The 72,089-nt window shown below is 36.2% G+C and overlaps 2 protein-coding genes across 3 annotated transcripts in view; both read left to right on the forward strand.

Moving 5' to 3' along the window:
- Nucleotides 1-923: 923 nt before the first annotated feature.
- Nucleotides 924-43,661, forward strand: LOC121372139 (tryptophan 5-hydroxylase 1-like). The gene is made up of 13 exons (XM_041498405.1): nt 924-1,120; nt 9,543-9,662; nt 10,333-10,538; nt 20,794-20,893; nt 22,416-22,483; nt 28,859-28,909; nt 30,285-30,383; nt 34,133-34,179; nt 35,350-35,485; nt 36,188-36,314; nt 36,674-36,769; nt 41,016-41,149; nt 42,754-43,661. The coding sequence occupies exons 1-13, from the start codon at nt 980-982 to the stop codon at nt 42,968-42,970; spliced, it is 1,542 nt and encodes a 513-aa protein (XP_041354339.1). The 5' UTR covers nt 924-979; the 3' UTR covers nt 42,971-43,661.
- A 6,835-nt stretch (nt 43,662-50,496) lies between these two features.
- The window catches only part of LOC121370824 (vacuolar protein sorting-associated protein 13D-like), a 118,815-nt gene continuing 97,222 nt past the window's right edge, over nt 50,497-72,089 (forward strand). For both annotated transcript variants that reach the window (XM_041496311.1, XM_041496312.1), the window contains exons 1-9: nt 50,497-50,606; nt 58,927-59,092; nt 61,992-62,069; nt 63,115-63,227; nt 63,436-63,513; nt 68,464-68,556; nt 69,304-69,420; nt 70,391-70,516; nt 71,545-71,837. In XM_041496311.1, the coding sequence (XP_041352245.1) occupies nt 58,996-59,092; nt 61,992-62,069; nt 63,115-63,227; nt 63,436-63,513; nt 68,464-68,556; nt 69,304-69,420; nt 70,391-70,516; nt 71,545-71,837 (995 nt within the window). In that variant the 5' untranslated portion in view covers nt 50,497-50,606; nt 58,927-58,995. The remainder of the gene's footprint in view (nt 50,607-58,926; nt 59,093-61,991; nt 62,070-63,114; nt 63,228-63,435; nt 63,514-68,463; nt 68,557-69,303; nt 69,421-70,390; nt 70,517-71,544; nt 71,838-72,089) is intronic.

Genomic DNA, 72,089 nt, shown 5'->3' on the forward strand with positions numbered 1-72,089 from the left:
TTTTAACTTACATTCTTTAACTTATATAGATTGTTATCTTTAGATTTAGATGAAAAAACAAAACAAAAAACGAAATGTATTGCTTGATGGGATATTGTTTTTCTTGTTGTGTTGTACCGGACTGCGAACCCTGTACCTACCAGCCTTATGCCCAATGGCTTAACCACGACGCCACCGAGGCCGTTTACATGGTGGGTTTTTTCTTTCTATATATTCAAAAAATAGAGTACATTGTTCTAGTACCCAATTTCTCTTCTAAATGTACGGATATGAATTATTCATTAATCCGTGGTTTAAATAAACCAGGAGAGATTCATTTCGTTTTCTCTTTTTCTGAGCCAACATGAATGAACATTAGCCCTGTAATCACTTCTCCCATCTGAGTGGGAATACATTTGTGTCGGTACGTGCTTCAAAAGACGTCAGGATTGCAACATCGCCGTCTGCCATCTCTCCACCGGTTCCTGGGAGTCGATCACGTGATCCATTCCGGTTGACTGAATCGGTCAGCTATATTGGTCCTCGTGCAAGAAATCCTCCTGCTTAGAGATCATTTGTAATCAGAACAAAATAATGAGTTTGCGTTAAAATGCAATTCGGAGTAACGGCTCATTCTGTTGGCTACTGGATGACACGGGGGTTATCTGTGAATAATACATAGGACACGCAACTCCCTCGCAAACATTTCTCTCCAGTGATAATTACCTATTTGTAGGCGTTCGTCTATATATATTCACCCTTCATTCAAGAGTGGGTTCATTCAGCTTTACACCTGTGGTGTGTTGCGGGAAACTGGTGACACACCTGTTGGCTGTTCTGTGGGTTTTTCTTAGTACTATAGGTTCCGTAATATATATTATATATATTTATATTTTTTTATTTGTACAAGTTCCACTAAACCGCAATCACGGGGAACTGCGTGGAAGTGTTCAAGTACACCGTCAAAGGTACGACGTCCGTGTTGACGTCGTCTGTACCCATGGAGAAGCACAAACCCCCGCCGCTTAACTGCTTCGAGGAGAAAAGGGATTTGAGTAAAGTGGAACGTGGACTTTTTCACAAGAAACGATTCTGCGAAAATATATCCCCTCCAACGCCGAGCCAGATTCGAGCCCTCGAGGTAAGAATGTTCTTAAATACATTTAATATTTAATGATAGAATTCTTCACTTATCGAAATGTGTGTGTGCGTGTGTGTGTATCATTAATTCATTTATACGATTTTACATATTCCTTATGCTTTAAGTCTCCTATACACTTCAAAATATCTAACACTGACGCGTTTAAATGAACTGATACAATATATTTTTTGTTGAAAATAAACATAATTTATATAAGAAATTAAGTAATTATTTAAGTTGTATTAAGTATTATAAATGTTATGTTGTATAGTTTACCCAAAACTACTTTTAATGAATAACATTTGTCTTATTCTAATATTCAAATATAAAATGAATTACAAACACATAATAAAATAAAATAAAATAAGTATGCACTATTATCAACTGATTATTTTATATATATATATATATATATATATATATATATATATATATATATATATATATATATATATCATACGTAAACATGTTACCTTGACAGATGACTAAAGCTTATCAGTTTAACATTGAAGAGTTGAAATAAAATCAAAAACAGATATTTTGTTCGAGAATAATATGTTTTTTATTTGAGACAAAAAAGAGGTTACTAGTATTAAATTAATTTCTAGTCTTTAATATTCTGGTAGCATAGACTGAAGTATTTCTATTTCGCAGTAATTAGTTTGTAATAGAAAAAAAGTATATTCATAAGAAGTTTATTCTAAAGACAACACTAAATGAGTTGATTTCTACAATTTATGGATTAATTTGATGTTATTTTATTCGAAATCAAAATGTTCATACTGAAACGTCTTGATGGTATGAGTAAAATTATTAAATGATTAACGCATTCTTTTGATCGGGTAAATATGTTAGCCTATTAAAACGGAAATTAATTTCTTGACAAAATACATTTTTGATTCCAAAACTTCTACTTTAACACATTATAAATTAATTTCTTAATACTGAGAATTATTGCTGTCAAGTAACCATCAGTATTTTGTTTATTAAATTATTTAGTTTACTATTAACTGATACATAAACATTTGTTAAGGTACTTTAAGAATTGAACTTTTGTTAATGACATTCGACTTTAAAAATAAATTTAAATGATGATTTCTCGCTCCTTCTGGTAGTGACCCGTTTGATAATCGCAAATTTTACATCAATCTAATTAGAATTAAATTAAATTAGCGTTACTGTAGTATAGTTTTAAACACAACATATTAATGTATACGCCAGAATTCGAAACAATTCATACGGAATAAAACGAAAGTTGTCGGTTAAATTACCCTATGGGATATATTTTAAATGATGATAAGCACATCGAATTAATAAGCTTACTATTATTTATGTTCATTATACTTGCGATTGCAACTGTAACTAATAATATGGTTAACTACCGGTATACTTGCGATTGCAACTGTAACTAATAATATGATTAAAGAAAGAAGTGTTTTATTTAACGACGCACTCAACACATTTTATTTACGGTTATATGGCGTCAGACATATGGTTAAGGATCACACAAATGTTTTTAGAGGAAACCCGCTGTCGCCACATAGGCTACTCTTTTACGACAGGCAGCAAGGGATCTTTTATTTGCGCTCCCACAGGCAGGATAGCACAAACCATGGCCTTTGTTGAACCAGTTATGGATCACTGGTCGGTGCAAGTGGTTTACACCTACCCATTGAGCCTTGCGGAGCACTCACTCAGAGTTTGGAGTCGGTATCTGGATTAAAAATCCCATGCCTCGACTGGGATCCGAACCCAGTACCTACCAGCCTGTAAACCGATGGCCTGCCACGACGCCACCGAAGCCGGTAAATAATAATAATATGATTAGATCTTACTATTGTTGATTATAATATAGAGAATAACTAGTCAATGACTAGCATATCGGCGTTTTTCTTGTGACGATAAGAATGGGAGATTCGGCGAGGCTTGCCCACTCTAGTTCACAATTATCTCGAATGTTTCAATAGCCGATGATTAATAAATTAATGCACAAATTGCCTGTACAGTAATTCATTTAAAATTTATTTTCATGCTGTTAGTTATGTAACAGTGCTTAAAGCTGGTGAGTGAGACATTGGTGTGATGGTCTTGAATCTTGGACTGTCCGGAGTCGTCACTAGGTTATAAATCCAAACCTGATGGGTTATTCACAACGTCGCTGCGACTGGTTTTATAACACAGACCTCGCCTTAGTCGAGCTATTAATTGCTCCCATAACATAGATTCTGGGGATCCAATTAAGATAAATGTATTTTTATACTGAGCATTGATATAATTTTAATCATTTTGTAGTAGGTTTGTTTTTAATGCACATGATAAAATTATTCTCCTTGAACTAGTCTCAGAGGAAGGAAGAAGGAAGGAAATGTTTTATTTAACGACGCACTCAACACATTTTGTTTATTTTACGGTTATATGGCGTCAGACATATGGTTAAGGACAACACAGATATTGAGAGAGGAAACCCGCTATCGCCACTTCATGGGCTACACTTTTCGATTAGCAGCAAGGGATCTTTTATATGCACCATCCCACAGACAGGATAATACATACCACGGCCTTTAATATACCAGTCGTAGTGCACTGGCTGGAACGAAAAATAGCCCAATGGGCCCACCGACGGGGATCGATCCCAGACCGACCGCGCATCGAGCGGGCGCTTTACCACTGGGCTACGTCCCGCCCATAGTCTCAGAAGAATGCTCCCTAACATAGATTCTGGGGATCCATTTAAAGGGACATTCCTGAGTTTGCTCCATTGTAAGATGTTTCCGACTAATAAAATATTTCTACGATTAAACTTACATATTACATATATTTTCTTGTTTAGAATATCAGTGTCTGTATATTCAATGTGTTTCTGGTCGTCTTAATATTTGTAAGAAGCCCAAACTGGATTTTTATCTTCAAATAATTTCGTACGTAGAAAAAAAAACAATATTTTAGGAAATAAAATGAAATATAACCTAGTACAGCTATTAGAACGATCAGAAACACGTTTAATATACAACCACTAATGTTTTATGCAAATTTTTTTTTTTTATATGTAATTACAATCGTTAAAAAGTCTCTGTCAGTCGATAACATCTTAAAAATTGCAGCAAACTCAGGAATGTCCCTTTAAGATAGATATATTTTTATACTGAGCATCGATATTTAATCCTTTTGTAGTAGATTCGTTTTTAATTCACAAGCAAAGGCAAGCTAAAATCATTCTCCTTGAACTAATCTCAGATGAATGTTGTGGTGCCAGGATTGATAGCTCCCGTTTAAGGACAACGTTTTGCCTTCAGTTTAACCAGCCGTTTTTCGCTAAACGTTTGCAAACTATTTTGACTGGTTCCCTCAGTAGTCATTTGGTTTATCGTGTAGCGTAAATACCAGGGCCCCGTTCCACGAAGCGATCTTAGTCCTAAGATTAATTTAGTGCATACGGTAGCTATGCGTCTAAGGTAATCTTAGGGGTAAGATCGCTTCGTGCAACGGGGCCCAGGTCTAGCAAGCGTTACCGACAAACGGTTGGCTGAAGTTACCTCTTGGTATCTGCTAAGAAGAGACACTAGCCGGGGGGGGGGGGGGGGGGGGGGGGACTTTCTCCGGCAATTATGATTTGTACGGAATCTCTATTACCGTTAGGTAAACACCACCGAAAATCACCAGTGTCTCGTTGTGTAAAGAGATTTCTCTACAAACGGCGAAAACTTGGATGCGCCACCGGGACCCCCGTGTACATGAAGACGCAATTAATTTCCACTCTCAGAATTAGTCAAATAAGGTAATCAATGAACATATTACCATATATGTGTAATCACTTCCGTGCTACGAGAGTTTACCAGTGACACTGGTCTTGTCGATTTTAAGAAGACCTCCGAATGCAGTGCTCATAATCATATACTTCCGTATTCTCAATTTAGTTCATTACAAATGCATGCATTTGCAATCAGTAGAGAATCTTAAAGGGACATTCCCGAGTTTGCAGCATTGTAAGATGTTTCCGACTAATAAAATATTTCTACGATTAAACTTACATATTAAATATATTTTTTTGTTTAGAATATCAGTGTCTGTATATTCACTGTGTTTCTGGTCGTTTCAATATTTGTAAGAAGCCCAAACTGGATTTTGTCTTCAAATAATTTCGTACGTAAGAAAAAATCTTTTTTGAGGAAATAAAATGAAATTTAACGTAGCACAAATATTAGAACGATCAGAAACACGTTTAATATACCGCCACTAATATTTTATGCAGAAAAATATAATTGATATGTAATTACAGTCGTCAAAAAGTCTCTGTTAGTCGATAACATCTTAAACATTGCAGCAAACTCAGGAATGTCCCTTTAATCATGCAGGCTCACCACTGATTTTGGCCTGGTGTCTTTTATCGAAAGGACTTAAATTTGTGTAACCTTTTTCATAGGCATACAGTACAGGCCGGGTGTTGTTGGTATATCAGAATAACGACTTTTTAAAAATCTTTTCTGGAGTGGCTGTCCTCCTATTGACGAGGTACTAGACAGAGATTCATGAAATCAACCACTATTTTGCCAAATATCCACTGGACTCTGATTTGTGCAGAGATATAGTCTCGATCTTTGATAACGGTTTTGTTGTTCAGAGGTGGTCGTAAATCTTGATCAGCTACAACCACCATCAGCAAACTTTCGATAATAATAATAATAATAGATTTTTATTTCAGATCAGTGATCCATAGAACATATTTAAATATCACATAAAAACTGATTGCATAATATACAGTAGCTTGTGCCAGCGATTTACACATATAGATTTGACGTACACAATTGCACACCGCGGGTGGGCAAGTAGGTCGTTTGAGGATGTTTCGATTCTGCTCTTCAGCAAATATGCAACATGTTTTTTGCACATGGACATTTGGACAAATACCTGAACCACTTTCATCCTAAAACCATATCCTACGAAGTGTTCGAGAAAATAGTGTAGTGTACCACCGCATTATGAGGCCAGGTTTCCATACAGTCTGTAATACGTCGACGATCGACTTGTTCAAAGTTAAAAAAAGTTTTATTTATTAATCATCGGCTATTGGATGTCAAACCATTTGGTAATTTTGACTCATAGTCTTCGGAGAAATGCAAGACGTTCCCCATTAGCAGCAAGGGATGTTTTATATGCACTTTTCCACAGACATGCCAGTGCATACTATAGCCTTTGATATACCAATCGTGGTGCACTAGTTGGGACAGGGAAATATTTTTCAATGCAGACTGTGACGGAACATGCTCTTAATTTGTTTTCGCCTGTGGCGATATTAATTGTTTTAGAGGGCCGTGTGCAGTCCAATATGCACTTAGCCCAGGTGGGCACCTTGTTACGTAATACCTTCGCGCGACCGTGCATTCCAATATGCACTTACGCCCAGGTGGCCAGTATTTACGTAATACCTCCGCGAGTGCAGCTTTTACAACCGTAATTTTGGTGACTAGGCGTCATTGAGTCTGACCATCTGAGAAAACAAATACCGCTTGGTCGCTGTAGAAATTCACATGATAAGATTCAGTACCGCCTTGTACCCCCAGGCGATATTCGGGTTTTTTAATAAATAGCTAGGGTTTTAGAGATATCGGGAAGAAACATAAGGAAGGCTCCAGGGGATCGCTGTCCGTCCGGACTGGTAAATAATTTTATTTCTGCTCTGTTGTATAACCTTGATGTGATTGATGTGACTTTAAATATTTTAATACTGTATTATACCAATATTATTTAGACGGTGCTGCCGGTCATCTGACGCAGTATACTGTAGGCTCACCGTTCTGATATATATATATATATATATATATATATATATATATATATATATATATATATATATATATATATATATTATATATATATATATATAATATATATATATATATATAGCTTATCCAGTCATCCTAGAGGACCTAGGTAAACTGTAGGTTATTGTCTTTATTGTGATAGGTACCAGTATTAAGTCTGTATTACAAGGTTATTGAATGAGTAGTAAGGGTTAATTAAAAATTAACCAGTTAGGAATAGAGTTGTAATTCCTTTGTTAATTAAGTTCTCCTGGAAGCGTTTCTCAATTATCACACGTGTGGGTGTTGTGTCGGTGAAGTGATTAGCATATTGTGTAAACTAGACACCTAGAGATTAACTAGTTAAGTGATCAGTTCTGGGTTGTTATTATTTGTTGTTGTTAATTAACTACTGCGGCAGTACATTTGTCAGCGTAGGTTAATACAGATTCCAAAGTGTATTGTGTTTTTGTTGTGTTTTCTAGTGAACTAAACGTGCTATAATAATATATACTTTATATAAGATCTTATCTCTGATCATACCTAGACGAGCCAGCGGGTATAACTGCCTGTTACAGAGAGATCTAATAGATATACAGTTAGGAGAGATATTTGGACAATCGTGTTTCATTCAGTTACGGGTATTATAGGATCCCCGTGACACAGACCGTCTCCTACTGTGTTGCTATGTAAAAAAAAAAATCTATAGTCTGCGTCGATCTGCGTCAGCCATCCAATTATTACAGACTGTATCGAAAATCAAGCTTAGAACAACTCTTTCTGAGATAGCCTGTCAGTGTAATTGCTTCTCGGCAAGTGTGATGTGCAAATTGACTAATAAATTAACTCATAGGGAATACTAACTAAGGTTGCGAGGATAGAATTCTTATTGCTTTGCATAAAGTATGCATTTGCAATTGCCAATTTCTAATTTCTGAACAGTAACTACGAAAAGAAATGAACTAGAAATATTTTCTTTGTATTCAGCGAAATGAGAACACACCCACAAGATGAGAGTTTGCAAAGTAATTTAATGCATTATGTATAGTTTAGGGATGAATCAAATCCGAACGACATAACTGTAATACAAGGTTAGTAGTTAGCATTTGGCGATAAGTTGGTGTAGTGGACTGACACCTTTTAAGCTGTAAAAGATCCCTTGCTGCTAATCGGAAAGAGTAGCCCATGAAGTGGCGATAGCAGGGTTCCTCTCTCAATATCTACCGGCCTCGGTGGCGTCGTGGTTAGGTCATCAGTCTACAGGCTGGTAGGTACTGGGTTCGGATCCCAGTCGAGGCATGGGATTTTTAATCCAGATACCGACTCCAAACCCTGAGTGAGTGCTCCGCAAGGCTCAATTGGGTAGGTGTAAACCACTTGCACCGACCAGTGATCCATAACTGGTTCAACAAAGGCCATGGTTTGTGCTATTCTGCCTGTGGGAAGCGCAAATAAAAGATCCCTTGCTGCTAATCGGAAAGAGTAGCCCATGTAGTGGCGACATCGGGTTTCCTCTCAAAATCTGTGTGGTCCTTAACCATGATATGTCTGACGCCATATAACCGTAAATAAAATGTGTTGAGTGCATCGTTAAATAAAACATTTCTTTCCTTCCTTCCTTTTGAGCTGTGGTCTTAAAGGGACATTCCTGAGTTTGCTGCATTTTTAAAAGATGTTATAGACTAACAGAGACTTTTTAAGGATTGTAATTACATATCAAATATATTTTTCTGCCTAAAATATTAGTGGCTGTACATTAAACGTGTTTCTAATCGTTCTAATATTTGTTCTAGATTAAATTTCATTTATTGTTTTTATGTACGTACGAAATTATTTGGAGACAAAATCCAGTTTGGGCTTCTTAGAAATATTAAGACGACCAGAAACACATTGAATATACAGACACTGATATTCTAAACAAGAAAATATATTTAATATGTAAGTTTAAGCGTAGAAATATTTTATTAGTCGGAAACATCTTACAATGCAGCAAACTCAGGAATGTCCATTTAAAGGAACAGACCCTAGTTTTTAAATACTAAGGCATATTGTTCACTATTAGAGCTGTTTATTATCACTGAAATAAAACATTACTTATATTTTATTGTTTAGATTATCCATTTCCATACAATCGAAGTGTTTCTGGTCATCCTGATGTTTCTAATACCACAAAATGCATTTTTTCATATTTTAAAAAACGCACGTGCGTCTGAGAAGTAACGGTTATTTATTCTCATTTTAGTCTATTTTTAAGGGTATTTCAACGTCACAGATTCTAGGTTCACTCTGTTGTATCCAAATTTGTTACAGGTTTGTAAATTAACCAAATTTAGTGTCCATTTTTACGGGTTGAAACTAGGGGTCTAGGTGAAAAATATGCCTTAGAGTTTAAAAACTAGGGTCTGTCCCTTTAACGTGACGCCACACGATACGAATGCCTCGTACAAGAATAGTCGATTGACAAGACAAACATTACGATCTGTTTATTGTCGTGGCTATTCTCGTATGGTGTGGCGTCGCCTTTACTCTGACTTGGAGGCGGTAGACTCTGGACTGAATTATCGAAGTCCGGGAGTTGCTTGTAACTGCAGAAATATTTATTACTTTCTTATGTTGTGTTTTAGGACAGCTTACGTAACCTGGACGGTATCAACAGCCCGTCGGGTCTGGGCAAAACAACTTCAGTAGTGTTCTCACTCAAGAATCAGATTGGAAATCTTGTCAGCGCTCTTAAAATATTCCAGGTAATAATATTTTAATAAAATATTGTTGTACCTAATACATCGTAAAGTATGCTGTTCCTTATCAAAAGGACCTGAATATATGTAACCTTTTCATAGGCATACGGGCCGAGTATATCCAAATCTATCTAGACCTTTTTGTGTTAAATATTGATCGGTTTTTCAGAAAAAGCGCGCCTACCCACCCCCCTCCCCTCCAACCAGTGAATCCTACGCTTATAGTGAAACAGCCGCCCCTCAACCATCACCAAACTTTCGAGAAACATGGACATTTGGGCAAATACCTTTAAATTTTCTATTCTCACACGAAGTAATAAAAAGAAATCAACCCCCAACCCCCCCAAAAAAAAACCCCCCCCCACACCCAAAAACAAACAAACAAAAAAAAACAACGGAGGACCCCCCAATATATATATATATATATATATATATATATATATATATAATATATATATATATATAACAAAAGAAAATAAAACAAAAGAAACAATAAATAAATAAATAAAGAGATAAATAAATAAAATAAAATAATTATAAAGCATCCAAGACAAAAAACGCCCCTTTCATTCTCGTCAGGTTGCGATGGGAGAGGGGAGGGCACAACGGTCGTACACCATTGTATTTATATTTATAATTATAAATCATGCCATATTTTGTGTGTGTGTCTTGACAGGAATACAAATGTAACGTGGTGCACATCGAGTCGCGCAAGTCACGACGCCGGGACTCCGAGTACGACATCTACGTGGACCTCGAGAGCGACAACATGCGCCTGGAGGAGCTCGTCAACCGACTCAAGAAGGCCGTCGCCAACATCACCTTCAGCGAGCTCAACATCCCCATGTCGCCGCCATCCAACGTCTGCGAGGAGGCATGTGAGTTATCCAGGGTGCATGTAGCTCGAGTGTCCTCCAACCCTCCCCTGTTTATATGACAACACATAAACCGGGGAGGGCTTGAGGACACTAGAGCTAGGGTGTATGCCACCAAATCAAATCCCATAGACGACAATAGTCCATGTCGCCGCCATCCAACGCCGGCGAGGAGGCATGCGAGTTTTCTAGGGTGTTTAGTGTTTACCACCAAATCCAATCCCATAGACGACAATAGTCCATGTCGACACCCCCCCCCCCCCCCCCCCCCCCGCCCGCCCTCCACCATCCTCAAACGCCTGCGATGAGGCATGTGAGTTCTCTAGAGTGTATACCATCAAATCAAATCCCATAGACGACAGTAGTCCATGTCGCCGCCATCCAACGCTTGCGATGAGGCATATGAGTTCTCTAGGGTGTATACCACCAAATCAAATCCCATAGACGACACTAGTCCATTTCGCCGCCATCCAACGCTTGCGAGGAGGCATGTGAGTTCTCTAGACTAGCCTAAATGTAAAATATATCATCCCAGATTCTACACACAGTGGATAGAATATGGGGTGATATATTTTACATTTTTATTATGGCATAGCGTGGGTTGCTAGCGCCCGGGGCAAGGCAAATATTGAGCCCCCTAACCGTTAGCACTCCCCGAGTACCTTCCACCAGTCCAGAATTTTGCGCTATGCCACCATAACAATCCATTGCCAAATATATATTATCATCAAAGGTAAAGTAACTACCACCAAACAGCAAAAACACCAATAATAGTAGAAAATACCAACAAAAACTACTATCCATAGATTCATTAGAAAAAATACAAAGCTTCATGAATACCAAAATTTCTAATAAAACAATTGATGAATGTGTCAGGTATTAAACAATGTCACGTTGACAGCAACATCAATAGTATCACCTACGCGACACCAAAATAAAAATCCACCCACAAAACATAAAGAAAAAAACCTCAAACAAAAGTGTAAATGCGTACAATTCCATAGCCTGGCTAGAAAACTCAAAACCAACCCATTAGATGCAACTCTACGCAACTCACTTATGAAAATTAAGAAAACAATACATAGAACCAACAAGCAACTAGAAAAAAAATTCGTAAAGAGGAATTGTACACAAAGTTAGAAGACCTAAATGAAAAAAATCCAGAATAATTTTGTTGCATCATAAATAATATGGTCATTAAAAACAAAGGCAATACCGAGTTACCTGATGAAATGATCGAGAATCTCCCATTTTAGAGATTTAAATAGGGATTCCAACTCCTACACAAACAAAAATTCACAAACATTGCTAGAAGAACTTCATGAACGCGAAAATGACCACAAATAAACCCATCACTTGATAGTAATATCACATCAAAAGAAATACTGCTATAAAATCACTAAAATATAATAAATCAAGCATCAAATTTAGACAAGACATAATACTCTCGCCACTGGCTAAACTGTTCAATGCAGTATACAACAATGGTACATTCCCAGTTACCTGGACGAAGAGATATATAACGCCTATTCATAAAAAGGAAATAAAATGGACCCCAAAACATTATCGAGGTATAAGTATCACCAGCGTGTTGGTAAACTTATTATCCTCTATTTTATATAACCGCCTAACTAAGCACCTGGAAGACCAAAACTTAATGTCAGAAAACCAGTCTGGCTTTAGAAAAGACAGAAGAACAACTGGCAAAGTATTTATTATCAAAACTCTTATTAACAGATATGTAGAAAAACTACGTAAAAAGTTTTACGTATACTTTATAGATTTCCAAAAAGCTTTTAACACTGATTGGCGGAAAGGACTCCTGCTTAAAATAGTGCGACTGGGCATTGGTGGGAAGTCCTACAATATTATTACGTCCATGTATAATAAGACTGGAGTGGTAGTTAATTTCCCAAAACGTGTAACAGAAGCATTCGAATCCAATATAGGAGTAAAACAGGGCGATAGCCTAAGTCCCACTATCTTCAATATATTTATAGACGACCTAACTTTTTCACCAGACAAATGCGCACCAGTTACGCTACAAAACCAAACATTATCACACTTGTTATGGGCTGACGACCTATTATAAGTGTCAGAAACTGCCGTAGGACTTCAGGAGTGCCTAAACACTTCATGTAACGTTTGTGAATTATGGCATTTGACAATAAATTCATAAAAATCTAACTTTATGATAATACAAAAAGGAAAACGCCCAACAAATCTCAAGTTTTTTCTTAAATCAAGACGAAATATGCCAAACAAATAGCTACACACATCTAGGATGCAGTCTAAACTCAAAAGGAAATTTTACTCAAACAAAAACGGAACTCTATATTAAGAAAGGTTCCAAAGCTTTTTTTAAACTGCACATGGCTTTTAGTGGAATAAACCCACCAACACGTATTTATAACAAGCTATTCGATGCCCTCATTAAACCTATCATCCTTTACAATTCTGAGGTTTGGTGTACTGAACTGCACTACAAAATAAAACACCATGACCAACACAAATATTTTGATATACTGGAATAGGAACCATCCCAAAAACTACATACACACTGTTGTAAGCTAAACCTTCAAGTTGGGAAAAACAGTGTCAATGTTGCATGTAAAAGCGAACTCGGGCGCTATCCACTCATCAATAATATACATACAGATGCATTGTATTTATAAATACTGGGCATACTTAAAAAATGTGCAATTAACAAGAACTATTCTCTATGATGTAATACTGTGCAGCAAAGCACTACACATGCAACACAACATAGAGTGGCATGCCTATGCGCAATGCATATTTAATAAAAATGACATTGATCCACTTATACTTCAAAACACACAAAAACATATAAAATCAAATGCTAACAGTTTAAAGACAACTATTAATAATACTTACAACAAATACCTAACAACCAAACTGAAAATAAAATCGGAAAAACGTCGACTATGCAAACACATTAAGGACAATGTGTAATTGCGGATTACATAACATATTAAAAACGCAAATTTTAGACAGCCAATTACAAGATTAAGGACTAAAAATAGAAACAGGACGATATAGGAAAGTTGAGAGAAAAGATAGATTATACCGTCTGTGTAATCAGGGTGTAGAGGACGAAGTACATTTCCTGACAAAATGCAGGCACGGATTCAGGCGGGGACCCCCCCCCCCCCCCCCCCCCCCCCCCCCCCCCCCCCACCGACCCCCCCACCCACCCCCCCCCCCCACGCCCCCCACCCACCCCCCCCCCCTATTTTGGTCAAACAATATATATTACAGAATACACCAAAAATGCAAACTTATCCCGACCATCTGTCAAGGACCTGGCCCACCTCTATTAAAAAATCCTGGATTCGCGCCTGAAATGCCTCTCAAATTTAACCCATAGGAATATATTATACACAAAAATGGAAATACACTGTCCAGATTTTACCAACTTAACTGACTTGTTTTGAAATGTTCTTTCCTTCTAGACTGCCCAGCTCACATATCACCAATAGTTGGGCAGGCATGTTACGAAATGTTTTTACACAGACAAACAGAATTTTCCAGATCCTCTACCTCAGTATAAGCAGTATAGTTTTATTAATTTTTATTAAATCATCTAAATTATATACATTGTGTGCCATTATTCAATTAAAATCCATACATGACTGTATATATGTTCTTATTTAAATATTCTTACTTCTTTTGAAATGTGCCATGTTCTTTGTATTATTCATGTATAAAGAAATAAAAATGTAAAAAAAAAAAAAAAAAAAAAAAGTAACAATTATAAAAGAATTGATGCGCCGATGAACGTTGTTGGGTTTTTTGTTATTTTTTTTTTTTTTAAAGCATAGATTTAACAGAACAGGTGGGTATATTTGATACGGAAATAAGGGGCATATTTCAACTGAAATCATAGTACGCGTCCTAGTTCATGCGTGATGACATTTTGCTCTAAATGCGTTTTTTTTGTTGTTTTTTTGTTACATAATTATATACTTACCATTTGTGATACCTGATATCCGATGTATATTTTTGTGCTGGGGTGTCGTTAAACATTCATGCGGTTTATGTCATAGTAAGAAAAGCCAGGTAAAATTCGACGTCATATGGTGGGAAATTAAAAAATAATAATAATAAAAAAAAAAAAAAAAAAAAAATTGACGCGCACGCTCACCGAAGACCGGAAATTCAATTGTTGTTGTTGTTTTTAAGCTTGGGTGCGTTATTTTTGTCAACCATTAGAAAAACGAGTTCAACACCTTTCTGGATAATTAATACCCTACCGACGTGACAGGTAGGGTAATAAAAACGTATTACTCTTGGGTCACATTACACAGATTAACCATGACGTGCCAATTATTGTTTTCTGGTATAAAAATGGCATATTACTTACGAGTCTATTGTTCGTCTATTGTTTGGGAAGCACATACATTTTAATACCATGGCGAGAACAATTAGACAGTATTTTACCACATTATTTATTGTTTGTCACTTGTGTGGTCGCATTTTGGGGAATAAAAATGTAGCCTATTAAAAACGACCATTGGGTCTGACTTTACTTCTTCGGGCCGTTCAAATACATGTATTACGTAACGCTATTTTTTGTCAAAATTAGACACCCACCCACCCCCTTGTAATGCCCCGTAAGGCTAGGATTCCACAGACACGACAACTTATCCGTCAGACTTACGCGTTATACGTAAAAAAATCGAAACCGTTGAAATAGATATGTATGATTCTATAGGTCCAGTGTCTTACGCATTTTCTTATTCCAGTCGGATAAGCTCACAAATCGTGCGCATACGTCATCAAAGTGACGTCATCTGATGGGAAAGAAACACATTTTCGCGGTAAAATATTTTCTTCATTCATTCGTTTTCGTGGTGAAAAAAATTATGCCAAAATGCAAATCTTCAACTGCAGATGTTGAGCAATTGATAGAATTGGTCCGTGAGAACAAAATTCTATATGATGCCCAAAAATGTTCGCCATCTAATTGCAATTCCATAACCAGGTGATGGTATGCACCCTCATGAACTCTGTTTTTTAACAAACTGTGGATCCACCAGCGGTGTTTTCTTCTTTTCTTTTTCAGTTGCAATAATTTGTATGCGGTGGCAATAACGATCAACGATTGCTCGAGACATAAATATCTCTCCGTTTGCAACTTTGATAAATTTGGAGCCATGTTCGACAAATGGCGCGAAATAACTTAAAAAAACTTTATATTTTCGTATGTATGGAATCTTACAAGACGCATACGTGTAAGCTTGTCGTGTAAGCTTGACGCGTAAGCTCGCCGCGATCGTGACTATGGAATCCTAGCTTAACGCTAGACCATACACCTCCCCAAAATATTACGTAACGCTCGGAGATACCCCCAACACACAGACAAAGAAGCAACGTGGCAATGTTTATTTATACCCATGTATACTATGATGACGTCATTAAAGTGACGTATTGCTGTACGATGGGGGGGGGGGGGGGACGCGGATTTTCACTTGCGCCATTTTAATTGATCACCATCATCGTTGACAAAGAAAAATTATACCACGCCTCCATCAAATCGACGATATCCCATTCTAGTCTAGACGGATTTCTGGAAAAAAAGGCCTTATTTAAAGCCTTAGGAGCATTTTTGGGTAAAAGTGGGGAACCAAACTTATTAAGATAATTTGGGTATGCTTAATCCAAATGTTTCGGTTCCCAAGCCAGATTTTGAGTCCTGCACCTTCAAAATGGCAAAATAAAAATGGCCACCATATGGTTACTAAAGTAAAATAATGTAATGTTTCGGTATTTGAACGAGTAAAGTTATGATATTATTAGCTATTCCTATCTCTTTTGTATCGTAGAATTGATATTTGATATTTCTATGATGTTTCATTGAAAATTTCAAGATGGCCGCCATATTTTTTTTATTAAAACCCATAATGTAACATTTAAGCTGTTAATTGAGGTACCTTTGCTACACTGGTGATTATTTTATGTCAGAGAATTGTTATTTTGATATTTCTGTAAGAGTACGAAAATTCCAAAATGGCCGCTAGACAAAATGTGTTAAAAGGTAATGTTTCGGGAAGTATTGGATAAAAGTGGATAACAGCTTTTTAAGACAATTTGAACATTCTGATTCCAAAAATCATGCTTACTAAGCTGAAGTTTCAGTTCTTGACATTCTAAATCCCCCTCACCCCCACCAAAAAAAAAGAGGCCGCCAAATGACAAACGTGCAATGGCAAGTTTACATCATAATTTTGTAATAATTTTGTAATCTTGTAAATGTAGTTGTGGAAAAATAAACAGTTATATTTGAATGCTTAGCATATATATTTGATTTAAGTATTTGTACATGTGCATTGAAATAAAGATATTTCAATTATAAAATACACATGCACATTGTTATCTCGAGCCCAGCGTGATGGCATTTGTGACCTACACATCCACTCCTTTAGTCTCATGTTGCCATGCTTCATGCGTTATGATCATTACAAATGCAAGATGTGGTCCTATTTATCTGGCAGCAATGCACCAGCGTCCTTCAGATGTGCTCTCAACTTTCAAAGATGGTAATTTTGTTGTCAAGAAAGCTGCCCGTAGATTCAATCAGGTGGACCCCGATCAAGCACAGGATAGTGGCTAAATTGCACTGGCAAGAAAGATGGTGGAGTTGTCGGTATGACAAAGACAACGTCAGCTCTGTGTAGGTGGGCCCTTTCTTACAACCAGCGATCTCAAATAACAACTGAGACATATTCAATGTACGAATTATGTCCTGGTCACACTTTTCATCACAATGAGGGTACAGCAGCAAGACAAAAACGGGACAACGAAGATGAGAAATTATTAGTCGATACATTCCAAAGATTCAGTCTTTTCCAATAATGCAGAGTCAGCTTCACTCCAAAATATTGTGACGAAAGATGTAGCAACTGAAGCTATCAAGAAATCATTACTTGGTGCCAACAGTTCGGTCAAAAACAACTTGACACGTTGTTACAAGAGCGATTAATTGTGACTGAGCCACGAAGCAAGTCAATCGTCTCCATTCATCATCCACTGCTTAAAAATAATGCATCAACATTTGCATCGCTGTATACTGTAGTCAAGGACAGCAAAGAAAAAGAGAAAAGACTATCTTGAAAGGAGACAGAAATGTCCTTCAGCGACTCATCACTGCATATGAAGCTGGCTGACATGTTGATATGCCCATTGTACTGAAACATGAGCTTATGCCAGTACCTCTAGCACATGCTGAAATGAATGGCACACTTCGCACTGGAAACAAGTCAGTACTGGCTGATATATTAACAGAAGGTATTGACTGCCCTGAAACAATTAATCCTCAAGATAAAGTATCATGCCTTATTATAGATAGGCAAGCACTAGTTGGAAATGGAAAACCTCCTAATGCAGTGACTTTTGGTGACCTAGCAAACACATTTATCCAGTCAGTACTGCAAAGTGGTACCAGTTATCAAAGAGTGGATGTCATTTTTTATAGATATTTGGAAGAGCATATCAAGTCCAACACTACAGTACGACGCAAAAAGAATGCTCAAGCAATCAGACGTGTTGTAGAAGACCGTGATGTACCCCTACCAACAACTGGTCAAATGGCATGGCTTTACAAGAGAACAAGGCCGATTTTGTCTGATGAGCTGCTTGCTAACGCACCGCATTATGCAGAAATTGTTAATGCTGGTGGATTTGTAGATGGACAAGAAGTTCACTTGTCAAACATCACAACCGATTTAGCTTCCCTGAGGGTTGCACACGAAGAGACCAATACTAGGTTGGTGTTGCATGCTATCCAGAGCCGATTCAATACGGTTGTTGTATCATCAAAAGATACGAATGTCCTTGTGCTGTTGGTTTCCCATTTCCCTCGTGTACAGTGTATGAGCCGCTGGATCATGTCAGGCACGTCAAAACAAAAGAGATATATACCCATGGAACAACTATTCAACAACTTGTCAACAAATTCAGCAACATCACTGCTTCCTTTCCATGCGCTTACCGGATGCGACACGACTTCTTACATATCAAATCACACGAAGCGGTCATCATGGAAGGTCTTCAAAGCGGACCATCACTTACTCAGTGGCTTAGGAGTAGGTGAACTCACATATGCCATCAGAAAATCCACAGAGAAATTTGTGTGCAGAATATAATGTAAATCAGACTCAGTTGATGCAGCACGACGTTTTGTTCTCCAAGGCCAACAAACCAGAAGCTTTGCCCAGCCGTTTCACATAAAGAGAGTTCATTATCAAACAATGATCTGGAGACAATCTCACTGTGCCATACCCGGAGTTCCATTCTAGCAGCTTGCTTGGAAATAATATTTTGCTCGTGCAATATGCAATGTAGGACCATCCGATGCAAATGCAGAAAATTTGGATTAATTTGTACAAAACTGTGTGGCTGCATGACACATGTATGAATACCATATAAATTGCAGTGACACATAAATGAACATACCACATACCAAACTTTTTCAATGAGTGATGGGACAGAAAGATATCTTTACTTTGTAAGTGACATTTCTATATGGCATTAATTATGCATTAGCCATGTGCACCAAAGGTACCTTAAATAGCAGCTTAAGTGTTAAATTTTTGGGTTTTGTAAAAATATGGTGGCCATCTTGAAATTGTCAATGAAACATCACAGAAATATGAAATATCAATTCTAGGACACAAAAGAGATATGGATAGCTGATAATATCATAACTTTACTAATTCAAATGCTGAAATATTACCATATTTTATTTTAGTAAACATGTGGCGTTATTTTGGTTTTGCCATTTTTATTTTGTTTGATGATATAGATTTAGTAGGTCAAGAACTTAAAATTCAGCTTGGGAACCAATATTTTTTTTAATCAGCATGTTCAAATTGTCTTAGAAACCCATATTTCCCACTTTTAATTAACAATGCTCCTAAAGGTTGCTTTTTAGAAAATTTCGTCTTGTGGCCATTTTGGAATTTTCATAATGTTACTAATTAAAACATTACGGAAATATCAAATAATAATTAGATGACACAAAATGGCCACCAATGTAGCAAAAGTACATGAATTAAAAGCCCAGATGTTATATTTTCAGTTTTAGTAGACAAATGGCGGCCATCTTGAAATTATTGATAAAACATCAAAGTAATATCAAATATAATTTTTTTGACCTAAATACTCAGGAATAGCCACTAATATCATAAATATACTCATTGATAAGGCAAAATATTACATTATTTTACTTTAGTAACCATATGGCGGCCATTTTTGTTTTGCCATTTTGAAGGTGAAGGGCTCAAAATCCAGCTTGGGAACCGACAAATATGGATTCAGCATATCCAAATTATATTATATTACCCCAAAATGTTCCTTAGTGTCACATTTTGAGATTTCTCGTCTAGACTATTCACGAATGTGCCGAAATAAAGATCCGATGTTGAACCACGAAGCTCAAACAGCCGTGCATCGTATCCGCCCTAAACGTTTGCCAAACGTCAGCGAAAACTGATGTGCGTCATACAATATTTGGAAAATGAAGAATTTGAATGGCTTGACGAGGACGACGTTGACGTCGATGGATTAGCAGTTCCATCCAATACATCGGTTGTCAACGGCACACCTCTGCTTTCACCCGAATTCCGAGAATCATCTTGGGAAAACATATAAATACAATATTAAAATGTCTGGTGTATTAAAGCATTTCAGCTTGATTTATAATTGTTTTGGGTTTCCATTTACCTCTGAAGAGAAAACAAAATTGTGTTACGTAACGCTGTTCAATACACCCCACACCCTTTGTAACGCCACATAACGCTTGGACTTACACCCCTACCCCCTAAGCGTTACGTAATATTTGAATGGCCCCTTCTACTACTAGGCCTACTGCTGCTGCTGCTGCTGCTACTACTACTACTACTACTACTACTACTACTACTACTACTACTACTACTACTACTACTACTACTACTACTACTACTACTACTACTACTACTACTAAGCTTAGTACTACTACCACCACCGCCACCGCTACTGCTTCTACTATTGCTACTACCACTACTAAATCGTTTTACTACTACTACTACTACTACTACTACTACTACTACTACTACTACTACTAAGCTTAGTACTACTACCACCACCGCCACCGCTACTGCTTCTACTATTGCTACTACCACTACTAAATCGTTTTACTGTAATACAATACAATATAATAATAGTGAACTCTTTTTTTCTTTTTTCCCCACTGTTCCAGTCAGCATGGAGATGGTCCCCTGGTTCCCGAGGAAGATCTGCGACCTTGACAAGTCGGCCCACAACGTGCTCATGTACGGAATCGAGCTGGATGCTGATCACCCGGTATGTGCCACAGTCTATAGTCCGTCCCCACAGGAATCGCATTTCTTTCATACTAAGTAATTTACTACAAGGTATTTATTTCCTAGCCGATTGATTTGTAAATTGCACACACAAATTGTATTTCTTTATTATTTCCAAAACAATTTTACTTTTCTTCTTACGTCAAACCAAACTGAAATTATTTGCAAGAAACATTTTAATAGAATGATGAGACGGGACTATAAAAACAGTTACCGTAAAAAATATTAGGCTTGGGCAAATCGAGGTCGAATTTTTATACCTAGCATTTTCTATGGCCATTTGGGTCACTGAACATGAATCCTGTGGAATTTTTGGTCTACGGCCACGTTTTTATTAATATAATACATATTATACTTTTAAAGTCACAGACCCTAATTTCAACCCATTAAAAATTGACTCTTAAGTTTGGTTAATCGACATACCTGTAACACATATGGATAAAGTTACTTTAGAGTGAAACACCAGTCTCTGACGTTGAAAAGGGGAAATACCATTTAAAAAATGGACTAGAACTCTACATAATCTTTACTTCTCAGAGGTACTTGTGTTTCTAGAACTACTAAAAATACATTTCATGGCATTACAAACACCAGGATAACCAGTATCAGTTCACATGTATGGAAATGGATAATCTAAACAATAAAAGCATACGTAACGTTTGATTTCAGTTATCATAACGGCTCTAATAGTAAATCCACTACGAAGTAGAGTTTTAAAAAAGTAGGGTTTGTCACTTTAAATTGACATCGCCGTAATTGCGTATTCTATAAATTTTCGTATTCAATGACAGATATTTGGCATGAATTTTTAATCATATCCTTCTGTTAGTAATAAATTAAATAGAATGTTGGTATTACAATTGCTTTTTACTTTCACTTTGAGAGAGGTTATTGCTGTTAGTAATAAATTAAATAGAATGTTGGTATTACAATTGCTTTACTTTCACTTTAAGAGAGGTTATTGCTGTTAGTAATACATTAAATAGAATGTTTGTATTACAATTGCTTTACTTTCACTTTAAGAGAGGTTATTGCTGTTAGTAATACATTAAATAGAATGTTGGTATTACAATTGTTTTTCTTTCACTTTGAGAGAGGTTATTGCTGTTACTTATCTGTCTTCTGAGTTTCTGCAAGAGGGTACGGAGGGTAAAATTACGTACTCTAAAATCTTGCAAAGTAATAGGCACCGGTATATTTTTTATAATTTTAGATAGATTATAGAAAGAGAAATGCTGTTTAAAATGCAGTGTCCAATTTTAAAACATTTAAAAAGAATAACCACCTATTAGGGGTACTTATGGCCCGTTTTGTTTTTGTTGTGTATTCTCAAATTATTTTCTGGCATAAAGCCTTCTCTCTCTCTCTCTCTCTCTCTCTCTCTCTCTCTCTCTCTCTCTCTCTCTCTCTCTCTCTCTCTCTCTCTCTCTCTCTCTCTCCCCCCCCCCCCCCCCCGTCCCTCTCCATCAAAAATTTAATATTACACATTTACTTTCTTTTAGGGCTTCAAAGACAAGGTTTATCGAGAGAGACGTATACTGTTTGCAGACTTAGCTGCCGAATATAATCAGTAAGTTGTTGCTTGCATTTTGAAGGTCATTTACGATTTCTGTTTATATATTGATTACCATTATTTCATAAATGGAATTGTCATGCCGCATCATATCAATCGGTGTTTAACGCTTGAGTATTAACTTTACTTCTCGTCTTGTGTAAACTAGTCCAACCTGCACTTGCTCTGTTTTACAAATATATTAATTGGATATGCAATTTGCGTAATTTGAAAATTGAAAAAAAGAAAAGAAATGAATTTCAATACAAAGCACTGTATAATGTATTATACAGGTAACAATATTTATAATTTGTTCATTAAAGGGAGTTTGCTGCATTGTAAGATGTTTCCGACTAATAAAATATTTCTACGATTAAACTTACATATTAAATATATTTTCTTTTTTTAGAATACCAGTGTCTGTATATTCAATGTGTTTCTGGTCGTCTTAATATTTGTAAGAAGCCCAAACTGGATTTTGTAATCAAATAATTTCGTACGTACGAAAAAAACATATTTTAGGAAATCAAATGAAATATAACCTAGTACAAATATTAGAACGATCAGAAACACGTTTAATATAAAGCCACTAATATTTTATGCAGAAAAATGTAGTTGATAATTAATTACAATCGTTAAAAAATCTCTGTTAGTCGATAACATCTTAAAGGGACATTCCCGAGTTTGCTGCATTGTAAGATGTTTTCGACTAATAAAATAATTCTACGATTAAACATACATATTAAATATATTTTCTTGTTTAGAATATCAGTGTCTGTATATTCAATGTGTTTTTGGTCGTCTTAATATTTGTAAGAAGCCCAAACTGGAGTTTGTCTTAAAATAATTTCGTACGTACGAAAAAATAGTTTTTTGGAAATAAAATGAAATTTAACCTACTACAAATATTAGAACGATCAGAAACACGTTTACAATACAGCCACTAATATTTTATGCAGAAAAATATATGTGATATGTAATTACAGTCGTCAAAAAGTCTCTGTTAGTCGATAACATCTTAAACATTGCAGCAAACTCAGGAATGTCCCTTTAAAAATTGCAGCAAACTCAGGAGTGTCCCTTTAATAATAAAGTAGCGTCACGCCGTCTCTCCGGTACCACGCACCCCCAACCCTCACACCTCGTCACCTTCCTATATTCAGGATACGAGCTGATCGAGAAAGTTGATCGTACGTTTTATGGTGTGTTCTCAGACGATTGTTACAACAGTCTAGACCGATAGAGACTGCTGCAATGAGTGAAAACCAGCCTCGGTGGCGTAACCGGCCTCGGTGGCGTAGTGGTTAAGCCATCGGACTACAGGCTGGTAGGTACAGGGTTCGCAGCCCGGTACCGGCTCCAACCCAGAGCGAGTTCTTAAGGGCTCAATGGGTAGGTGTAAGGCCACTACACCCTCTTCTCTCTCACTAACCACTAACAAACTAACAACTAACCCACTGTCCTGGACAGGCAGCCCAGATAGCTGAGGTGTGTGCCCAGGACAGCGTGCTTGAACCTTAATTGGATATAAGCACGAAAATAAGTTGAAATCAATCAATCGGTGGCGTAGTGGTTAAGCCATCGGACTACAGGCTGGTAGTAACAAGGTTCGCAGCCCGGTACCGGCTTCAACCCAGAGCGAGTTCTTAAGGGCTAAGTGGGTAGGTGTAAGGCCACTACACCCTCTTCTCTCTCACTAACCACTAACCAACTAACACCTAACCCACTGTCCTGGACAGACATCCCAGATAGCTGAGGTGTGTGCCCAGGACAGCTTGCTTAAACCTTAATTGAATATAAGCACGAAAATAAGTTGAAATGAATGAATGAGTGAAAGACTTTATCCAAGTTTGTTTAACGACACCACTAGAGAACACAGATTTTATTAATCATCGGCTATTGGATGTCAAACATTTGATAATTTTGTCTTACAGTCTTCGAGAGAAACCCCGCTGCATTTGTCCATTAGTAACAAGGTATCTTTTATATACACTATCCCGCAGACAGCATAGCACATACCGTGGCCTTTGATATGCCAGCCGTCGTGCACTGGCTGGAACGAGAAATAGCACAATGGGCACAGACTGGAATCGATCCCAAACCGAACGCGCATCAGGCGAGCGTTTCACACTGGACTCAGCCTTCTACGTTAACGTTTCTGTCCAGGAGCCTGATGGCGCCTACTTTTTAGGTGCCAAATAACAAAATTAGGAGCCATGTTTATATACCGATATAGTGTATGTATGTATGTATTGATGTATGTATGTAGAGTGTATGTATGTATGTATGTAGAGTGTATGTATATATGAATATATCTCTGTGTGTGTGTGTGTATGTGTGTTGTGTGTGTGTGTGTGTGTGTGTGTGTATGTGTGTGTGTGTGTGTGCGTTTGTGTGTCTGTATGCGAGTGTGTGTAAACCATTTGTGTAAATATTAAAGGGCCATTCCTGAGTTTGCTACATTATAAGATGTTTCTGACTAATAAAATATTTCTATGATTAAACTTACATATTTAATATATTTTCTTGTTTAGAATATCAGTTTCTGTATATTCAATGTGTTTCTGGTCGTTTTAATATTTGTAAGAAGCCCAAAGTGGAAATAAAATGAAATTTAACCTAGTACAAATATTAGAACGATCAGAAACAGGTTTAATATACAGCCACTAATATATTATGCAGACAAATATATTTGATATGTAATTACAATCGTTAAAAAGTCTCTGTTAATCGATAACATCTTTAAAAATGCAGCAAACTCAGGAATGTCCCTTTAAAGAACTTTGAAAAGCATGCAGTTTATCAGAGAAACAGCTGTGTAATTTATATATGTATTGGCTGACTTAAGTGTCTGTAGTTGTCTGTTGAGTATTTCATTTCAGCTTATTTTCGTGTTTATATCCAATTAAGGTTCAATCACGCTGTCCTAGGCACACACCTCAGCTATCTGGGCTGTCTGTCCATGACAGTGGATTAGTTGTTAGTTGGATAGTGAAAGAGTAGAGGGTGTAGTAGCCTTACACCTACCCACTGAGCCCTTAAGAAATCACTCTGGGTTGGAGTCGGTACCGGGTTGCGAACCCTGTACCTACCAGCCTGTAGTCCGATAGCTTAACCACTACGCCACCGAGGCCGGTTGTTGAGTATTACATCAGAAAGTAAATTCTAAGTCTGTACCATAATACCTTGATTGTAATAATTTGATTAAAACAACTTTACTAGAATACAACGCTGGAGAGTGGCAGTCCTCCTATACGAAACACAAAACAGTATTTAAATTCCTTGATGTATGCTGTTATAAATTTGTAATAAGTAGAAAAAAAAGTTTGAAAATTATTTTCCTCTGCTTTTTAATTCATGCATAAATGACACATTTTATATGTAACAAATATTTTCCAAGGATATGGGGAAACAAAGTGTCGCCTAGTCGTATCATCGCAAGTAATACATTCGGTAACTGGTTTTCTTCTTTATACTGAGTGCTGCGTAAAAAAAGGTTAAAGGGACGTTCCTGAGTTTGCTGCAGGGCACGACCATATGAAATGCTACAGTCGCCAAACGAACAAAATGGTCGCATATACGATCAAATCGGTCGCAATGTAGAGGCATGGGGCTACGTCGTGCACCGAAAAAGTCTTTGTCAGCATACTTGTCCCGGAAAAACTGTCTCTAGTCCTTTGTGTTTGGTTTAATGGTAACAGATTAAAAAATAATTTTCATCATAAATAAATGCTTTAAAAAAAAAAGAGGAAATGAAGGGCAAAATTTCAGCTCTTATCTTTGCACAATACTGAACCCAAGAGATATTTTGACAAGGTGGTGACTGTATGTCCCCATGTTTAACGGCACCCCAGCACAATAACTTCAAAAATTGAAAATGATTGGACAAAAACCGAACGATAAAGAAAGGAAGAGAAAAACAGAATCATTGGCGGTATCAAAAACGTTTAAAAGGGGTTGGCATATTTCTAATAAACTAGTAAATTGTATCGCTAACATCAGTGCATGCCATCATAGTTGTATATATTCTATCGAGCTCTATCCTTTGCATAGGCGTACGGACTTGCTTTTACCAGAATTAAAAGAAAATGCCCGTATCTGGATAACACCATTTATTGATATTAGCATTACTACCAAACAGCTATATAGAGTTGCAAACGAATCACTGCGCATTTTCACATGGATTGCAAACTAATTTTGAGGGTAGAATAATGGAAATACATGGTAAAAAGGACTCAGGTTAGCACATTGTGCCCGAATATCTGTATGATTTTTGGCCGAATATGAGGTTTTGCTCCAGCACTAAGGAGCAGTAGAAAAAATATCGTTGAAATGGGGTTCGTTCACACACGAGTCCCCGTGACGTGCACGAGAGAAAAAGCAAAAATAAGAAGAATCAAAAGCCCACTCTTGGTCTTGCTGTTCGATTTCGTTCATAGCATTTCGCAGAACGGGTCCTGGTCCAAGCCAATGTTCCTTGGAGATCAATAAATGCGTCCGACTCTGATTTGCTTTAATAAATATGTATGACACTGTATAATGGCGTTGGATTAAGAGGACGTAATTGAACGCGCCTCAGATCAAAATCCTTTTCTTTATGTAAGACTTTCATTGTCGACGCAGCCACAAAACTGTCACGTTTGCAGTACGTCGGCATGTGTACATATGTAGAGTTCTTGTAAATGGACTAAATTAGCATTTCGTCACGCCAGACACAATGTTCTGTTTTTGTGTAAACGTTTAGAGAGACAATACCATGCTACTAGTCACGTTTTCAATATATATATATATATGTATATGTATGTATGTATGTATGTATTTGTCTGTCTGTCTGTCTGTCTGTCTGTATGTATGTGTGTGTATGTATTTGTATGTCTGTCTGTCTGTGTGTGTGTGTGTGTCTCTCTCTCTCTCTCTCTCTCTCTCTCTCTCTCTGTGTATACATACTATCTATCTATCTATTTATCTATATATATACGTGTGTGTGTATATATATATATATATATATATATATATATATATATATATATATATATATATATATATATATATATATACATACATACGGGGCGCGTGCACACACATATATTAAATAAACTTTTAAAATATTAAAATATATCCCATAAAATGTTAAGAGTTTCAAGCCTGTTGAAAATTTTTCGTTTATACACTGCATACATACTATATGCTAGAATTATATGCTAAAATGTAAAAGATCCAAGTATTTCATTGAAACTATATTTATGGAAAAATTCAGCGGACCACTGGCCGTAACGTGATGAACTGTCATTGGGATATTTATAATATCTTACACTTGGTGGGCGCAGAGGATTTTTACGTTCATAAATATTTAACCTCATTTGTTATTTAATAAGTGTGCGTGCGAACATAAAGAACACGAATGTGACATTTGTAACAACAGAAAACGGCTTTAAAATGAGAGCGAACCTTAAAAATAAGAATCTGGTCAAGGTGATTTTGTACAGAAAGCATTGGCTCTCTCTCTCGCTCTCTCTCTCTCTCTCTATATATATATATATCTCTCTGTCTCTGTCTCTCTCTCTGTCTCTCTCTCTCTCTCTCTCTCTCTCACTCTCTGTCTCTCTCTCTCTCTCTCTCTCTGTCTCTCTCTGTCTCTCTCTATGTCTCTCTCTCTATGTCTCTCTCTCTATGTCTCTCTCTCTCTCTCTCTCTCTCTCTCTCTCTCTCTCTCTCTCTATACAGATTTTTAGAGGCTGTCTTAGCGCTATGACGTCACTCCGACATGTGACATAGCTTATATTACGATGGTTTTACGATATCGTAATGCTAAGATAGCTTTGAAAATGTGGGCCCAGTGTCATTGATCTAAGAGTTATAGCGTGTACGAACTGGACCTAATCGTGAAACCTTAATAATATAGTAGATCCTAGTTTCAACCCATGAAAATGGACACTAAGTTTGGTTAATCTACAAACATGTAACACATCTGGATAAAGTTACAACAATTTCATTTCATTTCAACTTACTTTCGTGCTTATATCCAATTAAGGTTCAAGCACGCTGTCATGGGCACATACCTCAGCTGTCTGAGTTGTCTGTCCAGGACAGTGAGTTAGTTATTAATTGTTAGTGGTTAATGAGAGAGAGAGACGGGTGTAGTGGTCGTACACGTACCCATTGAATCGTTAAAACTCGCTCTGGGTGGGAGCCGGTACTGGGCTGTGAACTATGTACCTACCAGCCTTATGTCCGATGGCTTAACCACGACACCACCGAAGCCGGTGTTACAACAATAAAAGAGTCTGTGAAGTTGAAATGAGTAGCTTCCCTTTAAAATAGATTAGAGATTGTTTGGTAGACAGAGTTTTAAAGTCACTAATGCTTTAAATGTTGTTGTTTTTCTCTTTGTAGTGGCAACATCATCCCACGCGTTGAATATACTCAAGAAGAAATAGAAACTTGGTATGTTTCAAACTATTGAACATGTTTTGTCGGCTGTTGTTGTTCGTACTTTTTTAATGTGTTATTCTACATAAGTACTTTCTTTATGGAGGAAATGTTTTATTTAACGGTGCACTCAACACATTTTATTTACGGTTATATGGCGTCAGACATGGTTAAGAACCACACAGATATTGAGAAAGGAAACCCGCTGTCGCCACTTCATGGGCTACTCTTTTTGATTAGCAGCAAGGGATCTTTTATATGCACCATCCCACAGACAGGATAGCACATACCATGGCCGTTGATATACCAGTCGTGGTGCACTGGCTGGAACGAGAAATAGCCCAATGGTTCCACCTACGGGAATCGATCCTAGACCGACCACTTAATTGAAAACAAAAGAGACGTTTAGGCTACCCGTGCAGCATAAATATAGAATATCAGATTACTACGTTTTGATATCGTGGTTATTTGGCGAGGTTTAGATAACGGTGTAACAGGTGAGCTTCAACGAGCCTAGCTGTTACATCGTTATCGAACCTAGCCAAATAACAACGATATCAAAACGTTGTAACCTGATATTTGTTTTATCATGCAACCCCTTTCAAGTTATATTTTTGTAATATATTTCAGTCAAAAGCGGTATAGAAACTATTAGTTTTATCTTGTAGAAACTACTTCCGGAAGTCGGACAATAGCAGGTGCCCAAAAGCATCTTGGGAATGGCATAGCCAGCCTAAAAGTTATGTGTTTCCAAATTTTAAATAAAATACTTTGATTATATTTCAAAGTCTGTTGTGTCACATTACAATTTTTGTGCCTTTTTCTGTGAAAATAAACTCAAGTATATGTGTGACCTGAAGGTCTACATCACTGGCTGCTAGTGACTGTGACGTCAGACGCTGTTCCCAATGTAAACATTCTTTGCAGGAAGCTACTTGCGTTTTTGTTTCAAAATGTTTAATTAAAAATGCTGGCTAGTTCCGAATGGGAGCGAATGATGAAGAATTGAAAAATAAGATGTATTTTGATGTTACAGGAAGTGTAAATGTTACATTTATTTATGCAGTTCAACAATTATTGCTGTAAATGGATGTTTGAAAAATTAGAAAACGATCTACCTGAAGATAGAGCAAAGATTCGCCATGCGCACAACTCATTTCCTAGTGACATGATAACACTTGCTAGTGACATGATAACACTTCGAATTATTAGGTAGGAGTTATCAGGTCAATAGGAAGCGTGGCTGCATGATAAGTCAATAAATATAATGTGTCAATATGAAACAGTAAATTTTAAGATATCTAAATTAATAATTGAAAGACAGTTAAAAGAACAAAAAATATGTCTGCATTTTATTATGAATTAAAAATATTTCTTTCTTTTCCCCCAGGGGTATTGTGTTCACTGAACTAATGAAGCTATATCCAACACATGCTTGCAGAGAATACCTGGCTAATCTTCCACTGTTGGTTGAACATTGTGGATATAGGTAAGATAGTATATAGATATGTAACTTTCATTTCATTTTAACTTATTTCCGTGCTTATATCCAATTAAGGTTCAAGCACGCTGTCCTGGACACACACCTCAGCTATCTGAGCTGTCTGTCCAGGACAGTGGGTTAGTTGTTAGTTGGTTAGTGACAGAAAAGAGGGTGTAGTGGTCTTATACCTACCCATTGAGCCCTTAAGAACTCGCTATGGGTTGGAGCCGGTACCGGGCTGCGAACCGTGTACCTACCAGCCTGTAGTCCGATGCTTTAACAACTACACCACCGAGGCTGGTTATTTAACTTGATTTAAACAGTATTTAATACTGCCATATTTTCGGTTTTTGGATCAACCAACAGGCGTATACCTATATTAAGGCCTCTGTCATACGTCATGATTCTTGTAATTTTAGAAGCGTTATGAAGATAGTTATTACTCCTGTAATTTGAATTATTTCGTATGTTTAGTTTCTATAAAGAATTCTAAATTTTGCACTAAGAATGCAAGGATTGTAAACTGTTATTATTATTGTAATTTCAATTAGTTGTTATGTTCTAGTTTTTGTAAAGTTTGTATGACGAAAATAAGAATTGTAAACTTTGCACTACGAATGCAAGCAGGCACGTGTGCAGGGATTTTAGCAGGGGAGGGTCTAGACCGTGGGAAGCAAAGTTTATAGGGGTGCGGATCGAGTAATAATCCCCCGGAGAATATATCGAAAACTTTAAAATACGAAAATATAGCATGAATTGTAAAATCCATGGTATTTTCGGTTCAGCTGGGAAGTCACAACTACCGAGTCTTGATATGTATGATGATTGATATTATATCTGAGGTGGAGAATCGTTAAACATGAGTTCCTGATCTCTCCCTTGCATTGTGATAATTACCGAATCGTGTATTTCTATTATCGTATTCATTGGCAATAAAATAACATTATCGAAGTCTTGCCTCAGTAAGTCTCCTCAAAATACACGCCAAGTTCAGTAGGATCGTCCCTTTACCATTTGACACCGTGATGGTAATGACTTCGATTTTATATGACGCTGTTATGGTAATGACTGCTTGAGATTCCTAAGATAAAGCCGATAAGACGTTACGGAATCGCAGGAAACACTTTATACATTAACGCAAGTACGCAGTAGCATTTCGTGATGAATAACAGCTAGGCTGATTAAAATAGTTATTCTGTCTGGCTGATAATTATTTTGGGGTCAAACTTGTAATGACTGTATGCTTCAAGTTAAAACATATATGCAACCAAGTCTTTAATTTTTAAGATACTGTCAATGTATGAAGACTGGAGACACTGTGTTTGGAAGACCTATACATTTAAATTGTGTACGTCAACATATTTGTTGTTGAAGGGGCGTATTTTATTAAACAAATATTCAACAGATTATTATCTGATCGTCTGGTTCGTCTGCCTACATATCAGTTATCGTCCCATTTAATTGACCAAAATCCGGAAATACATCCGCAAAAGTTGTCTGCTGTCTGAGTCAATGACCATGATTATTTTACGTTTGACAGCTTTGTAGTGACAATGTAGTTTGAAAACAGGTGTAACTGAGGACTTTTTTTGGTAATTCTAGCCCATGCAAATATAGTACTTTTAATGAAAAATGGGTATACTCCGGCTAGGTTTAGTGGGTGTGTTTGTTTAACAAGTATACTGCGACAGAGCTGGACAACAGGGGTTGTTCTTTTCAGGACACGTTGCTCTCAGGCAGGCATAGGTACACAGGGCCGTAGATACGATTTTTTATTGGGGGGGGGGTGGGGGGTGGGGGGGGCAACTGAGTAGCTTATAGTCTAAAACCCCTTAACGGTTAAGATATTTTCTTTAAGTTTCTATAATTGTTTCCGGATTGTTTTCTGGGAGCAACTGCCCCCCCCCCCCCCCCCCCCCCCCCCCCCCCCCCCCCCCCCCCCCCCCCCCCCCCAATAGCTACGGCCCTGTTATATAAAAAAAAAAGCCACGGGCCTACTGATATTAATAAAAGTGCTATAGTCACTAACGTTTTATATATATATATATATATATATATATATATATATATATATATATATATATATAAAAACATATATTTAGCGTCATTAATGGTCGTCTGTGGCCGGTACAGACATTCTGAACATTAATTTGGTTAGAGAACTGACTTTGAACGTCTGGGTAGTTCCATCATATTCACGTAGTCTAGTCAGTACGTTTTGTCCCATGTAAACAATCAGTATGAAGAAAAATATCTTTCGAAATAACCACGATTTTAAATCGTTTAAACCTGGTAGTCTATGTATGACGTAGGTTACTTACAAACATAACTTAAAGAAATGCTAAAGCAAGGCTTTTGGCCAGGTATGCATATTCAACGATACATAATGCACATTATTGCATAATATCAACAAGTATAATCGTATAGTTAATTAATAAAACGGTTAAATGTGACGGCTATTATATATAACGGGCGCAGCCATTTTGTACCATGCCAGTGAATACGCCCCCTGGCGAGCTGGTGGTTACGTAATGCATAACGTGTCACGTCAGGAATTAGTCTTCGAACTGAAGAAACAAAACACTCCTGATTTTTGCGGATGCATCGCAATGTTCTGTAATAATATCCATCCCAGTAACACAGCAACGTGTATATGTGGTTTATTTTTCAATACAAAATAAACCACCATTGTCAAAGTGTTGAAATAACTGTATTATGTTTTGTATATAAATTAACACACGTACTGAAATAATAGTCGGAGTGTTTTCTTGGTTAATTGGTCTTTTCTCTCCGTGGCCTGTACCTGTGGTTCTTGATTGGCAGGTGTATATTTAGACGGTCCCCAGACACTGTGCCTAGACACACTAAAAAAACGTGCCTCTTTTATTAAGATCACAGGGTATTGTGTGATAACCTCAAATCGTAATGGACTTTACCATCCGTCCTGCTTTATTACTATAATTCTGTAAAACCCTTGTTTAAGTAGACTTTCCCATCTAAAATCACAAAACTGACCAATTACGTAGTCCCAAAGAAAAGAAAATTATCACTTTGGTATCGCGAGTGGTCGTTTTTGCTCGAACGTATCCTACCAATAGGCCTAATAATATGCATTTTTTCTTTGGATTTTTTTAATAGAAAAAAATACTATAACTCCATTTCGTTATACTGATGCAAATTGAAATATATTTAGTTAAATAGTTTATTATACTATCAAGTCATTAAGTTGTTTTACAAGTCAGGTTGATGAAATTAGAGCGTTTGTTTACACTGTGCATAATAGAGAAGTTGGACCTGAGCTGATGTCACTTCGCCTCAAGCTATACCACCGGACGTCACAAAAACGAAACAAAATGGCTGCCCCCAGTTAATCATGGTTTTTTCTAAAATTACGCGTTTTTCATTTGTTAAAGTGTCAGTATGTGTTGGTGGTCCGGGTATGCATCTTTCCAACAAATAAGGCTCTTGTTGGAGTTTAGTCTACCTTTAATTTTCAACCCACCCCTTTTAAAGAAAACTATTTTCACATAATTAGAGGGTAGTGTGAAGGGGTGGGGTTGCCTTTTGTGAGTGTATGAACATATTTTGAAGCTTAAAGGCGTAGTTTCTCCTCTCCCCTCTCCCTGCTAGTTACGGTCCTGCGTCCCTACTAACTCATTTTTAGCAAATTTTATCAACAGGAAAATCTGATACAAATCATTTTATTCTCGTAACCCCTTTGACTTTACGTTTTAGTTTGTTTTTATTAATTGCAGGGAAGATAACATTCCACAGTTAGAAGACGTAAACAGATTCCTACAAGGTAATATTCTATTGTGAGCATTTCTATAAATTAGACTGTTTATATATAATTACACGTATGGTGTTATTGATATAATATGATTTATTGTATCATTCATGTTTGTAATGTTTTAAAAGGTTCTAACACAGGCCATACATGTGTGTGACCATATATAAATATTGCTTAAACTAAGAATATATAATTGTCTTTGGTAATGCGTGCAACGCTATGTGGCCCACACACGGACACAGGAGAGTATGAACACATGCAATAGTTTGTGTTACATGTGTACACAAGCCCATATTTCACTTACTGAAAATTTCAGGCACACATCACGTATGTTATTAGTCCCATACCAGTCAAACCGGAAGGGACTACAGGTTTTGTCTTCGTTTGTCTGTCCATCTGTATGTCTTTCTGTCTGTCCTACATATTAGTCAATGAGTACTATGTCAAACGTGGAACTTAAAAGTTGAAATGTTCAGGAAAGTTGTCCTAGAGTATGATAAATCACATCAAAAGTCCACGCAAATCTGACTCAGGAATTCAAGATGGCGTCTAGACATAATAGGAATGCAAAGAAAGTGTCTAAACATAGGTTTTCATACACAAGCAACTTTTGCTTGTTACCAATTTTAAGTGTGCTTTGTATTTGACATATTTACCGTTGTAGTGGCCACAGTTATTATTTTTTTATTTCACGTTTTCAAATTATGTAGTTAATTATAATAATAATTAACGGAGGCCTTTTTGGGTGCCATCTTGAATTCTCGTGTTACCTCTTCGTGAATTTACGAGGACTTTTGGTATGTGTTTTGCCATACACCAGGGAAATTTACGAGGACTTTTGGTATGTGTTTTGCCATACACTAGGGCAATTTACGAGGACTTTTGGTATGTTTTGCGATACACCAGGGAAATTTACGAGGACTTTTGGTATGTGTTTTGCCATACACTAGGACACCTTTCCTGAAAGGTTCAGCTTGATACCAATTTGTACCAGGCTTGGTCTATTTTAAGTTATTACTCCTGGTCTATCACGTTTTATTTTCTTAAGGATTTGCCCATTTTTGACAAAGTTATGGTTCTTGAACTTAGGACATATGAAGATGTGTTAGGCCTATGTAGGGGACACGTGTTGCTTTAGCAGTACTCTCAGAATGCTTGTTAATATAACATTTACTTTTGTAGCACGGACGGGATTCCAAGTCAGACCTGTGGCTGGTTATTTGTCATCACGTGACTTTTTGGCTGGCCTCGCTTTCAGAATGTTCCACTGTACACAGTACATCCGACACAGATCCGACCCGTTCTACACCCCAGAGCCGTGAGTATTTAAATATTCTGAATAAATTATAACCTTTAATTTTATTACTAAAAAGGACTTACTTTGACTTCTAATATAATAATTATCAGAAGTTAATTTAATTCATGTGAATATTAAATGATCTCAGTAGATTTTCACCTCTAATTTTATTATTAAAAGGGATTAACTTCAAAGTTTAATTACAATCATAAATTAAATTAATTTTACAATAAAAATAAAATTTGAATGACAATGGTGATGATGCTGATGGTGGTGCTTCTAATTGTGATGATGTAAAAAATAAATTAATAAAGTCTGAATGGTTTGTTCGTTTTCTTTAGCAAACATCATACTTTTCAGAATATTTATTAATAGCAATTGAAATGAGTTTGAAGCAGCTAAACTCAGCTGATAATGCTATTTGCTGTTGGAAATAGACGTGACTGAGACAACGGGAGGGTGTGTACTGGAGGTGGGATAGGACGTAGACTCAGCACATTCCTCTCAGTAAAATTAACCGAATATAAAAGGCTATGATACATGGTGTACTGTCTGTAGCAAAGTGCATATAAAAAAAAAACACCATTTGCTGCTATTTTGGTAGTTTCCGAGTTAGTTAATCCATTACGTGGACAGGCAGCACAAGAATCTTAGATACTGGTATATCAATATAGACGTCATTGTAGTCATCATCATTAACAAATGCTATTGGTTTTTTTGTAGCGATGCTTGTCATGAGCTGTTGGGACACATGCCATTGTTAGCAGACGTCAGTTTCGCCCAGTTTTCCCAAGAGATTGGACTTGCGTCATTAGGGGCATCTGATGAAGAAGTGTCGAAACTGGCCACGGTAAGATCCACAGGCAGTAGCTCTGCACTTATTCAGATCCGTAAGAAGGATACTTTACGTGGGTAGAACCGATTTATTTGGGTACTAGGGCCGGCACATACTCCACAGTAACCTTTTTCTCTCTGTATGACCTGGAAAACGATTTTCAATCATTTGAAAACAAACAAAAATTAGCAATATTATATATTAGATGACATTGTCTTTTATGACAGTTATTTATAAATAGTGGTACACTACAATAGTATATATATTATATAACACCCAGTATCATGTTTATGGCGCAGTTTCTGCTAATACGTATACAGGGTTTTTTAATTTACATTTCAGTTAACGTTGATCTGTTTTTGTTTTGTTTTCAGTGTTATTTCTTCACAGTAGAGTTTGGTCTCTGTAAGCAGGATGGTCAGTTGAGAGCGTACGGCGCAGGACTTTTGTCTTCAATAGGCGAATTAAAGGTAGGACACAAATATTTACTAAGATTAATATGACGTGCATGTTACTATTAATGCATTCGGTGGATCATACGGCCGATTATGGAATCTTTGGTATCATATCTGGGATACTCTGGTATAGCTATAACGGTCTTCAAATAATTTCGTACGTACGAAATAAAAATATTTGAGGAAATAAAATGAAATTTTACCTAGTACAAATATTAGAACGATCAAAAACACATTTAATATACAGCCACTAATATTTTATGCAGACAAATATATTTGATATGTAATTACAGTCGTTAAAAAGTCTATGTTAGTCGATAACATCTTAAAAATTGCAGCAAACTAAGGAATGTCCCTTTAAGTGTTATTTTTACGTCGGAGATGGCGTCAACGTTTGCGTTTAGCTTACGTTTTTGTGTTTAGCCTCTTTATTTCTCACAGTAAGTCCTTGATCAGTGAAACTTGGTTTGGTTTATGCATGTTCATATTAAGGCACGTTAAATTTTAGGTTTTCTTTTTTTTTTACAAATGTATTAAATTAAATTTAATAAAAAGGTGGCTTTTTGTTTGTTTGCTTTGTTTATTATTACAATGAGATAAAAACCTAAAGATGCATCTATGAGTGATACTAAATTAGTTTATAGTTTTTTGTGTTTGTTTGTTTTATTTAACGACACCACCAGAGCACATTGATTTATTAATCATCGGCTACTGGATGTCAAACATTTGGTAATTTTGACATATAGTCTTAGATAGGAAAACCGCTACATTTTTCCATTAGCAGCAAGGGATATTTTAGATGCACCATCCCACAGACAGGATAGCACATACCACGGTCTTTGATATACTAGTTTATAGTAAGTTAAATGCTTATTTCTACGTAATTTCTGGTCATAATTATTTTAGTACCTCAAATTTTATTTATGGACTTTGGATGGTCGTGTGCATTTTGACGTCCACGTACGGACGCAAACGCACCCGTCCTAACTCGATGCACAAGAAAATGTATGATGCATTATGTCTCTAGTAGTTGTTAATGATAGAGAGCATTGTGGTTTTGTCCGGAAACATGACTAAACTTCATTACTGCAACATGATTTAGTAACGGTTTAACCTACAAAAGTCTAGGAATGTCAGAAACGACATGCAGTTTATGTAGCAGTGCGTTGTCCTATTAATTATGTATTAGTGTCCCATCTGTTACTCGTGATTCACACATTATCATGTTTTGGATAGACTGTCTTATGCTGAATGTTAAACACGACCACGTTTGCTACAAATTTCGTCAACGTTTACTCCACGATAGTGTCAAAAAGTACCTAAACATTCTGTTAAAAGTTTTAGGTTTTTTGTTTTTTACCGACCCTGTTAAAATCATACCTTTTTTTTGTGTTAATTTTATTCCATTACAAACACCATGACCTCGTTACACGAAACAATCTTAGCACTAAGAACACCTAAGTACAGGTACTTATTAACTTAAGGTGATTTAGCGCTAAGATAGCTTTGTGGAACGAGGCCCTGGATAGTGGCAGTCCGCCTATAGGCCAAATACCAGGTATTGGTTAACGTCACGATTAGCAATCAGAATCTGTCAAACCTTCCTTTACACTCTTCCTTGTGCAGAGAAACGATTTTAATCTTAGATATACCATCAATGGAACGCTTGGTCCACAAAACTGTGTGGGAAGTTTCAAGTAATGGTATTTAATTGTTTCAATCTAACTAAAGTGAAAATCAGTTAAAGGGACATTCCTGAGTTTGCTGCAATTTTTAAGATGTTATTGACTAACAGAGACTTTTTAACGATTGTAATTACATATAAAATATTATTTTTTTTGCATAATATATTAGTGGCTGTATATTAAACGTGTTTCTGATCGTTCTAATATTTGTACTAGGTTAAATTTCATTTTATTTCCTAAAATATTTTTTTGGGTACGTACGTAAAGACAAAATCCAGTTTGGGCTTTTTACAAATATTAAGACGACCAGAAACACATTAAATATACAGAGACTGATATTCTAAACAAGAAAATATATTCAATATGTAAGTTTAATCGTAAAAATATTTTATTAGTCGGAAACATCTTACAATGTAGCAAACTCAGGAATGTCCCTTTAATACAATCAGTTGAATGGATTCACCGAGGTGGTTCGATCCTACGACGCAAGCACCCCAAGCGTTCACTCAATCGACTCGTGTCATATCTTCTAACGATGGGCAGTGCAATCTAAATTGATCAGAATTATAGGATATTAAACGAACTTGCGTTTCGTATCATATTTATGTCCCGAGTGAATTACTTTTCATTTGTCACGAGCTTTAGCGAGTGACAATAAAAAATATTTCACGACGGACATAAATATGATACGAAACGGTAGCGAGTATAATATCCTATTTATTACCCATAACCGAGCTTAATTTTATCACTCAACTCGTGTGATTGACATTTCTGTAAGGTTGTAGTGCGCCAATTGATGACGTCATCTTGTGACATCGAAGTGTTACGTCCCACTTGGCGTTCTAGTGGGACGTATCACTTTGATATGTACCACGATCTTTTTAACCATATGGGTAATAATGGAGATTACTTCCAACATGTTGTACAGTATAGCTTTAATGCTTTAATGGTTGTCAATGTTTAATTTTACCACAGTTAAATATTCGCATGTTGTAAGATGTTGCAAATCACAACAAGCAATCTTAGTAGGGAATATACTAGGTGTTTTGCTTATTGGTGTTGTTCTTCTTATTTTAATTTATTTTTAATTTATTTTTAATTATTTATTTGTTTATTTATTTTAGAAGGTTTTTTGTTTGTTGGTTTTTTCGGGGGGGGGGGGGGGGGGGTTCTATTGTGTTTCCGTTTGAGTGGAGGTATTTTTATTTAATTTTTGGTTGGGCCAAAGCACTGGTTATGAAGGGAATGTAGACATATTATTCTGGTGTAACAAATAGCAAACGTTAGTCATAAATGGATATTGACATCTGTTGTTTTGTCCTGTAATTTAACCCAGACTCACGCGGCTTGCCATATAGACCAATAATTGGAAAGTCAGGTCATGGATGTGATATCTGGTTGTTGTAAATCCATTACTTCACTAACATGATTGATTACAGATGATCGCATATACGATGTTCGGTTGTCTACTCGATACATAGCTTTGTTTTCAGTTATTCAAAGAGCCATGGCATTTGTTTACCATTAATACTTCTGATATTTATCATCTCTACTTCTCTTTTCGATATCTTTCCGTCATCAACACACAGACACACTTCACTCACTCACTCTCACTCTCTCTCTCTCTCTCTCTCTCTCTCTCTCTCTCTCTCTCTCTCTCTCTCTCTCTCTCTCTCTCTCTCTCTCTCTCTCTGCTGTTCTATCAACACCTTACCTTCCAACTCCTCGTTCCAGTCATTGTATTGCTATTGCGACAGGTTCTTATATATTACAAATGTTAAAGGGACTGTCGTTAACCCGCAATTGGCACATGCTATTTTTAGTGTTTACAACTAACAGATCACTTCTGATGACTAAAATTACACATTAAAGCTGTTTTTCGACAATAATTAAAATGTACTGAGTGCGTTGTTAAAGAAAACACTCCCTCCTTTCTGTTTTCTTGTTTAGAATATCAGTGTCTGTATAACCAAGGTGTTTGTTGTCGTCCTAAAGTTCTTAGTAGCTCAAACCGGAGTTTACCAAATATATATATATATATATATATATATATATATATATATATATATATATATATATATATATATATATATACTAAGTTAAATAAACAATGCTGAAAACATTAATGCATGATCGCAAAACACATTGTATATACAGACACTGGTATTCTAAACAAGAAAATGTATTTAATGTAATTTTAGTCGCCCAAAACGCTCTGTAGTCGCAAAAATCTGAAAACTCAGGGCAGCCCTTTAAGGAGGTGCATATACCCATAAATGATTGACAGGTTAAAGTTAAACGGGTGACCTCACAGTTTAACCCACACAAAACCTACCCATAATTGTTTTAAGTTAATTGAAAAATAGTCAGCCAGAAAACGTAACGTAGACTGTTCTGTGTACTTTCTATTTTTATCCACGTATTTTGGTGGAAATCATTGTCCATTGATAGTATTTTGCAATGTTGATACTTCAGAGTTAATTATGCAAATATATCTATAACAACTAAATACAAATCTGACACTTGGAACTATGGTAATGGATCTTTAATACGTTTTTTTATTATTATTATTACAGCATGCACTCACTGATAAGGCAACGAAAATTGCGTTTGAGCCAATCAGAACAAGCAAACAGGAGTGTCTTATCACGACTTTCCAAGATGTCTACTTCTATACCGACAGCTTCGAGGATGCAAAGGAAAGAATGAGGTAAACTGGTCAAAGCAAACATTCTTTGGGCGATATTAATGTACTTAACGAAAGCTACAATGATGACTTAACGTGGGAACCCCGTATATATTCGAATTCAGAACTCATTGAGATGTGTGCTAGTATATAGTTGGTAACTGTGTATAATTTCCCTTCCTTGTTCTTCAAGCATGTAGGGAAAATTTAATATTTCATAAACTGCATATTTGCAAATCAAATCGAATTCAGCATTCAGTAATGAGAGAGAAGAGGGTGTAGTGGTCTTACATCTACCCACTGAGTCGTTAAAACACGCTCTGGGTGGGAGCCGGTACCGGGCTGCGAACCCTGTACCTACCAGCCTTATGTCCGATGGCTTAACCATGACACCATCGAGGCCGGTGTCAGTCTAATGCAGGTTTATATTTATTAACCCAGTATGGTGAGTGACAGTCCTCCTATGTATAGACAACGTAGCAAGGATGCATCGTCCTAGGGAGTGGCAGTCCTCCTAAGACGACGCGTGTGTGATTAATAGGCGCATTCACGACCTTATCAAAACATTCCCTTAACTCTGCTGTGTGCAGAGTCATGGATTTTGATGAAGGCAAGGGGTTTGTCCTTGGATGAACATCTTTGTCGTTAGATGATAACAACGAACTTGACAACTTATTTGCGAGTGACATAAATGGAGCTAGATTAGTGCATTCCATAAGAATAATTGTCCACTGAGAAATGTCTAATGAATGTTTTAAGGTTTAGATATGTCAGACTAACCTTGATAGTGTCAGCCCTCCTTTAGGCAAAGTAAGATGTAGTCCTGGGAAGTGACAGTCCTCTTACAGGCAAATCACCGGACAGTAGTAAATGGAAGCATTCATGATGACCTTGTCAAAACGTCCTTCAGACTCTGCTTTGAGCAGATTACGAACACATTACTGGTTTTTGTCATTCAGATGTTTTGCCATTTATGATAGCTGAAGAAAATAACCAATGCCATTAAGATTATTCATAGGCGCCGGAAGCGGGAGGGGTGTGTGGTAGGTGGGGCATTGGCCATTACTGATTTGATTCACAGTCACTTGCTAATAAATCACTGATTGAAATATTGATTGTATTCTTTTAAAAAAAATTTTATTCACAAACACCCTATTTACAATTAATTGCCCCAATCCAGGGAAAAAGGGAAAGGTGGTCTACATGACCCAGAAATGATGTGGTATTTTAAAACCAATAACAATTTCAAGTAACGTGAAATTACTTTGATTGTATTCTTGTCTTTTGAAGAAGAAAAAAAACCATTTTATATTCGCTAATGGTTTTAATGTTTATCTATATATTATACAACGTGACAAAGTATTTAAAGCATGTTGTTGGGATGGACTAATTGTCTGTAGATTTAAGCTATTTAAAGGTGGCTATTCTGAACGGTTGATAGCATAATACGTGATTTGCTGTCGGAGCAAATTGGCAGTCTTTATTGAAGATATTTTATGGTTCTTTTAAAGGTGGTTAAAATCGGTAAAAATTGTAGAGAGTGTGGGTTACTGAAAGGTATTTTATTGCAATAATAATAATTATTATTATTAATCAATTAATTTATCTATTTGGGTTTTTTTTTTTAGGCAATTCGCAAGTACCATAAAGAGGCCATTCGCCGTGAGGTACAACCCCTACACGCAAAGTGTGGAGTGTTTAAACAACACACGCTGTATAGCGACTGCTGTCAGTGAACTCAAGGGCGACCTCTGTATAGTCAGTGACGCACTGAGGAGACTGCAAATGAACGAAGACTTTGTAACCACTGATGACGGAGAGAAAAAGAAAGAAACTGAAATTTGATTGGCTAACGACAAATCATGGCGGAAAGAAAGTGAAATTTTGATTGACTAAAGACTTTGTAGGCATTAGAATGACTACGTTTTTGGACTATCGTTTGTGTTTTGCTGTTGGGTTTAAAAATCGACTTTATGGCATTTTTATTTTGTATCGTATACATGTAGGTGCTACAAAACGATTAAGATCAGCCGGATTGGAGTTGGTGATGCCAAACTATTATTGTATTAATACATGTAGTGATATGGAATTTGTGCTATTTATTTGTCTTTAGATATTGTTTCACACACACACACACACACACACACACACACACAGACACACACACAGATTCATATTATTTGTCAACATTTAAGAAACGCAAACAATTGGTTTGCACTCTTGTTTCTTCGTTCGAAGTGATATTACTTTTGCGTCTATGTATACGTTATTGTCGGTTCTCATTACCGCCGTTTTTGTTAATATCTTCAGTTACCATTCCAGTAACAATAACTCTTTAACATTTTGTTTTTATTTTTGTAACGAGGATGCTTTCATGAACACCAAGACTCGTATTCAATGCAAGACGACATGTAGACTAAAGTAATTGTTCTTTAGTTGTTATATATAACATGCAGATGGTGTTAGACTACAGTAGTTAAAAATTATTTCAGATTTATGTAAATAATAGATTATAAATAAAGTATATTCTGTGTGATATGCATTTTTGTTGTGTGTCTTTGTGGAATAGCGAATAAGTAGCAAACATATTAAACCCATGGCTCTAGTTGCGTTAAACCTGTATAATGTAAATTTAACTAAATAAAGAAAAGGCTTATTTGTTTAACACGCCTCGGCACATTTTTAAACTACAGCTACTTGGTGTTTAACATGATTATTTAAGACATGTGGTAAAGTGACAAGGCTAAAGATATAGCCGGCATGGGGAAGGACGCTAATCTTGATTCAGCCCTATTACCCTTTTTAAAAACCTAAGGACTGGTGGAAACCTATCCTGTTATACCATAGATGGAGAGCTATACACTTATAATATAGATATGAATGGGAGCGTGCGAGTGCGAATAATTTTCACATGCTCATATACCACTAGAGTTTCGAGCATGTCCGTCCCTGGGCCTGTCTCTGGATAGCCAGTGAATTGCTCCGGGACAGAACAAAATTAAGGGGATAATTTAGAAATTTACATCCAAAAATTAAATAGTGGGCCTTTAAAATTTTGATGCGCATCTCTAATTAATATAATTAATAAAGAAAATTCTACTCATTAAATTTTGTCGCTAGATTAGATCGGGCGGTCAAAAAGAAATTAGATAGATAGATAGATAACACTACTGATTTGGGATGGGGGAGGGGGGTTAAAAATGGACAGAATTTTGAAAATAACAATTGGTAAAAGAAATTAATAGGATTAAAATTAGAAAGAAAAAAGTTAAAAGCCAAAAATAATTGAATTGACTGCTCGGCCGAATATTTATATAAATTGGAGCATTTTAGGACAGTCCAAAAATAAAGACGAGAAAGAAGAGAGAAAAAAAGAAAAAAATGTTTTATTTAACGACGCACTCAACACATTTTATTTACGGTTATATGGCGTCAGACATATGGTTAAGGACCACACAGATTTTGAGAGGAAACCCGCTGTCGCCACTATATGGGCTACTCTTCCGATTAGCAGCAAGGGATCTTTTATTTGCGTCTCCCACAGGCAGGATAGCACAAACCATGGCCTTTGTTGAACCAGTTATGGACCACTGGTCGGTGCAAGTGGTTTACACCTACCCATTAAGCCTTGCGGAACACTCACTCAGGGTTTGGAGACGGTATCTGGATTAAAAATTCCATGCCTCGACTGGGATCCGAACCCAGTACCTATCAGCCTGTAGACCGATGGCCACGACGCCACTGAGGCCGGTAGAAATAAGAGAGGATCGGACTATTTAATAATATTTAATAAAAAAAGAAGTACATTTGACATAAAATTTTGAACGAAGGTCTAAAAGTTTAAAGTCCGATCTATATGGTCCGGCCGGGGGGGGGGGGGGGGGGGGGGGGGGTAAATTTGGAATACGAATTTAGTAGTTAGGTCAAAGATCGAAGACGAAAATATGCTACAAAAATTTAAGTCCAAACAATAAAATTAGAGTGCTCGACCGAAAAGGTTTTAAGGTGATTTGAGCAATTTAGTCGGACTGCCAAAATAAACTGCGTCGGACTGTTTACAAAAAAAAAAATGTTTAAGTCCAACTAAGCCCTAAAAAAGAAAGTACATGTCCTAGGAGAGGATGCGCAGCGGAACTCATGGCGAGTTGATGGGATGATCGGCTCGAAACTTCGGGAAGAAGTGAGGCAGGTCGATGTAGCACTCTCCCCGAAGTACTGCGGAGTAGTCTTCCGGAAGTATCAGCTTGATAATCCGATGGACGATTGGATTATCCATGTTCGATTTCAGAAAGCCTTGCCAGTACATCCCGTACCGCTCCGACGTCAGGTAGTAGGTGCGACTTCCCTCAATGTACTGGAACTGGTACCGCCCTTGACCAGTTGGTGTTGGTCTCCAGCTCTTTGTGACGAAGGGGCCTGGCAGCTGAGAGGTCGCAGTTAACTGCCCCTTCACACAGTCTCGGTACCGTCCAGGAAGCTTGTTTGCGTGCGAGCTGCCAAGTTGTGGGCTGTGTGTCGGATAAGTCCTGGGCTGTGTGTCGGACAAATCCTGGACCGACAACTTCCTCTTCTTGGCTTCACGCTCTGCTACCGCTGTCGCAACAACTCGTGGAGACGCCGGTGGATTGGTTGGTGCGGACGACACGTTTCCTGTTTCCATCGGCGTTGGTGCTGCAGGGGGAGGGGCCGCCACTGACGGTTTAGCCGACAGCTTTGGCTCCCCCTTCGCCGCTCCTGGCGTCTGCAGCTTCCGAGTAGTGGGGGCGGCGACGCAGAAGGGACCGCCGCCGGCAGTTGAGCTACCGGTTTTGCCCCCCCCCCCCCTGATGCGGCCCTGCCGGTCGCGTCTTCTTCGCCCGGTTTGGTCCCCCCTGAGCTGCCGTGGGACGACGTCTCTTCCTACTTCCCGATCTCTTCTGTTTATTGTCACCATAATACAAGGTGACAATAGCCGTGCTCCCATTGTGTTCAATAGCTCGTGCAGCACAGCCCCAAGGGTGTTGGGGGGGGGGGGGGGGGGGAGAGAGAAACCTCGACGTTTGATAAACACAACCGAATTCTGCGCTGTCTCGGGTAGGAATGCATGAATGGGAAAATAGACAATACATCCTTATAAACCAGTGTTTTATTGCAGAAGGAGCTCAATTTGAAAGTATAAAAGTCACTTGAATACAAGTACACACTCAATTGTGAGGAAATAAGCCAATAAAAATGCAGACAATCTTCTTTTTTTCAAAAAAAAAAGGAAATTTGTCCAAAAAAAGGGAGAAATTAAGGAGATCTAGCAGAATCGTGAAATAAAGGAGATTCTTTGAAATAAAGGAGACGTGGACACACTGGCAGGATTGTTACAGGTAGAGTTTTGAAGACAGCTGTACAGCCTGCCTGTAAATATTAAGTAGTCACATAGAAAAATAAGATAATTATCATTATATACTGTTGTAATTCACTTGCTGGTGTACATTATATACATTGTCTGGTTCTGTGATAAAAGGTAATAATATAATGTACTGTGTATCATATTTAATATATCATGTTAATGAAGTACATGTAGGTGAGGATGGAATGGCTAGGAGGAGGCCATTCATTAAATAAAACAGCTATTAAATATCTGACTTATAGTATATTATGTTATAATTTAATACAAGATCTTATTAAAATCTTATAGATTGTGGACAGACTTTTTCAGGGCAAACCTTGAAATGTTGACTCTTAGAAGAAATCTGAGAGAGAGAGAGAGAGAGAGAGAGAGAGAGAGAGAGAGAGAGAGAGAGAGAGAGAGAGAGAGAGAGAGAGAGAGAGAGAGAGAGAGAGAGAGAGAGAGAGAGTACTATTTTGGACCACGTGCAGTGAGAGAGGAGGGTACCCATTAGTATATTCTTTTGAGCCACGTATAGTGAGGTGGGAACCCGTGGGGCTTCTCTTAACAGTCATAACGGGTGCAGGCCAGACCTCGTGATATTTTAGTGGAACATGGGTATGCTTATTGTCTTATTGGCATAAAAAGATATCTAGGTACATTTATTTTTACATAAAACCAAAACTTATTGTTTAAAACTGCTGAAATTTGGCAGTAAGATGTGGCTTACTAAAATGTATGGGCAACAAAAAACGATCTTTGCTCAGCTATGAAAGTTTTTTTCTCTCATGCTAGACAAAAAGGACATATGCCAGGGTTTTTTTCTCATGCTAGATAAAAAGGACATATGTAAGGATTTTTTCTCATGCTAAACAAAAAGAACATATATAAGGATTTTTTCTCATGCTAGACAAAAAAGACATATGTAAGGATTGTTTTTATCATGCTAGACAAAAAGGACATATGTAAGGGTTTTTTTCTCATGCTAGACAAAAAGGACATATGTAAGGGGTTTTTCTTATGCTAGACAAAACGAATATATTTAAACTTTTCTTTCCAAGCGTGCCGTACTGGGTACATCCTTTAACTCTAAGATGTCTGTCTAGGTCAGTGAAAAAAAAGAATTGGTTGTTGTGGCTTTACATCCACCAATGAAATCCTAGGACTTGTATTTCTTGAGGATGCAGGTCGTTCTGTAATGTGTTCAAGTCCTGGTTGGACTTTCATTTTGGATTGGCATGGAGAGTATAGTATCCAGGGCTCCATGGATTGCAGTAGGAGTCAATGCTTTGCGCCTGTTTTCAAGGAGTTTGGACAAGGAGTCCTAATCAGGAATCTGTTTTTGTTGTTTTGGTTGAGGGTGAAATAAAATTAGGATTTTAATTTAACACACACACACACAAATCGATTTGATGAACTTCACAATGTAAGCATATTATTAGCCTGATTGCACAAAGGAAACAGACACATTGGAATAAAGTCTCACGGACTAGGATTATCCCGTGGACTAGGCCTATTAGGAATAAAAGTATTAAGAAATTAAATTCCTAGAAAAATGCGTCCCACAGACCAGGATTCCGGAGAATGACTGAATGTCCATGGGACAAAGAAAGAAGAACAAAACCACAAATTATAAATTAATTACATATTTAGTTGGACTTGGAAATGATTTAATGAACACGGTCAGATCAAGCTGTTGTCCATAGTGTGAGCCAGTCCTTCCGTCCAAGACGAAAGGAAAAAATATAAACAATATAATAAGAAAGTAACTTACCTTAAATTGGTTTTGCTGGTCTCCAAATGGCACGTTTGTGGGGGAAGTCACTTGCAATTGCCCCGATTTCATAATATCCTTTTCTTCTAATAAATTCCAAAGTATATGTACAATTTCCGACTTGTTTCTTCCATCATGTATTAGTATTTCACCAACCAATACCAGGGTGCTAGAGGGCATATCAAAACATGAATGAAAGATAATTATGCCAACGCATTTGCATCTGCATTCAGTTTAATTAGGTTTTGTATATTCCAGGCCAAACACAGTAATAGACAAAGCCATATCAATCTCTCTCACACTACAAACAAACCAACGTTAAGATATTTTGATAGAACGCTGTTCATGCATCTTCCACTTTAGATGTAACAGCAGGCACAGTTGTTTCATTAATTCCATTTCAATTTATTTTTACACCTACCCACAGTTTCTTTGTTTTGTTTAACGACACCACTAGAGCACATTGATTTATTAATCATCGGCTATTGGATATCAAACATATGGTAATTTTTGACAGTCATAGAGAGGAAACCCGCTACATTATTCCATTAGTATCAAGGGATCTTTTATATGCACCACCCCACAGAAAGGATAGCACATATCACGGCCTTTGATATACCAGTAGTGGTGCACTGGCTGTGTCGTGACCTACCCAGATGAAATATTCTGAATATGTATGCTGCCACTACATATGTCGCCGAGCACACACAATTGACAGTAAATATTTTCAGGAGTAATACTAATATATTGCACACACACACAAAAAAAAAAAACACGTTTTTTTTTGTTTTTTTTTAAATATGACATAATATTGAATTTGTACCTTTGTGCAATATACTTTTGTGCAATAGACTTCGATTAGGAATAAGTGATCTAAATGGCTACGTATAGTATTCACACGTTTCATTGAAGAAAATCCATATGGTACCTATGGTCATTATGTTGAAGGTTTAGAACATTTTTGTTATTTTTCTCCTGCAGCAGAAAGAATTAGATCTACTTAGCTAAATTAAATTACATATCAAAGTGATACGTCCTACTAGAAAGGTGCGGGACGTAGCCCAGTGGTAAATCGTTCGCTTGATGCGCGGTCGGTCTAGGATCGATCCCCGTCAGCAGACCAATTGGGCTATTTCTCGTTCCAGCCAATGCTCCACAACTGGTGTAAAAAAAGCCGTGGTATGTACTATCCTGCCTGTGGGATGGTGCATATAACAGAACCCTTGCTGCTAATCGAACAGAGTAGCCCATGAAGTAGCGACAGAGTATTTCCTCTATCAATATTTGTGTGGTCCTTAACCATGTTTGACGCCATATAACCGTAAATAGCATGTGTTGAGTGCGTCGTTAAATAAAACATTTTCTTCCTTTCTACTAGAACGCCAAGTGAGACTTAGTGACGTCATCGATTGGCGCACTACAACCTTACAGGAACGTCAACCAAACGAGTTGAGTGATATAAAGCAAGATCAATTATGGGTAATAAATAGGATATTAAACTCGCTACCATTTCGTATCATGTTTGTCTCTCGTGAAATAATGTTCATTGTCACTCGCTAAAGCTTGTGACAACTAAACATTATTTTACTCGGGGCATAAACATGATACGAAATGGAAGCTCCTTTAATATCCAATAATACTTGTATTTTCTCAAAACTTAATGCTTCTTTGCGTAATAGAATCTGCTGTTCAGTTGGGGCGGAACGTAGCCCGGTGGTAAAGCGGTCGCTTGATGTGCGGTCGGTCTATGGTGGATCCCCGTCGGTGGACCCATTGGGCTATTTCTCACTCCAGCCAGTGCTCCACAACTGGTGAAACAAAGGCCAAGGTATGTACTATCCTGTCTGTGGGATGGTGCATATAAAAGATCCCTTGCTGCCAATCGAAAAGAGTAGCCCATGAACTTAATGAAGTGGCGACAGCGGGTTTCCTCTCTCAATATCTGTTTTATAAAGTTATGCAAAATGTAATAATTATGTATTTGTACCAGGTTTCAATTTACCATTATGTTTATAACAATAAAATAATAAGTAAGTAACATGAATAATGAGCCATAATTCTGAACGAATTAAAGGGATTGAACCTAATATTAACAGAGCTACTGTGTCATTGACACTCGAATGTCCCGTTTCCAGTTTCACAGGAGTTGTCTTTCTTCCATAGACTGATAATAGAACAACCCATTTCCCGATTACATTATAACGTAATATAATTGTCATTCGGTTCATATTATTCTTTGGAAACTGAAACATGGGAGTAAATGTCATCATGTCTGTTTGTCAGTGTCGCCATCCTAACTACAGATTTTTGGCAAAAAACATGCCGTAAGCCGTTTATAATGTGATAAAGTAAGTAAGTGTTGATAAATATGCCTTTGTTTTGGAGTCGTGATTTTTGCTGTCACCAAGACTGGGACGGGACACCGAGTTCAGTTGAAAATTATAAAATTTGTTACTTTCATTTCAACTTTGTTAAAATAAAGTGTATTTTGTTTAACGACACCACAAGAGCATTTTGATTTACTAATCCTTGGCTATTGGATGTCAAACATTAGTAAATTCTGACATATACTCATAGACTATGATAGAGAGAAATCCTGCTACATTTTTTCATTAATTTCTTAATGTTTGAGTCTTTGACAGCCAATACTCAATAGCCTGTGAATAGCCGATGATAATCATGATTAATAAATCAATGTGCACTGACCTGTGCCCTTTACCTTGAAATTTTAGTGGAAGTCTTTGCCTATAGAGCCCACTTAGTAGTAGCCAAAAATTGTGTTTTCGTTATCTATATGGAATATAACGAAAACACTTGTCAAGTGACTTGATTTTTATCTTTGACTGAGAGAGCAGTTATAACTGTCCAAATGTTTGTTTAGCTTTCAAACGGTAGCGTACTTGGACTATTAGTGTTGGACCGGCGTCGTGGTTAGGCCACCGGCCAACAGGCTGGTAGATACTGGGTTCGGATCCCAGTCGAGGCATGGGATTTTTAATCCAGATACCGACTCCAAACCCTGAGTGAGTGCTCCGCAAGGCTCAATGGGTAGATGTAAACCACTTGCACCGACCAGTGATCCATAACTGGTTCAACAAAGGCCATGGTTTGTGCTATCCTGCCTGTGGGAAGCACAAATAAAAGATCCCTTGCTGCCTGTCGTAAAAGAGTAGCCTATGTGGCGACATCGGGTTTCCTCTAAAAAACAGTGTCAGAATGACCATGTGTTTGACGTCCAATAGCCGATGATAAGATAAAAAATCAATGTGCTCCAGTGGCGTCGTTAAATAAAAACAAACTTTATTAGTGTTGGTGAACATAATAGCAAATTGTCATCCTATGTTTACATAGCAGTGCATAAAATTTTGCACAAACGATTTTGTTGTTCGTCTGTTGGTTATGCAAAACCAATATCAACATAAACAATGGATTGTTTGTGCAGTAAATGCTCGTCAGAAAATCCAAACAAACGTGTGTTGGCTAATATCATCAATGTTTTGGAAAACTGCATGTATTGGAAAATCCCTAAGCTAGATGTACATCATATGGATTCCGGGTTGGTTCGCCCTTTTTCTTCTGTTTAGTCATTATCAAATATTAGGTAATTTTCTGTCTTTGGTTGTTAATGCCTTACCAGATGTTTACTTTCTGTCAGCTGAAGCTGGGCGAAATCAACATACCATATTCAGCATTTTAGCCTCAGCTGGTTGAAGCTGGGCAAAATTGCTGTATGTAGTATATTTAATAAGAAACCACAGCACATCAATAATATGCAGTGTGACTGTTTATAAATTAAATTATTAATGTTGTGAATATATTGTCTGTATATTATCTTAGGCCTGCACATATTTTGTATACATGTCTTGAGTAAATAATATTGGAAATTATAAACAAAATTATAACATTATTTTTATCTGTAAATGTAAACACACTCAGAATAATAAAGCCTTGTTATATTGACCACAATGTGAAATCTAAAATTCAATGGATATAGGATACAACCCAAACAAAAATTGCAAGCTTAATAAATAGCTGGTAACTACCTTGCGACAAGGTTGTACAAGCATATTTTACACAGTAGTAACTACCACGTTTCGAGCTAGTATTTGGAACCTGATTGACAGAGACATTTTTTTGCTTCTTCTCACGGTCCACCAGGCAGGTTTCAATCAAACTTAGTCCAAATGATTCTCTCATGACTTACTAAGGGTTGTTATTTTTGTGGCTGATTTAAAATCCAAGATGGCCTCCCAGGACTCTGATTTAACTGAGACCTTTTAGTTCCAGCCAGGTTTCAATCAAATTCGGTCCAAGTGATCCTCTCATGGCACTTACCAAGAGTTGTTATTTTTTGGGCAGTTTCAAAATCCAAGATGGTCGATCTTGCCTTTGATTGACGGAGTTGTTTTTGGTTTCTCATGGTCCACATATAAGCAGATTTCAACCAAATCTATTCCAAATGATCCTCTCATAGCCTTGACCAAGTATTGTTATTTTTCAGGCCAATTCAAAATCCAAGATGGCCTCCGATTGACTGAGACATTTTTAAAACTTCTTTTCAAGGTCCACCATCCAGGTTTCAACCAAAATTGGTTGAAACGATCCTCTCACGGACCTGACAAAGTATTGTTATTTTTGGGACTGATTCAAAATCCAAGATGGCCACCCTGGCCTCTGATTGGCTCAAACATTTTCAACATCTTCTCAAATTCCACCAGGCTAATTTCAACCACACATGGCCCATGTCATCCTCTCATGGCCATGCATATGTTGTTATTTTTGGGGCCAATTGAAAATCCAATCAATACAAGAGGATTCTGTTTTAACCGTATTGCATTATCATTCATATGTATTAATATTAATTTTGTTTTAATTATTATTGTAAATACTATCTAAATCTGTTACATGTATGTTTGGTTGTTTAGCCACTGTTCCCACTGTATTTGATAAATCATATGAGAAGTTATGAATTAAAAAAAATAACAATGAAAATTATTTGGACTTAGCTTTTTCTGTTCAAATTCAACTACACAAGCTACCTTTCTTGTGTGGAACCTTGCGCAAGCTTCCACAAGTGTAGACATGCTTTCACAGTTGAAGATATTCATGCAGAAAGCTTGCAAAAATGAAAACATGCTTGTGGGAAGCTTGCAAAAATGAAAACATGCTTGTGGGAAGCTTGCACAGTTGAAGATATGCATGCAGCAAGCTTGTGCATACTTTCACAAATGAAAACATGCATGTGGCAAGCTTTGCAGAATTACTGACTACCTTACGCAAGCTGAAATGTTAATGTTAATATCAACTATTAGACCGAACATACGTTTTGACCACAGACATCCTAGTAAAGAACGTTCAGGTCTGTTTATCAACACACAGAAACACATTCCATAGTTTGCACGTGCATCACTCAGTTGCCTCTTACACGTGCGTGGGGTGTCATTCTCGATATTGACAATTTCGAGGAAGGTCAATTAATTACTGTGGAACATTATTTCTGTCAATCTTTTTCATTCTGTTGATCATACAGTTGTCATTGTTTTGTTTTTAGTCATTTTTATTGTTTGAATTTGCAATTTACTGATAAAAACCCCGTCAACTTTCAAATTTCACTTTTGACCCCAATCGTCCTTCAAGACCTTTGGTGGTCATACAACCTACTGTAATACTGAACTACCAGTTGTAATGTTTGCCCAATTAATTCACTATTATTATATAACCATTCCCCACAGCTAATATACCTTACAGTTATGGCAATTGTAAATTCTTATTAGAGTTCCCTACTTTTTTTTAAGAGTATAGTTTTGTGTATATTTTTAAAGATGTTCTTGTACCACTTGTCCCTAGCAATCCTTGACAATGCCTTGTAAAAGTCATGGTAAATCACTGAAAGTCATGGAAGTTGCTTACAAAAATAATATAAAAACCCTGGGTTTGGTTAAAAATAAGCAATTGTCGTGCAGTTTGTCCTGACAAGTGAAAATCTGATTGGGCAAACAAAACATACCTCATGGGTTGTCTTGTGGACAAGTAAAACATTTATAATGCTGTTTCATTTTCCACAATCAATTTTTTTTTTCTTGCACTAGCTTGCAAGAATACAAGTAACAGTTTATTTGGACAAGTGAAAATATTGGGTGGACATGTATATTTCTAGATCTGTGTACTTATCCAGTGGACTAGTGAAAACAATCTGCTTATTTCTATCACAGGTTTATTGTGCACAGTTCCTGTAATCAACATCAGATTTGTTATTTGTACAGTTTCTCTTTACAATTAGAAGCAAAGTTTTATAAATTATGTAAATTACACTCTTGGGACTCCTAGGCTGATTCCACAAATCCTCAATGGAGATACCCTGTATTATATTCTTAGAGGATTCATACAATCATGTAAATAGTAAATGATGTTATGAAATGAATAGTCACATGAAAGTTATAGGCTTATGACTGACCATAAAAGATGTAAACATTAAAATATAGCCTACTGGATTTCAGCTGATAATTTGTTTTGATGGTCGTACTTGTTTTAAAACTTAGGGATCATAGTGTACTTACACATGTATGTACCTGTATGTAAAGAAAGAAATGTTTTATTTAACGATGCACTCAACACATTTTATTTACGGTTATATGGCGTCATACATATGGTTAAGGACCACACAGATTTTGAGAGGAAACCCGCTGTCGCCACTGCATGGGCTACTCTTCCGATTAGCAGCAAGGGATCTTTTATTTGCACTTCCCACAGGCAGGATAGCACAAACCATGGCCTTTGTTGAACCAGTTATGGATCACTGGTCGGTGTAAGTGGTTTACACTTATCATTGAGCCTTGCGGATCACTCACTCAGGGTTTGGAGTCGGTATCTGGATTAAAAATCCCATGCCTTGACTGGGATCCGAATCCAGTACCTACCAGCCTGTAGACCGATGGCCTAACCATGATGCCACCGAGGCCGGTTGTACCTGTATGTATTTATATTTATCAATATTTGTGTTATCAATGTGTTATCAGTGATATACTGAATGACAAACGGCGGACAGATCAGATTTATATACATGTGATAGTTAGATTGTAATTTGAATAGCCAGTGTACTTGATTACAAATTTATGTGAACTGATAAAAGGGCAATTCCACGCTAAAGTGGACATGGAGTGAAAAAATCTAATCATGTTATTCCTTATATATTAAGATTGTTTTTAATGTAAAAATGTCTGGAAAATCCAAATCTGATAAGTAAAATATTGTAAAATAAATGGATGTGTTTGACTTTAGCTATTTTATGAGGATACCGTCACACTGAAAATATGACACTTCCGTAATACCAACTATGAATTTATGTACAGCAGCCATGTAATTGAAGGTAATATTCTTTTTATTAGTGTTTTTGTTTTACCACTAACAAAGTACTACACTTCATAATCCACTTTAATGAACAAAATTATTTTTTTAGATTTAGGGGAAATTAGAAAACATACAATCAGTTTGTAATTCCGTTTTACCGAAAACAAACAAAAAGTTAGACTGTATTATTCATTTATATGTAATCAAGGAATCAACTCATATTCTCTGAGTATATGTTAATGAACATAATCAGACACATTTACTTTCAAATTCATACATTATTAGTAAAATTATATAGCTGTAAACATATGTAATTCCGTTACCATAGGTTTGTAATTCCGTTACCGTCTTAGGTATATATTGTCAAGAAACACTTTAATATAAACCTACATAGTACTAAAATGCTACACTCTTATCCATATACACCAATACATCAAGTGATGTAACAATAGGAAGATATACAAAATCTTTTTTAAAAATCCATATGGTAATAGTACTAGTAGTGGCTCCAAATGCATTTGCAGAACACCCATAGCAAATATAAATGTCATCCATTAACAATATAGAAATTAAGGAAATCTGATCAACTTTAACCAAACAGTACTACTTAAAAGCTTCATTATAAATGCTGACTAAATATCTGCAATATCCATGACAAAATTCAAGTTATAATCGAAACTTACTAGAATTATATCGGGGCTCAAAATATGAAGTAAAATATGGCCTGCCATTATTATTATTTTTTAAATAGCAGGCCAAAAAAATATGGCCTGCTGTGAAACAAAAATGGCCTGCTGTAAATAAGACAGCACAACGTGAATGTAGGGTTTGGGACAATGTGTGGAAAATTATGACCTCTGATGTGTAGTTTAGAGCATTATAAAATTAAAATGTAACAGAATTATGAGCTTGGCCTCAGCTAAATAGAAGATGAGATGATCGTATGTACATCTGTTTTTTGAAAAATGATGTGATTTTGAGTTAATTTTAGCAGGTGAATGGTTATTTCACTTGCAAGATTTAAAAATAGACTTCTTTTCACTTTTTACAGGCCGCTATTTCAAGCCCTGTACATATATCTTTAAACATATATAGGGTCCAGAAAGTGGAAATGTAACATAACATATCTACTTGAAGCAAACTTTAATGTTACTTTATCCAAAGGCATTTATTGACTGTACATGTATTTAATAATTTATATTTAAATTACAGGATATCCAGAAAATGGAAAGTATCATTCTAATTACCAACATTATGCTTTTAAATGTATATAATGGGCAAAAAGAAAGCAACCGTTTTATAGTGTTAATCCTGTCTTTACAAGGAAATCTAATCTGAGTAAAATTCTTAAAATGGAAAGATGGCATGTTTGGTTGGCCAAAGAAGAAAATACTGGTGTTTTGAATGTTGTCATGTATGTTACCATAACCTCAGATAGATGAGGAATTTTATTATTAGGCATGATATCTTTCACTTATCGTAATACAATCTAGATGTTTGACGGTCAGTCTATATAATTTTAATTGGCCTGTGTTCCTTTGACCTGGTGTAATTCTCTTTGTTATTAACAATGTAACTGTTCAATAAATTTTTTCAATTGCTGTCAAACATTTTAAACATTTACTATGTAATATGTACACAGTTTAGCGCTAGTTTAAATCTCCATTCATATACATGTACGTGTACATGTTACCGATATTGAAACTAGTTATCATTTGAAATATTAATATGAATGCTTAAAACAAGTATACTGAATTATTATTTAACTTATAAAATTATGCAACATATTTGCAAATCAAATTTAAAGTAAATAAATATTGTTTTTCAACAGTAAATTCAGAGCGGTAATTCCGTTACCGAACTGTGTAATTCCGTTACCGGCATTCAATGTTGTACAACAAAATTATGAAAAGATAATTTGTAATATAATTTCTATTTTGTTAATCACAAGTCATTAGGTCATCATTCCATCATGAAGATAAATAATTATTTTATCATACTTCACAGAGTTTGTTGATGTTTTGCGGTGCCCGTAAAAATGGTGTCCGTTTTTACGTAATTCCGTTACCAAACTTTAATTAAGTACTCATGCACTACACGTTGCAGTAGGGAGTCTCACTTGTGCCCATGACAAGCACTAGTGCAGTACTAGTGTATTACATAGTTACATCATTATGATAATTTTTCTTATGTGGACTAGCTGAGTTTAATGCCTGAAATATCTCTCCAACTCGTAATTCCGTTACCGTGGAATTGCCCAAAAAGACTGTCTGCCTAATTCTTCTGAATCTCAATATATGTTGGTCCTTTCTTTAACAACCATATTTAATGTTAGCCTACTGTCACAGCTTAAAATTATATTTGGGTTTCTTCTGGTTTTCAGTGTAAAATCCAGAAAGTACTTAGTCTAGTTTTTTTTAAAACATGATTCATAAACCTTGAAAATAGATATGTATTATACATTAGTAAACATAGACATATTTAGTTAATATATAATTGCTATACAGAAGAAATTGTGTTGTTATATAATAGAGTAGAGGAAGTACTAGGTTTTGTTTCTAATTTGTTAAAATTTCATTAATTAATTGTTACTAAAATTATTATTATTATGTTACAAAATGACAACCAACTGACAATTCTTCCAAATGTATGTATGTTATGCTCCATTATTTTGTATTAGAACCCAAATGTTTCACTGTTTTAACTAATAAATAATTTACTACTCATTGGTAACTCTGTACATAACACATTCTATAATTAATTATCATCACTGCTTCCTTATAGCGAGTGATGTGACCCATTTTATTCATTATAAATGCACTGGGAAAACAATGCAAGTAAGTAAATTACTGGTCTTGTCTGGATGCTAAATTTAGCAAATGATTAGGTGTCCGATATAACCAGTGAGAAATGAAGAGACGTGTGTTCAATTTACTAGACATAATTATGATGTTCGGCATGGAAATAGAAAGTGTAAAATGCATTATGTTTTTATTTTAGAATTGACTTCTAGACAATATAATTATTTATATACTGAACTCCAATAAAAATGCACCTTTCAGTTTGAGTTGCTATGATATATGTGAGTTTGCTATAAAACATAAACTGATCTTAACTCTTGTGTACAATATTTGGGTTATTTATTGCCAACCAGAATACATACATCCAGTTATACAAAATCATTTTTATTATTTCTTTTAGCATTCTTTTCACAACTACATGTACATGTACAAATCTAACTGGTGTGTTTTCAATGGATTTCAGTATATAACATACATGTATATATATTATGTTGTTTATTATCTGATTGTACACTTTCAGTTGTTGCAGTACCTCACCAGTCACATTTGTGTCCAGTACCTATGAGGTGATACCTGGTACAGTAACAACATGTTGGAGGGACTCGCAGCCTGGGTCCTCAACACGTATGTCGGGGAGTATGTGGAGAACCTAAACACCGACCAGCTTTCTATTGCACTCTTACAAGGTAAGCAAAACATACACAAGTTTAATTATAGCACGTAGATGCACATGCTTGTATGTGTTATAGGTTTTTTTTTCTTCAAATAATATATGTATGCAGAGTTTTTAAAAGCTGCCATTCGCCAATTCACCAAGTGTTATTTAAAGTTGAATTTGACAAAGGTATGTCATTACCAATGTGAAAACCGTGTGTCGTTTGTATGTTTTTGACTGTATAGCTATTTTTAAAATTATTTTATTTAGCTACATGTAAATGTTACTTGAATTTGGCTACAGATTTTCTGATAAAATTCGCCAAATTGTTATTGATTTTTGAAGTTTAGCATAAAATCTGTGTATGTTAGCAGGACAGAGCATTTCACATGTCATAATCACATTTATTATATTAAAACAAATTGCTGCCACCAGATGAACTCATGAAAATGTTTAATGATGGGTCATGCCACAACAAACCAAATTATTTTATACAGTGTTGTTCAACAATATTATCTTTGTCATGCCATAGTATGATAACAAACATTGTTATGTCTGTCCCCTTAATAATTTGTGAAGGAAACATGTATGTAATATTGCCCTGATACTACCATATTTATTTCTGGGGTTAATGAACTTGATGGTGTTGGGTTTGTTTTTGGTTTTTTTAAAGAGTGGAATTATCATAATATTTTTTTCTTGATATACTTTGTGCATACACATGTAATAATATATACATGCATTATGTTTTATCATATAGATTTTGATTGTATTTCTAAACATTTGCTGTACACTTACATGAAAGAAAGAAAGAAATGTTTTATTTAACGATGCACTCAACACATTTTATTTACGGTTATATGGCGTCAGACACATGGTTAAGGACCACACACACATATAGAGAGGAAACCAACTGTCGCCACTACATGGGCTACTCTTTCCAATTAGCAGCAAGGGATCTTTTATTTGCGCTTCCCACAGGCAGGATAGCACAAACCATGACCCAGAGTATGACAAATATTTTTAAAAGTCACTAGCCACAGGGCTAGTGGGTTTGTGAAAACCACTAGCCCACTAAGATAAAGCACTAGTATATATAGCCCAAATTCCTGATCAATTATAGTTGGATTTTTATATAATTTTTGTAACATAACACATTTTCGAGTATAACAGTAAAATAAAACAAACACTTAAATCATGTTGTAATTTTCAGTTTTTTGTCGTGTTGTACGTTTGGTTTTTTGTCAAGTGTGATCCATTGTCATTGTTCCGTTTTCGCTTTTGCCCTCCCTCCGGGGAAAAATAATTGAACAAACTCATGGTTGATATCTAAAACCACTATCAAAATAATTAAATTTAAATGAGGGTACGACAGTGTGACACACGGTAATACATGGTTCAGTGTATTCGGTAGTGGGTTATACATTTAGGGCCCTACTATTTATGTCGCCAGGAACGGTGATGCCAATTGCTCAAATACAGGGCATTATCCCGTGTCAGACTGATATCAAAAGAATATAACGGCGACATCTAATTCGTTGTTAATTAATGAACAAAAATGGTATTATATTGTATCGGCAGCTGTGACGCATTATCCAGACCGCTACATGTAATAGGCCAAGCAGAGTCATTGCATGTGCGGTCACCATTAAAGTAAATTGTTTTCCTGATTGCCGATAACCACATGTCAGCGAAGTGTTAAATTAGAAAACAATAGGTAAATAAAACAAACTGAAATTCAAAGCATGACTGGGGTTACTTGATTGAGATTAACCTGTCGTCGCGATTGGTGATTTCCAAGTTCTTGGCCTAAAACATATGTGCGAGATTAACTACCACGTGACATGTCCAACCAATCAAAACATGCATGTCATTAGACTTATTTCCTGTGCCAGAAACTTGAAAGGGCAAATGATGACCTTTGTTGAACCAGTTATGGATCACTGGTCGGTGCAAGTGGTTTACACCTACCCATTGAGCCTTGCGGAGCACTCACTCAGGGTTTGGAGTCGGTATCTGGATTAAAAATCCCATGCCTCGACTGGGATCTGAACCCAGCACCTACCAGCCTGTAGACCGATTGCCTAACCACTATGCCGCCGAGGCCAGTCTACACTTAATGGAGATCTAAAATATGACATTGTGCTTTGGTCACAGCTAAATGTTACCTGTACCTAGTACTTGTGGTGGGCGGGATTTAATAAATTGGTAAAATGCTCGCTTGATGCGTGGTCGGTCTAGGATTGATCCCCGTCTATTGGCCCATTGGTCTGTTTCTCGTTCCAGCCAGTGCACCATGACTGGTATATCAAAGGCTGTGGTATGTGCTGTCCTGTCTCTGGGATGGTGCATATAAAAGATCCCTTGCTACTAATGGAAAAAATGTAGCAGGTTTTGTCTTTAACACTATACACATGTATGTCATAATTACCAAATATTTGACATTCAATAGCTGATGATTAATAAATTGGTGTGCTCTAGTGATGTCGTCACTCAAACAAAACAGACTTTAACTGTTTGTATTTGTGAAAAGTGTGGTATCTTCACTATTATCCTATAACTTACCCATGATATCCATGTCATTTAGTTTATTAACCCGGTTAATAATGGTATGTAAATCTGCAAGGTCTCTAGGTAATTTGTTGCTGTGGATGGGTCATTTGCTTACAAGCCAAAAAGGCCTGTATACCTGAGCATAATGTTTTGAAAGATTTAGTTAAAATGCATGACGTCAAACTAAGTTGTGCTAATCGTGATGACGTCATATTGCCAGATGTAAAATATCAACCTCGTCTAGTAGTAATTAATCGGTGTTTGTTGAGGCTCTTCTGAGACAAATACTGATTAACATATATGTAGACTCGGTTGATATTTTCCATATTAAAAAACACTTCTGATGAATCGTTTATTTATCGTCGTTTTGATTGTAGGAGCTGTGGAGTTAGAGAACTTGCCTCTGAAGAAAGATGCACTGAGAAGTCTGGACATTCCACTTGAAGTGAAGTCAGGTTAGTTGGTCAGCCATGATTATTGTATTTTACCAAATAAATACAAAACCATAATTAGTATTCACAAAGTAACTGATGAGAAATAATAATGTTATAAGTATGTACACGTAAGCATATATGTTATTATTTATCCAACTAGTTGTAGCCTGTGCTTAGCACAGGACCATGTAGATGGGGTGCAGTTGCCATACACTGAACTTTCCCCCCAAAGTATGATTGTCCTGTAGATCGCCAACCCAAAACCACTTCTTTGTGTAGTAACAAAGATGGCATCCTCCATTGCCATGACATTGTATTTATGGAATTCATCTCTGTAAGCAATGTTTAGCATGATGTGAGTACGTCTGTCGACTGGACCTGAACAAGAGATCCATAATTAAGTGTGACATCGGGTAAGTACAAAGAAGGCAGTCTGCAGTTCAAATCAAAAGAGCATAAACAGTCAGACCAACTGGAAACTGTTATAATAATAATTGCCTTACATATAATATATAGTTTTTATCTCCTGAGGTACCTCTGTGTAGCTTTTGTTTTACATACCAGGGCCTTGATTCAGAAGATGGTTGTAACTACAATTTATTATAGCGACCTACATTCATTTGGCACAACTAAGCTTTACATCTGATATATAAAGCAATTATTCCTCTTGTGTATGGAACTGAGAAGAATAGCTTGAAAGATAAGTTTGGTTACCAACAATTTTGAACTAATTATAACCATGTTAAACTTATATGACCGTAGAGTGAGAGAGTTGTAGAAAGAACTGTAAATAACAGTTTTTCTCGTTCCTTTTGATGTGAATGATATCCTTGAAACTAGTTAACTCAACCATAAATATAATTTCCATCAGTGTGCTAGGTAAAATTAAGGGTATTACAGTGTATACCAGTACTCATGGCCAAAAAATAATCTGAATTTCTAACAAAGCCGATACATCCTTCTATTAAGTGATGTGTTCACATTATGCATAGAACCAAATGGATAACTAATAAGCTATAAATCACAGACATACATTTATATAATTATATACATTGATTTGTTTCAGGTGTAATAGGAAAGATAACCCTACAGATTCCAATAAGTCGTCTCCGAAGTGAACCATGGGTGATTTCTATAGAAAAGATCTATCTGGTGGCAGGACCGCTCACAGAATTAAAGGTAAGTTTGTGTCACTGCTTGTCAGGCTTCAGAATCGGTAATTTTAAAATTAAATTATAACATAGAATTGTGTATTTGAAGCACCAAAATGAGATAAGTGAACAATGATTCTACTAAAGGCTACTGCCTTGTAAATCATTGACTATTATATATCTATATACAGAGTAGATGTGCACTAGATAATCTAATCATTTCTTAAATATTACAGCATGATGAGCAGAAAGAAAAGGACCAAGAAAAGAATTACAAACAAGAGATGCTTGATGCTTTAGAGGCCAAGTGGAAGGTCGGTAACAAATTATCTTGTGATTAGTTGGTCTATGTAAATTGTTCAGTGCTCTGTAACTGCTTAAAAATTGCATTATCATAGTGTCTTGGGAATGGGTTATGTCAAATGCACTTATTCATCCCATTCTATATCCTTTAATCCATCCCATCCATCCATCCATTCACTTGCACGAAAGTAGTGGCTCCAATATATCATAAACATGTTAATTATTTTTAGTTTGTGTTTTAACAGGAAATTAATAGGTATAAATATGATCAGCATTTAAAGGAACAGACCCTAGTTTTTAAACACTATAGGTATATTTTTCACTATTAGAGCCGTTTATGATCACTGAAATCAAACTTTACTTATATTTTATTGTTTAGATTATCCATTTCAACCAAAGTTTTTCTGGTCATCCTGGTGTTTGTAATAACACAAAATGCATTTTTTTATATTTTTGAAAATGCATGTGCGTCAGAGAAGTAACAGTTATGGAGTCGAGTTTTAGTCTATTTTTAACGGTATTTCACTTTTTCAACTTCACAGACTTCTTTCACTCTTTTGTAACGTTATCCAAATGTGTTACAGGTTTGTAACTTAACCAAACTTAGTGTCCATTTTTATTTTATGGGTTGAAACTAGGGTCTGCACCTTTAATATTTTTTCTACGGATACCAAACATTTCCTCTCCATCCAGTCAGTTTACCTGAGTTTGTATCACCTTGCCCCTACTGCCAGTTTGCATCCAACTGCCCACTTTTTAAATTTTGTAACTTTATTCTAAAACTGATAATTATTTCTGTCCTATTTTATTTATTTCTTTATTTTTTAATCTTGTGTAATAAAGATGACTTTAAAGCAGCAGTATCCAGAATATTTATTATTATTTAAGCATGTAGAATAGAAAATCCAATTACATTTGGTGCATATACGATGCCACACTCTGCATTGGTTTCACTACGCTGGCTTATCCAGGTCAAAAACAAAGCCAGTATTTCGAAAAGTGGGACACTTTGACGGGCTCCTACCGATCTCGGTTTTCATTGGCTTATCACAAGTGTGGAATTCCCCAACAAGAGATCACGTGAGATTTCGCAATTTTTGAAGAAATTTAACTGTCTTGATTGAAGGTCGTCTCATATCTCCAAAACATATTTATATCCATAGAGGTATGGTACAACGCCTTTCCAGGGGTCGGTGGGTTGCCTTGAAATTTTGACAGTGGCCAGCTGTTGGCATATGCGTTACATGTAAGGGGGTGTTACTAATTACGTAACGCTCTAGGGGTAGAGGAAGAGAGTACTGTGTTCGATTTACATAAAAAATTTTCAAGACTATATGTTATTTTTATTCATTACTTAGACCTAAAAAGGTGTTTTTTGGAAATGCGCGGTCAGTCCAGGATCGATCCCCATCGGCGAGTATATAAAAGACCATGGTACATATAAACGATCCCTTGCTAAACAAAATGTAGTGAGTTTCCAAGGCACGTATGCAGGGATTTCAGTGGGGTTGGGGTTATAGACTGTGTTGAGTGAAGTTTATATGGGGCCATGCTCTCCCAGAAAATACATTTCAATATTTTTAAGCTTGAACAAGTAAGGGTTTCGACCTCCAATACCCTCCCCCTGCACATGCACCCGATTCCTCTTTTAAGATTATATATCAAAATTACCAAATGTTAGACATCCAGCAGCAGATGGAAGGAAAGATAGGATATGTTTTATTTAACAACGCACTCAACACATTTTATTTATGGTTGTATGGTGTAGGATGATTATTGAATCAATATGCTCTAACTTTGATGTCGTTAAACAAACCCCCCTAACTTTACCCTTTCCAAATGAAAGAATATTTATTTTAATTTGTCGATTTTAACACGTAAAATTAAGAAGTGAAAACGTTCATTGTCTACTTTAGTATATTTTATAAAAAAAAAATATACATGATTAATGTGTTACTAGTATACAAACTAAACTTTGAAAGTTCTACTAACACTTAATAAAATATTAATTCTGAAATAGGAAGGTACGATTGTCGATAATACGTTGTCAAGATCAAACCGGTTTTAACGAAAGACCGTATCCTCAACCGAACGTTCTTCATACAGCGCAAGATTTCTCTTTTAATTTTTTGAGACGAACCCTACAATTTGAAATCGGCAAACGCACGTGTTAACTGAAACTGACAACAGGCTATCGTTTGTGCTTTGCTGAGCAAAGGCAGCACAGGTGACGAATAAAGCGTATACTTTTGACGATCTCCGTTCATAGCGAACACACACAAGTTTTTTAAAAGAGCATTTGAGCTTGTATTTCATATTTGTACATGATGTTATAATATGGTAACCAGAGACTGTAACTTTAATCAATGATGTTTTTGGATAAAGATTTAATCACTAGATCATTCAAAATCTACATGTTTGATACAATGTGTCATATTTTAGAAAGAACTGGCATCTATTGTACATCATATAATTCCTCGATATCTTTTTACGAGATGATAGTAGATTTACTTTATATTCTTCATGTGTGATACTTAGATTTATACTGTGTTTTGAAATCACATGCGTTTGAAAATGTAACATAATTGACGATCAGTTATTTCACTGTTCTTGCTCAGAAATGTATACATATACATAATATTTATGTTAATTAATGTTTGTTTATAAATGTATTAAAATATGGGACAAAGGGATCAGATACGGTGCTTCCTCTAATTACTAGCATTGTTTAAATTAGTCTCGTCTAACCTTGAAGATTACATGATACATTTTCATACAGCTGATAGGATTATTGTACTGTTCATTGTTTAAATTAGTCTCGTCTAACCTTGAAGATTACATGATACATTTTCATACAGCTGATAGGATTATTGTACTGTTCATTGATCAGCAATATTGTGCAGCATGTGTTGAGACCACACCTGGGACTTACGTTGTAATCAATATCTGTACAATAGAAACATGATACATACATTTACAATGATCTTAGCGGCTGAAAAATGGCACTTATATGTATATACAATGTATATTTATCAACTTTGTTATGTAATGTTGTTAATAGTCTTATTGGTAAACAACAGTATAATACAATCATGAGTTATTATATTATATTCGAACTTCATAACCTTTCTTTTGTCAGCATGGTGCCAGCTTGACATTTGCAATTGTTCATTGTAATAATATTATAAATGTTGGAGATTATCTGTTAACATAGGCAGCATGATTCTGAAAGAGCAGCAAAGCATATCTTTATAAATGGACTAATGGTTGTGTAGAGCATTCTAAGAAAGTAGTAGTATTTTAATTTAAATTAGTCAAATATTGTCAACGGTTTCTGTTTCTTTCAGTAGAATTAAATATAATTATTTGTTCCAGTTAATAAACAATGGAATTGATTTTATCAGTCTGTAGTCAGAGTTTCTGCCAGAAAGAAGTTTCTGGGTATGGTGCCATGGAATTGAATGCAACCACAATCAACAGGGGCTATGGGGGGGTCTCCTCCACAAAGAAAATGGGTTACATTTAGAGTTAGGCTTAAGAAAATCATACAATAATAAGAGTCATTCATTTTGTCAAAATGTTAACTTAAAAAAAAAGACAAATTTGGGTATGGTACCATACCCATTTTACCCTCTGGCAGAAACCCTGGAAGTATGCAATAATGTCAGTATCCCCCCACAATAATATTGTTAGTCCCATACCGGTCCAACCGAAGGGGACTATAGGTTTCAGGGGCGGGATGTAGCTCAGTGGTACAGCCTATTTTGTGTTCCAGCCAGTGCTCCACAACTGGTGTAACAAAAGGCCATGGTATGTATGTACTATCATCTCTGTGGGATGGATGGTGCGTATAAAAGATCCCTTGGTGCTAATCGAAAATAGTAGCCCATGAAGTGGCAACAGCAGGTTTCCTTTCTCAATGTTTGTGTTGTCCGTAACCATATGTCCGACGCCATATAACCATGAATAAAATGTGTTGAGTGTGTCGTTAAATAAAAGATTTCCTTCCTTCTATAGGTTTCATCTCCGTACTGTCTGTACCACCTGTAGTTGACTAGATGTTTATTTTAAAATGCTTCGAGATATTGAGCTCAAATTTTGTGTATAGCTTTGTCATGTATTGTTACAGATCAAGTTTGACTTTGATGATGATTTACCAATTTTTGACAGTTATTGCCCTTGAACTTAAGGGATATGAAAATCTGTTTTCCAGACTTTTTTTTTGCAAAGTCTCAAGATATTGAGCTGAAATTTTGTGTATAACTTTATCATGTACTGTTATAGATCAAGTTTAACTTCTATGGTGATTTATCCATTTATGCCAGATTTGCCATCTTGTTTCAGCGTGTCTTGCATTGAACAGAATTTATTGTTTACTTTAAAAGTTTTAATTTACTGCTTGATTTTCATTATAAAATTTAAACAACAATTTTTTAATAATTGTTTCTTTCCTAGGGTGCTTAGGTTGAAGGATCGAACAACCTCAGTGGACCCATTCATAGATTTAAAAAATAACACATTCTGTCTCATCCTGTGCCCCATGACTAATATGTCAAAATATCAAATGCTATGGAATATGCTGTCCTGTCTGTGGATAAATGCATATAAATGTTCTCTTGCTACTGATGGAAGAATGTACATGTAGTGGGCTTCCTCTGTCAGAATTATCTAATGTTTGTCACCCAGTAGCCATTAATTAATCAATCATGTCTGTTCTAATGGCGTCATTAAACAAAACTTAACTTGCCTGTATTCTGTTCACAGATGAAAATTAGATTATCACAGATAAACTTGCAGCATCCTAATTATTTTTGAGTGTTTCATATACAATTTCAGAATTACAGCTTATAATTTGCATTTTCAGGTACACAAAGATGACAAATTATAATCAGATACCTCTTGAAAGCCATTAAAATGGTTGCCAGTTAGTAGGTTATCAGTGTCTATTGTTGTTTTTGCAGGTTTTAAAACAGGGAAAACAATCCGAGTTGACTTCTACATCATGGTTTTCATATGGAGCATCGATGCTTGCAAACGTTCTTGAAAATATTCAGGTACATGTACTGACAACATATAGTGTTCATTATTTTCGTTGTTACACATGTATGCTGTGTGCTTTTTGTAATTACTTTCCTGTTCCAACCAGTGGTCAATGTCTGAGGATGAAGACCAGATTCATAAACCTTGAATATAGATCATTATCAATTATCATAAAGTTCACGTTCATCCTGTTATGTTTCTAAATGTGCAACTTGATCGCACGGTAATGGAGGGACATTTTAGTTACTTTTCTGCTACAAATTACTCACACTGACCTAGGAACAGGTTTTTAATTCTAAATCAGCATGACAAAACTAATGTGATTTAAAAAAAAAGAAGTTTTTACTAAATCCATATTATACATGTAGTTAAAAAAAAATAAAAAAAATTGTTTTTGTTTTCCTACTTAAAATGGTATGATATATATTGTAAACTATTGCTGACTGTATAGTTCTTTCCTGGAAGAGGTTATGTATTTTTGACAAAAGGCTAGTCTAAAACATGATTTGCTGTAATCTAGCTAGACATTAATATCTTTATAACTATGCCACTCATGTTTCTGGATTCAAAAATAATTATTTTTGAATTCAGAAACTTTACTGGCATAGTTAATAAAATTATAATTTAATTTCTCAAATGCTGCATTTTGCTTGATCTTGCCCAGATATTGAACTATTAAACTGGATAAATATAATGTATTAACTGATTTGCATGTTGATTATGAAAATTATGTTTATATGTATGGTTTTGTTTTCCTACAGCTAATTGTCAGTGATATCCATCTGCGCTACGAGGACGAACACTTAAATCCGTCTTGTCCATTTGCATGTGGAGTGACGATCAAGAAACTCAGTGCTCAGAGCACAGATGGAAGTTGGGTGGGCATATTTATTAAACGTCTTGTAAAATAATCTGTTTAGCCTGCTAGTGTTTGTATGTATGAATGTGGATCTTAGAGTATCATTGGTTAGAACTGTTTCTTAACCTGTGTGCCGATGTTTCTTCTTTTTGTAAATATGTTTCTCTTGATGTTTATAATTTGTTGTTATTTTTTATATTTTTTGTGTGCCTTGAAATGCTAGGTTGTTTTTAGTGTTAAAAAAAGTTGAGAAACACTGATTTAGAAAATGTTATATTTGGTTCTCAGCATTTTGTTTCTTTTTCTCAAAAAACATCCAGTACAGGTAACTTTGATCATTCAAACTTGAGTCGTTTGAAAACCTTTGATCTGTGGAACTTATGTCAGACCTGACAAGATTCCTATATAAACTAGTAATAAGATTATGAACATTTGAACTTCAGAACTCAGAAATCTTTATCTGTCATTCATTTATTATCCCATTTTACAGTATTCAGTTGAATAGATATTAGTCTTCTATAATTGGAGGGGCAGCATTTAGTTCCTTCAATAGGGTGCTTGCCTAATGTTTATGGGTTACAGGATCAAAACACCTCAGCAGACCCATTAGGTTTCTTCCTGTCCCAACCAGTGCCCTACGACTGGTATATGAAAGGTCCTGTGTATAAAAAGATCCCTTGATTCTGATGGAAATATGGAGCAGGTTTTCTCTGAAGACTACATATCAGAGTTACCAAATGTTTGGTATCCAATAGCCAATGATTAATCGATCAACTGGTGTGCTTTAGACATTACACAAACCAAATGTTTTAACTTTAAACTTTTTCATAGCTGAAAATGATGTTGAGTGGTCAAGCTGTGTCACTTCATTGTTATTTCTTTATGGCTTAGTTGTCTTTTTCTGAAAATGTCTTTTGAAAAGAAAAACCTCTTAAAAAGGTTGCTATTTTGATTCTTTGAATCATTTATTGCTGCTCTTGTGATTGCAGACTCCCAGTTTTGTCCATAGCACATCGTCAGACATGATGTTCAAGCTGGCTGACCTGCAGCATTTCTCTATGTATTGTGATACCAACACAACGATGCTGGGAGACCTGCCACTCACAGAACTCATGGTAAGTTTATACTGGAAAATGTTCAACCCTGGGCTGAGAAAAATTGTGGACTTGCTGGGGCATAGCCAGAGAGGAAAAAAACACTGAGGCAAACCCAGACCTGTAAAATAAATATCAGTGTCATGGGAAAAATAAAATAAATCTGAGGAAATTCCAGACGAGGTACATGTAAGCACCTTGTTTGCCTCATGCTGGCTACGCCATTGACTGCAGAACACTCCTTTTTTAATTACTTGAAATAAGTTAAATTAATATAATTGTATTTGTTCAGTGAGGCAAAAACTCGATATTATGATTGAATAATTTTTAACCATTTCTTTATGGAAACCACATAATTATATATACTTTCTCAAAATGTTTGAGACTTATTTAAAATGATTCATTCATGTACTGACATTTCTCATTTCAGCCAGTGCACCATGACTGATATAGCAAAGGCCGTAGTATGTGCTATTCTGTCTGTGGGATGGTGCATATAAAAAAATTCCTTGCTACTAATGGAAAAATATAGCGAGTTTCCTCTCTAAAACTATGTAAAAAATTACCAAATGTTTGACATCCAATAGCCGATGATTAATAAATCAATGTGCTCTAGTGGTGTTGTTAAACAAAACATCTTTTTTCATGTACTTGCATTTGTACCTTTGTTTAACACCCAATTCATTTATTATTTTGAAACAAAACTAAATTGTGTCACATATTGCAAAAATGTGAAATAATGACCCCTAGTACAACTTGTCCACTCCACCTCTAATTTATTTCATTTGATGTTTTTCAAGTAGAAATCTTTTTGTTGTCCATTTTGGTTGTGTTTTTTGTTTTTGTTTTTTTTACTCTGAAATATTACACAAACAAAAGCAAATATTTTTGGTGCTGTGTTCTATTACATATTAAAATTATTAATTTAACAAATCTTCCTTTTCTACATGAGTTTTACTAACATTTAAGTAATTTTAGGATCTAATCACAGATTATTCTCCTCCTTTGTGATTATAAAATCTTTTACCTGATATCATTTGTTATTTCAGGATGCAATGCAACGTGACATGTTTGTGTCCACCCTTGATAACAATTTCAAAGAACATGGCAACATTCTCAGCCCCATCAATGCCCAGGCCAAGGTCACTCGCAGGACTTCGGTTCTTCCCCTGCGATCTCCTACCTCTCCTAGAATCAACATCGACATCAGTCTGGACAAAATTGACTTTACTTTAACATCAGAGCAGTATCAGTGCTTGATGTTCTGGCAGTCTGAATTTGAACGTCATGGTTTGAGACGGCTGTACAGAAAACATAGACCAATGATAACCATCAAAGAAAAGTAAATTTAATGCGGTTGATAAATTACACAATATAAAATCTGTTTAATAATATAGAATTAGTGAATTGATGAGGTATGCACCATTAATTGTCCTTGGTGTGGCGGTGGTGACACCATTATTGCAATTAATTTAATTGGTAATTTTAACTTGTATCAAATACCAACTACCTCTCTCCCCATGTAGTTATTAAATCTTATATAATCATATTAAAAACGAGATGTTTTAACTATTCAATACTATCAGTATGCTCT

The sequence above is a fragment of the Gigantopelta aegis genome, chromosome 4 (assembly GCF_016097555.1).
Source record: "Gigantopelta aegis isolate Gae_Host chromosome 4, Gae_host_genome, whole genome shotgun sequence".
NCBI lineage: Eukaryota > Metazoa > Mollusca > Gastropoda > Neomphalida > Peltospiridae > Gigantopelta > Gigantopelta aegis.

Bases quoted from the DNA above. Each gene is read 5' to 3' on its own strand.
- LOC121372139 (XM_041498405.1), top strand. From the start codon at position 980: ATGGAGAAGCACAAACCCCCGCCGCTTAACTGCTTCGAGGAGAAAAGG. The intron at 1,121-9,542 runs GTAAGAATGTTC...GTTGTGTTTTAG, and splicing joins GCCAGATTCGAGCCCTCGAG to GACAGCTTACGTAACCTGGA. The intron at 35,486-36,187 runs GTGAGTATTTAA...GTTTTTTTGTAG, and splicing joins CCGTTCTACACCCCAGAGCC to CGATGCTTGTCATGAGCTGT.